We start from the raw sequence: 72,089 nt of genomic DNA on the forward strand, positions 1-72,089 counted from the left end.
TGCATGATGTCCCTAACATCACTGACGAGTCTCAAAAGGACGAAACAGTTGTGTGATGTCCCTATCACTGAAGAGTCCTAAAATGACGGAACAGCTGTAACATATTCTTAACATCACTGACGAGTCCAAGAAGGATGGAACATCTGTAAGATATTCCTTACATCACTGAAGTGTCCAAGATGGACGGAACAACTTCATGATATCACTAAAATCACCGAAGATACCTAGAAGGACGAAACAACTGAATGATGTCCCTAACATTACGGACGAGTCCCAGAAGGACGAAACAGCTGGTTACAACGGAACAACTTCATGATGTTCCTAGCATTAGTTACTAGTCCTAGAAGGACGAAACAGCTGTATACAAGGTAGAGTCCCTTCATCACTGACGTGTCCTAGAAGGACGAAACAGATGTCAGATGTCAATAATAACACTGACAAGTCCTAGAAGGACGAAACAGCTGGTTACAACGGAACAACTTCATGATGTTCCTAGCATTAGTTACTAGTCCTAGAAGGACGAAACAGATGTAAGATGTCCATAATATCACTGACAAGTCCTAGAAGGACGAAACAGCTGGATACAACGGAACAACTTCATGGTGTCCCTAACAGCACTGACGAGTCCTAGAAGAACAAAAATAGCTTTAAGATATCCCTAACATCACTGACGTGTCCTAGAAGGACGAAACAGCTGACATGTATGTCCCTCGCATCATTGACGAGTCCTAGAAGTCCAGAATTGCTGTATGGTGCCCCTAACGCCACTGGCGAGACCTAGAAGGACGAAACAGCTGATAGATTGCCCTTACATAATGAAACCATAATTCAAGCTAAAAACCGACGAAACGAGGGCAAAATCACCGTCGGATGCTCAAGGTCGATTGTACCACGGTTCACTTATCACACACATTTTGACTTATTCAATCTGTGACCACTAAACCAAATATCAAATATATGGCCTCATTACAACGCGCTGCAAATAGTATGCCCGCATTTGGCCTTTAGCTGAAAATCATACTTACCTAGTGCAAACTTCATGTGGATGAGGCAAAATGTGTTTCCCATGCTTCATCAAGGTATCTCTCAATGTTCCGAAAGTTATGTCCCTCACAAGGTTGTAATGGGGCAAAGACAGTGACAACTAGTAACAAGAGGCCCATGAGCCTTAACGGTCACCGTTTTACATAAGCTCTAAGCTTGTTACAGAATCATCTTGTACACTTGTTTTATTGTATTGTACAATTTATTCTCAAATAAATATTGTTTAACCTAAACTAACGGTCACCCGAGTCTTAAACATTAACTATCTTCTATGTATGTCTTAACAGTTCCTGTATAGATAGTAGTATAGTTCAACCCTCATAATTCTAACCAATTCTTAATCATTTCCATTGAAGTATGACTACTTCGCATAAACTGTAGTAAAGTTTAGCATTTCTGCAAGGAGAAACATGAAACCTATGGGCCATGACATTTACAGTTTTGATAAATCACCTGAAGACTTTTCCATCCATGAAGATTATTTGATTCTACCAAATCTGAATCTTATGAATATTTTTGAAGTCAATTTGACCCAAACAGGGGATTTACTTCAAGGAAATGATCTCCGATATGTTATCGATCTGAAGGTCACCATCATATGCTATAGACCTGTTTTTTCTTCACTTTCGTTCTTTGACCGGTCATTTGATTACTGTGACCTTGTTGTTCAAGGTCATCTACATGTACATGTGTGTTATTTACATAACTATTGCAACCAGCAACTCATGCTGTAGATGTGAAAATTATCAAGTGTATGTGTCATAGTACATTTTTTGTAATGAAATTGATTTTGAATTTTGGCGGAAAATTTTCCGCTAACATGTCTTTGAGAAAAGTTATTCCTGACCAAATTGTTAACCAATTTCCAATGAAAATGAAACAAATTATGCTAAAGTATGTTTCATTCGTAAAATTTAGCCCTTTCCGAAGGGGCAATGTGGCACTGGGGGCCATGAAATTTATTATTTTGATAAGGCACCTTAAGAACTTTCCATCCATAAAGATTATATCATTCTGCTACATCTGGGTCTTGAGAAGATGATTTTTGAAATAAGAGTCAATTTGGTGTACCCCTTTCGGGCCTGCCCCTCAATCCCCTGAGGGGTGCGGGATCATAAAATTTCAATTTTTGTAGACTTCGGCCAATGAAGGTTTGCAAAATTTCATCAAAAATAGTTCAGTAGTTTTTGAGAAGTCGAAATGTGAAAATGTTAGCTAACGACGAGTAACGCCGGATTGGTAATGGTTACAGAGCTTTGCTCAGTTGACCTGATAAAACAATGTCTCCCTCATGCAAAGAGGAGACAATTACCCAGTCACAAAGTGTTCATAGTAATAATTTGCTTCCAAGACATTGAGATGAGACACTGCATGCCTTTCAAACCATTCACCCTGTACTATGAGGGGTGTGTAAAATACCCAGCTACAGTATAATCTCCAAATAACAAAACAATTGTTCACCAAGTTCTAAATGACCTGTTCCAAAACAAGAGGCTCATGTGGCCTGTATCGCTCACCTGGTTGGATAAGACCAAATGTCAAAATAATCTTCATGTTTATTCGTTTTATTTGTCAATCTCAAACAATGCTATATATAGTTATTGTGTAGGGATCCCAACTGACGAAGTCCAGACTCTTTAAGGGTCTAAAAGACCTCAAGAATTGATTTTAGAACATCCATTCCATAACTTTATGACTAGAAGCGATTTAAAGGAATAAACACTATTTCCCCTATGGGGCCCTGCCCCTTTGGCCCCTCGGGGGCGGAGTCACCATTTATGCAACATCTGTTCCCATTCCCCCAATGATGTTTCTGACCAAATTGGGTTCAAATCCATTCATAACTTTATGACAAGTAGCGATTTAAATGAATTAACTCTATTTCCCCATGGAGCCCTGCCCCTTTGAACCCTCGGGGGTCAGAGTCACCATTTATGCCTGTTCCCCTTCCCCCAATGATGTTTCTGACCAAATTGGGTTCAAATCCATTAATAACATTATGACAAGTAGCGATTTAAAGGAATTACCTCTATTTCCCCTATGGAGCCCCGCCCCTTTGGCCCCTCCGGGGTCAAAGTCACAATTTATGCAAAATCTGTTCCCCTTCCCCCAAGAATGTTTCTGCCTTTATTGGGTTCAAATCCATTAATAACTTTATGACAAGTAGCGATTTAAAGGAATTACCTCTATTTCCCCTATGGAGCCCCGCCCCTTTGGCCCCTCCGGGGTCAGAGTCACTATTTAGGCAAAATCTGTTCCCCTTCCCCCAATGACGTTTCTGACCAAATTGGGTTCAAATCCATTCATGACTTTATAACTAGTAGCGATTTAAAGGAATTACCTCTATTTCCCATATTGGGCCCCGCCCCTCGGGCCCCTTGGGGGTCAGAGTCACCATTTAAGCAAAATCTTATCCCCTTCCCCTAATGATAATTTTGACCAAATTGAGTTCAAATCCATTCATAACTTTATGACATGTAGCGATTTAAAGGAATTACCGCTATTTCCCCTATATGGGGCCCTGTCCCATTGGCCCCTCGGGGGTCAGAGTGACCATTATGTAAAATTTGTTAATCTTCCCCAAAGGATGGTTATGACCAAATTGGGTTCAAATCCATTAATAACATTATATTTACCATTGTATGGCACTGCCACTATATAACCCTACCAATTCAGTTGCGTGTTCACCAGCCTATGAACTGCCAACAGGAAGTGATCTCTGCTACTGGTAAGCGCGGGAAATTTGAATTTGAAAATTTCAAAACAAAAATCGCATGAAAAATAAAAAATCGCAGATGGTAAATATGAGAATTGAACGGCTTTCAGTTGGCAATCAGTCGATATGAATGCCAACTGAAAGCCGTTCAATGCTTAAATGACAAGTAGCGATTTAAAGGAATTACCTCCATTTCCCCTATGGAGCCCCGCCCCTTTGGCCCCTCCAGTGTCAGAGTCACCATTTATGCAAAATCTGTTCTCCTTCCCCCAATGTTTCTGACTTTATTGGGTTCAAATCCATTAATAACTTTATGACAAGTAGCGATTTAAAGGAATTACCTCTATTTCCCCTATATGGGGCCCTGCCCCTTTGGCCCCTCAGGGGTCAGAGTCACCATTTATGTAAAATTTGTTAATCTTCCCCAAAGGATGTTTATGACCAAATTGGGTTCAAATCCATTAATAACATTATGACAAGTAGCGATTTAAAGGAATTACCTCTATTTCCCCTATTGAGCCCCGCCCCTCAGGCCCCTTGGGGGTCAGACCCATCATTTATACAAAATTGGTTCCCCTTCACCCAAGGATGTTTCAGAACAAATATGGATCAAATCCCTTTATTCCTGCAGAAGGAGGATTTTAAAGAATTAGCAATATTTCCCCTATTGGGCCCCGCCCCTCAGGCCCCTGGGGGGCCAGACCCACCGTTTATATAAAATTGGTTCCCCTTCACCCAAGGATGCTTCAGACCAAATATGAATCAAATCCCTTCATTTCTACAGAAGGAGGATTTTAAAGAATTTGCTATATTTCCCCTATTGGGCCCCGCCCCTAAGGCCCCTGGGGGCCAGACCCACCGTTTATACAAAATTGGTTCCCCTTCACCCAAGGATGCTTCAGACCAAATTGGTTCCCCTTCACCCAAGGATGCTTCAGACCAAATTTGGTCAAATTCCACCGAGTAGTTTAGGACTAGTAGCGATTTAAAGGAAAAGTTGACAGACGGACGACGGACGTCGCGCCATGCCATAAGCTCATCGGCCCTTCGAGATAAGAAAAGAAAGTTTTGACAAGATTAGATGTTTTTCTTCCTGGGAGTAGATAAACAAAAGAGACCCTGTATATGATTTCAATAAATTTTAATTAAGATATTTTGCTTATGTGTTGTGTGTATTTAGCTTCACACATAAGTTGCAATCTTATTCTCTCAATCAGACATTTTCGAACAAAATTTACACAAGTCAGATGTTCTAATATTATTATAATTTGTGGGAGAAACACAATCCTCTATGTCTGCTGGTCAGAAAAAGTGAATGCTGTTAGGGTGCTACAGGACCAGTTAAAATACGTAAACAGGGTAAGGGACATCACTCTGGATGACACCTTTGCAAGACAATAAATTAAAAGATTGACATGGTAAGTTCACGTAAATAAACTTGATCCATTAGGGGAAAATGTGCCATTTTACATTGTGTGTATATGCTACTGGTTCAATGTTGTTTTTATTCCACCCAAAAAGTTATATTCAGGAAATAATCACTGGACAATCAGAATTAATTCAATGTTTCTAACTTTAAAAAAAATAAAAACTTCCAACACATGTGAAGTTAAGCCTGAGAAGAAATCCCCTTAAAGCTATTCCACAATATAGAAATTGAGAATTTAATCTTCTTGAAAATAATGAATTGATTTCAGTGTTTTGAATGAACGTACTTGAGGTTGTTGGATAATATATATGTCCAAATTTACAGATGAAATGAGATGGTTACGTCTGTGATATTGTAAACCGTACAGCAAATTACATGTACAAGGAGCAAATTACATGTACGAAGAGCAAATTACATGCAAATTAAATTATATGTACAAAGAGTAAAGACAAGACCAGAACTATGGGACCAATCAAATAATCACCCGTCTAATTATTATCAGAAGCAGTTTTACACAAACACAAGTTGGTTCAAGCCTTTCATGAAATTATGATTCAAAAGAAAGCATTGTGAATATGTTAGGTGACATTTAGGCATAAAAAAACCACAAAGAAACGCAAAAAGTTTTACCTGCATAAAGTAAACTGTTTTTATGTTTCCCATAACATAACAATGTTGAATCTGTGAACATGTTATTGCAATGATTGAATATTTGTTTAATGCTACTGCACATACGATTTCCCTTCATTATAGTACCATCGGAAAACATTGCATGCATAAAGAGCTCTTAAACCATTGAATGTAAAATTTCAAATCTACTGTACCCAAAGTAGTTTGTACCATTCCTACATAGCTATCCATTTGTATCAAATTTGTAAGTTACGAAATGAATGAAAACAGAAAAAAAATCTGTATGCAGAGTTAACAGAAACAAACGGAGGTGATCCAATATATGTAAATGTACCACATCAACTACTAACTATTAACATTGTTGAATATGGCACAGTTAACTTTTAATCAGCACTTCAAATATTTCATTATGCTTTTCCTAGTCAACATGAATAAGGTTATGAAGTCAAGGAAGTTAAATTCAAACAGCAATTTTTTCATACCAGATAGTCAGCTTCTAAAACTTGTACAGAAGACAGAATAACATTATACAGTGCTATTTTCCGTTTCTACAATGTAGTCACTTTTCTAGAGTTTGCTCAGTGACATGAAAGCCAAATAATGTATCAACATGTATGGAACTTTCTTCACCAATCCATAAGTCATCTACTACCGACACAATTGTCGCATCCCCTCCAAACAGATTTATATCACAGAATTTGAAATTAATCCTTATCATTTCTAAGATTAACTTGTAAACATTTCTAGCATCACTTCGAAAAATTATTTAGGGTTTAACCAAATGCGACCATGTATCTGAACCAAGGCAATGTTTACTGATACAATGGATTCCACTTCATACTTTGAATGTGGCCACCACATCAATCAGAAGCCCTTTGTTTATTCTGATTCTAAAAGCCAATATGTTAAATATAAAATATTGTTTACTAGTAAATACACATCCAGTAAAGGTCACAGGGAGGTCGAATACTATATGAAAAGAAATCAAGGATTTCACAAATATTCACAATCAACAGGACAAAAAAAACTCATTTCAAGTACAGATGTGAAAGAATACAAACAATAAAACATACAAGCTGATGAACAACCTATTTCATGAAAGTACGTACTTGCTATGAATCTTCACTTGCACATAAAGGCATAAGCAGGTGATTTTTTGCTTTTTATTTCAACTGCACTGCATCACAGTTGAAGCACCTAGGAAAATTCTATACTGAATATTTATACTCTCTTCATTCGTACATATAAGATCACATTAAAGAATATCAAAACTGACCCAAAAAACTAACCTGTAAGCAAAACAAGTGATGTCAGAAAATCTCGGTGGAGAGATTTTAAGAAATAAATCCTTGGAACCTAACCAAACCTCCCATATGCTGCATGCTATATCTGATGAATTCCAATGTACACTGTCTAGTGTTTGTAAACTAGGGACTACACAGTTTACAAACAGTAGCTCATGTCCCAGGGATCGGTTCTTAAGTGTTTTTACACACTGCCATTCCGTACGAATGCATCTTGATGGCAAACGACCAATAAGTTTATAAAAATAAGGCTTTTTAAACTGGTTGCCAAGCAAGAATATGAGCACATTATGAATATATATTGGGTGTTATATAAAGTCTTCATCATAGATGTCATCATAATGCCCTGATGAGGCGGCAGCTAGATCTCCAAAATCTCCTTCTCTCTCCGACTTTATCGTAACTTTGATTTTCTTCTTTTCTTTCTTTTTTAATTCCTACAATATACAAATTAAAATAATCAGAAATTATGAAACATACCAATTTTTGGTGAGTAAGTTCTGCTTATGAAAATGTGTCAAGTTATGTTCATGGATGAAACACATATATTGATGTACCATATTGATGAATGTTTGTATTTAGGTTAAGAAATTATAATGTTAATGCATTTTAGAGCAATAAAGTATGATAAATAATGTTGAAGTGATTCACTCTGGCATTGGTACACTAGGGGGCCAATTCATACCTGGCCGCAGTGTTAGCTAAAGGCCGGGAATGAATATTCATACTTCCCCATAGCCCTTTTGAAACATAGAAAACTGAAAGGACCTCATATTTGTTTCGTTGCTGTTAGGATTATACAGAAGGGTCTAATTTTATCTGAAAACTACCCCCCATGTATAAAATACCTAGCACACACCTGCATATGCATCACTTTTCCTTTTATTGTGCGTGCTGTACATGTGGTGAGGGTCGGGTGGGTGTAATTTATAATTTAATCCTTGTCAGTAGAAATTCAACCAAAACTGAGCATCAAATTAAACAAGCATGCTGGGTAAATGTCCCCTACTGGCCCCTGCTAATCATAGCAACTGACCTTGACCCAAAAACCCTGATACTTGAACTTGGTCAGTAGCTACTCATACTGAAGTTTCATAACAATTTTCACCAATATACATTGAAGCATGGCTGAGGAAAGTGTGGAAAACTTGAGTGGACAGACTGACAGACAGACGGATGGGGAGGACAACCTATAGTCCCCCGATTTCACCGGTAGGGGACTAATAAGATTCTGTGACAATGACAGCAATACCTACTCTTTGTTGTTTCTGTTTCTCTTGGTAAATAGTTGTTATACAGCTTCCCACCTTTCTTACATCTTCTGTATCAACTGAAAAATAATCAGGATAAATATCAACAGGATCTATTATAATTAGCACGGCAAGAAAATAAAATACTGCATATGTATATAGCTTACCGATATCTTTACAAAATATTCTCCTTCAAAACATGGTAAAAAAAAAAGTAGGTATACATGGAAGAATTCAATATGCGACAGATTTGTTGTTGAAAGTCAGATAATTTCACAAAAATAAAAAGATGTCATTTAACTTCAAAGAATTTGAATTTTCTTTGTTATCAATATTATCTAAATTATATAACTTTGATATCCACACAATGCTTTTAATCAGAAGAAATCCCTTTTTCATCAATGCATCTTTGATGTGATGGATGAGAAGTTTATTTGTAATGTAGCCAGTGGGCCTGAGGATTGGACATCCTGTACATAGATCTTTACATAAATTATAATAACCATCTTAATAATTTAATATGGGAACTAGAGTGACTACTTAATTAGTGTGTACTTACGAGTGAGAACTATATCTGTAAATAACTTTTCTATAAAGGAAACATAATGTTTGGATTTCTGGAAAAGACAAAAGAAATGAATATCAAATTAAGTCTGTGATGTAAATATTTCATATGTTATAAAGAAGCAGCTGCATGTCAACATGGAAGGAAAATGAAACATTCTTTACCAAGTGAGATTGGCACTCAAACAGACTGACAGACAGTTGTAAAATGATATCCAGGGGGAATAATGAAATTCCTAGGTTCAAGTTTTTGTTTACTTTCATACTTTACAGGGTTTTCTTAATATTTTACCATTAACAGCTCAAAATCAAACATAAACTTACATCGAAGTACGTAATTTTATTTTTCAATGCCTCTTCAAATTCTTTGTATTCCTCTTCTGTTTCTGGGTACATTGCATCTATACCAGTCACATCACTTGTACCTGTAAAAGGAAATCTTACATGTAAAACTGTTCATTTTTTGCAGTTTAAAATTCCAATGAATTCTATACCTTAATTGAGTAAACTGTTGCAAGTAAAATGTTCATCTTCCAACAATCAAAAAAAATTCTTTAATATTTACAAAATGTGGGATGCAGATTGACAAATGGATTTCTACTGAAATCAACAAAATAGAACAGAACACAAGGGAAAGCAAAGGCGTCATATCAGAAAAGGTAAGTAATTTATACATGCTGTATCCATGAACATATTGGTGTTTTTTTTAATGTTTTTTTCCAAAATTTATATCTGGAATTCTAAATTCTACTTTGTATTCTGCTTTTATAATATTAATAAGTTCGTTCTCAGGCTATTTTTTGAAAACAAAATAGATGGGAAGGGTGTTTCTTTTATTGGTCACAAAACAGATGCAAGGGATTTTTTCATTTCACACACATCAAAATGAAATATTTCAATAAATCCTTTGAAGCAACCTCTCATTAATTGCAACAAAATTTTCACAAAAACGAACATGGCATTCTTTCAAGTTTATTTGGTAATGTCCCAATCGCCATGGGACCCACCCTTTATGATCAAAGTGTATAAGTTCTGCCATTGTACAAGCTTCCGAAAATCCCCTAAGTATATTCCATGGCAGTGTTATTGTTGATCCTTTCATGGCATGTGCATGGATATCAAAGCCATCATCTGCGTGCAAATAGACATTTGCACCAACTAGCTAGGTCTTTTTAGTGCCGGTAACTGCTTTTCATTCAAACTCTTGAAATATTGTGAACCGGATTGCACAACAATTTTTCCAAGATTCCCCCCTTAGTTTACAGGCGCATTAGAGCAATTTTATTTCATTGTTTTTGCAATAAAATCGGTAATGCGGCTACATTATTTTGGATACAGGCAGCCTGAGAACCAATAATTTTGGTTTGTTTTTGCCTAAATACCTACCGAAGGCTTCCTTTGCCAGTTTGAGGTCAGACTCCTCTTGCAGTTTTCTCCGTCGTAATTTTTCTGACAGCTCCTCTTCCGGCGTGAGAACTCTTCGCTCCTCTTCCTGCAGAAACAATTCCAGGTGTGTTTTATTTGACAAATATTATAATATTATACTTTTTGGCTTGGGCAAATAATTCATATCAAAGTATTTGGTATGTATATACTAAGTTTTGTGGTGACCATAATTCAAGGCAAAACAACCACTGAACTATTACCATCACAACATATATCATGTAGTTTGCTGTGAAACTATTATACAGACTAGTCATCAATTTTACTCTGGACTAGAAGAAAAAAGGCAAGACAGATTTAGAGTTGGTTAAAAACTGATTAAGGGGAGATGTAAAGAGTCCAGTCCAGTCCTTTTTGCAAAACAAAACTTAAAAGTCAAATAATTATTTTAATGTCATTCAGGGAAACAGCTAAATACCAGGATTATAAAACATAGTATGTAGGTCTCTGGATGTCGAGTGGACAGACACTTATCAATGCTCTCCCATCAAATTTTGATGGGTGTATAATGAAGTTCTGTTCATATATTTTAACTCCAGCTTACAACAAGTGCAATCAATGATTGCAAAAGCTCACCGGCGGCAGCAATAACACTATGCATTCATTTTGTATGTATGTATAAGCATGTCATTTTGAAATTGTATGTCACATAATATCGCTCCTAGACCTCTAATGGATGTATAAACCAAATAAGAAGGGTGTGGATTTACAAGCTTTCCAAAACTAACCCCCAAAATCTTTAAAGTGGGTTTTTGTGTCAAAAATCACTCCTGGATCTCTAATGAATCTATAAACCAAATAAGAAGGGTGATAGGTGTATACTTTTGGACTTACCCCCAAAACTTTAAAGTGAGTTTTGGTGCCAAAAAAGTTAAGTCCACAAAATGATAAAATGCGAAAAAGTCACAATTTTTTTCTGCATGATTTCGCTATAACATCACTCCTAGACCTCTAATGAATATATAACCTAAATAAGAAGGGTGTGAGGTGTATACTTTTGGACTTACAAGGTTTCCAAAAACTTAACCCAAAAACTTAAAAGTTTTGGGGTGGGACGCCGGGGTGACAGCATTAGCTCTCGGTTACTCGTAACCGGTGAGCTAAAAACTGGTTGCTTTGGGTTGCATACATTCTTCATAGTTTATTTCAATATTACCTGTGCTTTTAATTTAGCAGCTTGTTTCTCTGCAATTCTATCAGCTAGTTTCTTTTTCTTTCGTTGAAAAGCTTTGGCTTCTGATGGTGTAGATGCAGAGTCTAGGATAAAGAAAATATGGCAACAATTATCATTAAGTGAAAATTAATGCACAACTCCATTTTTTTCAAAAACCAAAAAAAATAATTTACAAGAGAAAGAAATCAAGACTCACTTTAAACTGATAAAACCATTATTTGTGACCATGTTATTTATCCGTTTTTTGTTGTTTTTTTTTTTTTGACAATTGTCTATCTGGAAAGAAAGATAACTTAAAGAACTGATTTTTAATATAATTGGTATGAACCATAAATAAACTGATTTTCACAGCTTTATTTTCATTGATACCATGCATACTGAGGGAACAAATAAGTGAAAACTTGTGTTGTAATTAACTGCTTATTCAAATTCAGAATCAAACTTTACCATCTGCTTTCTTCTCCTCTTCCTCATCTTCCCAATTATCCTGCAATAGAAAATGTTCCATTACACAACTAATGACCTAATTATAATTAAAAGTTAATACCCCTCAGGGAAAAAATCAGATTCAATTTGGTTATGGTAGAAAACAAAGAGTTTAAAGTACTATTTATTAGAACTGAGTATCGCAAGGTGGGTAGCGATACGATTCGTATCACGATACTTGGGTTATGATACGATACGTATCATGATATATGAGAAGTTGATGAACAATCAGATATCTGGTATTCCATCATACAGTAGTCATGTTTGTTTTTGTGGTATTTCCGGAATATTTGAGTCTTTGTTTACATTTGTTACAAAATACATACTTTTTGCACATTTCACACAAAACATTCTTGAATTTAGATAATTTGGATTCGAAAGAACTCCAACAGAACTCCAACAGAATTCCAACAGGCAGCTTTATAAGCCGTTGGAACAGCTTTGTTAGCCATGTTGTTCACTACAAAATGTAAGCTAACATTGGTAAAGGGAGAAAACTAAAAATTTTCAAGCATTACGATACAAATCAAGGATAGATGATGCATCGATGCACTACTCTGCAATCCAATACATCGATGAATCCTTACACCACTAATTATCATAATTACTCTGTATGGCATGCAACTGGCCTCACTTGTGTTGAGTCAGTGTTGTAGTCACCAACTACAGTACTACAAGGAGACCCCGCCTCAAATTGACCCTGGCTGTACATGGGGCGATAAACCCGGGGTACAGTCGTTTCGGTACCTAAAAAAAGGTTGTTTCGGTACTTTTCGGAAGTCGTTTCGGCATTTAAAAAAAGTTGTTTCGGTACTTTAAGAGTTGTTTCGTATTTCATTGTGATATTAAATAATGATAATTAACTGGTTGTTGGTTGTTTATTTAACGTTTACCTTACTGTCTGATTTGTTTATACAATCACGCACATCACACTTCAAACGTGATCACGGTTGTTTTCTTAATTGAGTAGATCAGAGGAAATCAGAGTAGCTCGAAATAATTACCAACTTGTCATAAAAATGAGAGTATCACTCTCAAAATTATCAATTATTATGTCATCATGGCATCGCTTGACATGTGCACCGAATGCGACACCATTGTTCGGCCTAGGCAAGAGGCCATACAGTGCGATTCTTAATTGCAGCAGAAGGCAGCACCGGATCTGTGGAAGTGGTGAGTACAATTCGATAAATTTGTCCCAATATACTTAGTAATTTGTTTTATTGGTTTTACATGTTATATATACGTCCCGATATACTTAGTAACTTGTTTTATTGGTTTTATATGTTATATATACGTCCCGATATACTTAGTAATTTATACGTCCCGATATACTTAGTAATTTGTTTTATTGGTTTTACATGTTATATAATATACGTCCCGATATACTTAGTAATTTGTTTTATTGGTTTAACATGTAATATATTCGTCCTGATATACTTAGTAATTTGTTTTATTGGTTTTACATGTTATATATACGTCCCGATATACTTAGTAATTTGTTTTATTGGTTTTACATGTTATATAATATACGTCCCGATATACTTAGTAATTTGTTTTATTGGTTTTACATGTTATATATACGTCCCGATATACTTAGTAATTTATACGTCCCGATATACTAAGTAATTTGTTTTATTGGTTTTACATGTTATATATTCGTCCTGATATACTTAGTAATTTGTTTTATTGGTTTAACATGTTATATATACCCATGATATATTTAGTCATTTGTTATTAGGGCTTTTCACCAAAAGTGGTGAAAAGACCTATTGTTTCTGTTCTGTTTATTATTATTATTATTATTATTATTATTATTATTATTCTTCTTCTGCATTTTATTTTGTCACACAAATTGTGGGAAAATGGTAAAAGGTATGCCAAGTCAGTTATGCCTATTGTATATGGCATGAGTTGAAGGGGTGACAGCAACATCTTCAAGTAGGTCAAGAAACCAAGATGGCCGCCATGACGTCATATCTCATTTTGCTTAAGTGGCCATAGCTCCAAAACGGTAACAGTTAAAATAATTTCAAAGATATATTATTGTAGGACTAATCTGGGGCCAACTTTTAATAATGCATTGTTTTGAGGTCAGAGGTCAAATGAAAAAGCTCGCCTCAGGGTCAAGTTAGTCTATTTTTAGAAAATCTTCAATTTTTCTTCTTTTTCAAAAATTCTTTCGAAATATGATGCAGAATGTCATTCTAATGAATTTGACGTTTTCAGTTTTTCTGTGACACATACGGTTTCTGTTGTACGCCATTTTGAATTTCCCCCTATATATTTCAATAGAAAAGTGTGTACATTTCAAACTTCTTCTCAAGTTCCACCTGTGGCATTCAGCTCAATCTTAGCTGAAATAATCCTTGGACTGTCCTGGCCAAGTTATGTTATTTTTTAAGTTGGTTTGAAATTCAAGATGGCCGCCATGACGTCATGTATTGAAAAGTTTAAAATGGCCATAACTCTAAAAGTATTCATTTTACAAAGGTCATGTAATAATGTTATTTGTAGAAAATGACTAGCACTAGCTTTTACTCATCAAAAGTTTTAAGGTCAGAGGTCAAATAAAAGAGTTCGCTATGGGGTTAAATTAGTCTATTTTTAGAAAATCTTCATTTTTCAATCTTTTTCCAAAAAAAGTTCTTAGCATGATGTAGAATGTCATTCTAATAAATTTGACGTTTTCAGTTTTTCTGTGACACATACGGTTTCCGGTATACGTCATTTTGAATTTTCACTATATATTCTATATTAAAAATAGTTTTACATTTTAAACTTCTTCTCAAGTTCCTCCTGTGGTATTCAGCTCAATCTTAGCTGAAATAATCCTTGGATTGTCCTGGCCAAGTTATGTTATTTTTTAAGTTGATTTGAAATCTAAGATGGCCGCCATGACGTCATCTATTAAAAAGCTTAAAATGCCCATAATTAAAAAAGTATTCATTTTACAGGGGTCGGGTAATTATGTTATTTGTAGTTAAAGGCTGGCTCTAGCTTTTACTCACTAAAAGTTTTAGGGTCAGAGGTCAAATAAAAGCGTTTGCTATGGGGTCAAATAAGTCTATTTTTAGAAAATCTTCATTTTTTAATCTTTTTCCAAAAAAAGAAATTTAAGTATGATTCAAAATGTTATTCTGATGATTTTCATGTTTTTTGGTGTTTCGGTAACGTTTACCATTAACGCGGAACGCCATTTTGAATTAATTTGGCATCAGATATATAACGGCATCTGAGATATAACGTTAGTTGGACGAGGGGAGATAACTCGTACAAGGCTGTACGAGTTACCTCCCCTCGTCCAACATTTGTTGAAACGTTTTATTTCAGATGCCAGATTAATTCAAAACTAGAATGCGGATGACCTATCAAGTGTTTTTAAATAGTTTTTCTTACCTTTTGAAATACCAAGCCTTTAGGTCATTTATGCTAAGAAGGTGAAAAGCCCGTCAAATTGTTAACCAACAATTTCTAGTATTGGTTTTACATGTTATATATACGTCCTGATATACTTAGTAATTTGTTTTATTAGTTTAACATGTTATATATACGTCCCCATATACTTAGTAATTTGTTTTATTGGTTTAACATGTTATATATACGTCCCGATATACTTAGTAATTGAAGGAAAGCTGGAGCGATTCCAGCGGAAGAGGGCACAGAAATCACAAAGACGTCTATTCAAACTTTGGAAAGAATATGAAAGACAGAACCTCTCAACATCGAAGTTTTTGAGGAAGGCCGCTTCCCTTCTTGGCTAGAAGTGCAAATGTGTCAATAGAAGCTACTTCATCTAAACGAAATTAAAGACAATAGTAGCTAGTAGCTAGTGCGTAAATTAGTTTGTACAACGCTTCTTTCCATACACGTATATATATTCTTATAAGCTATACAATATATATATATGTGTTTAATTGTGTTTTTGTCACGGACTAATTTGTTAGCATGCAAGGGAGAGTTTTTCACACCTTCACGGTTTTCTGCGATTTTTTAAGTTTTTAAGTGATGAATGAGTGTAACGTATAGAAGATGAATAAATGTAACGTATAGAAGATGAATAAGTATAACGTATAGAAGATGAATGAGTGTAACGTATAGAAAATGAATGAGTGCATGATTGTAAGGTATAGAAGATGAATGAGTGTTTACTGTTAACTGTTCTGTATTTATTGTTACCTGTTTTTTATTAGGGATATGAAAATAAAAACATAAAATTGAATATTCTTTTTTTTTGTCATTTATAAGACCATCATACTCAAAATGAACTGTTGACTATCCATTCTCGCCAGCACTTGCAAGTAACACTGTTCTAAATTTATATTATTTGCAAACAATAATTTGCTCTCATAATTTTCATCAAAACTTGTTCAAACAACCGAAATTGGTGGGAATAGATATACGCGGTTCAATTTTCAGGAAGATATCAAATTTAAATAGCCATGGCGCATGTCTTCAAACCTCTGACATTTATAGGGACTCTAATCGTAGATTGTGTCGGTTTTAAGATGATGATAATAGGAACCATGAACAATGAAGCAATTCTGTTTAGCCCGAACGGAATAAATAGAGTCATTCATGTAATATTACATAAGTAGTCTATCTCAGGGACGTTTATTCTGTTTGACTGTTAAGAGTTTTCTCCCTTTGTTCATTCAGGATACTTGGTAAAAATAGCACAACAATCGTCAAAACATGGTCTTAAGACGTTCATTATTGGTCAAAAATAAGACTTATATTCAAGTACCGAAACTACTTTTGTAAGTACCGAAATGACTTTCGCAAAGTACCGAAACGACTTTCGCAAGTACCGAAACAACTTCCGGAGGTACCAAAACGACCGATTACCGATACGACTTGAATTCAATAAACCCAACAAACAAACGAGGCATTAAAGAATATGGACTCAAAAACAAAAAACTTTGGTTGCAGCATCAACCACTTGTGGGTCTCAGCAAGATCACTTTTAGGCTAAAAGTAGGATCCTACCAGGCTACCGCCATCCCTAAATAAACTGCTTTCTTTGCAGTACAGTATAAACTTTCTAGACTGTCGGTGTCTTTAATAGTTTTATTAATGTGATACGAAATTCTGATAATTAAAAACTATATAGACTAAGTAACACTTTTCAACATTACAAACAAAAAAACATAATAATACACCATTCTCCCGATTCATAGGTCATTAAGAACATAATCCAATCCTTCTTCAATATTTTGATGAAAAAATTACGAATCTTCTAGAGTCTTGGACTTTTCCAAGATGCGAATTCGAATCGAATGGAAAATAGATTCTTCACACCAATGAGATAAAGCATTAAAATTCTTATGGCACATATCTTTATAAACAAATAGACCTTATTATATCCCGATTATTAGGAAAAGTCAGTAAAAGAATTCCTGACAGTGACAAATTCGGGATTACACGTCATTTTCCCGCGAGTAGCCGGCTGTCACACAAACCTTCACTTCCTCTTCGTCTTCTCCCGCCCAGGCATCGGCGGTATTCGTCCCCGACGAAAAACCTGCATTAACGTCAAAATCCTCTGCGTCTGCAATAGGAAAGAAATTAATGAAATATCAAGAACATCTAAGACACGAAAACTGAGAAAATATGTGAATACACATGTGATTACCCCATGCGTCCGACATCTTGGTTTTTACGATGATGAAGACGAAATATCGTAAGTACGAGACAATGAATGTTTTTCTTCTTTTTTGTATTTGATTACAAATAACCACCTTAAAGATTTTTAAATTTAATTTTATGAATTTCTTACATAAAATTATTAGCAAATTCATACAGTTAAAAAAATGAATTGGTATATGGGTACACTGTAATCGTCTGATCATTTTAACCGGAACCGTATGTTAAAACATATACTTTCTTATAGTTTGGTTAGATTTACGTTTATAGGATTCGCACTTTCTTTACTTTACATCAACTGCACAGATAAACAGCAAGATATTGTCAAAGAAACAACACACAAACTTTTAGTAGTGACGTACATATTCAAGTCCGTGTAATTGGCCCACAATCATTTGGATTCCGGTTAATAGTGTGCCTCTAAGATACCAGGATTGTTTACAAATGGAGGATTGCAGTTGCACATGACACATGTGTTATTGTTGATATTGATTGATAACATAACAAAATGAGTAAAAAACTGCCTCAAAAAGCAGGCAGCGGGGCAAAACCTAAACAGGTAACTTTCTGTATTAGTTTACTAGTTTTTTTCGTTTAATCAAACGGATCTGAAAACAGGGACGTACCTATCATGTTAGGGGTCGGCCAGGGTTCTTCTTCTTCTTCTTTAATGATGAAACCTCCGTCAAAAATGACGATTACGGTCACTGGATCCGGATGGTTGGATGCTTTTAAAAGAAATAAAAAAGGGCGGGGATTTGGGTACAGTGAGAGTTTTTTTTTTTTTTTTTTTAAATTTTTTTTAGTGGAAACTATCACAGGTACTTGGGGTAAGAAATTACATTTGTATATATACAAATGTAATTTCTTACCCCAAGTACCTGTGGAAACTATAAGATAAAAACATGAGGGTGTGTTTACGGTGTGTGTTTGAGATCATCAAGGGCTGCATTGTGTATCTGTGCCTTGAAGATCTCTAGTGTAGTGCATTGAACTGCTGCCACCGGTATTATTCTGATATTATATCGCCTTTCAAGCTGCATTCATGTGTCCTTCGTAGCAGAGATATGTCTGAATGAGTGTGTGTGCGAATGTCTAGTTCTTATTTCTACTGGGATGAGAATGAATGCATAATCGACGGCTACTAGATCTATTTGATGTATTATTTTGTAGAATAGTATTAGTTTGGATTGTAGCCGTCGTGTTTGTGAACAAGAATGTGATTTTTTGATATCAAGAATCTTTTTAATATACCAAGAATTACTTTTTGATATTTGGTTTCTAATATACCAAGAATTACTTTTTGATATTTGATTTCTGGACACAAAAATATGCTGTGTCTAATGAATTAAAAAAAAATACAAAATGTAACAGAATGCCTTATAAATTGTTTGTAGAATTCTGCTCAGGGCCGAGGAGGAGCAGGCAGTCAGGCAATGGTTGTGCGAGGGAGCAGGGGACAGGCTATGCAGCTCCCTAAGGGAATGCAGCCAATCCCTATGAGGGAGGAGAATGGCATGCTAATACCAGAGGGTAATATCAATAGGTAGATATAGATACAACAGTTAAAAAAAAAAAAAACATTATTTTGAAAAAAATGTCTGAAACAAAGATTATTTCTTATACACACTGTACCTGGTAGGTCTTCATTGCTTTTTTTTCAGTTTTGATATATAAACACTCTTGTTAATTTTTATTGACATAAAATTTAAAAAAAAAAAAAATATTCTGATGCTAAAATATTTCAATCAACAGTAAATGTTTTTAATTTCATGACATAAGAGTTTACAGTTACTACACATAAAAAAAATATATGAAAAACCAAGGTGTCTCAACATAGTACATTAACATTCCTTGTGGTCCTCGTTAACAAGTTAAAAGATAACTATGTGATTGAGAAGTATATTGCATATCTTGCTAGGGTGAATCTTGGTCTCAAAATTTACAAATGAAATGGATAATATTGGATTAAATAACAATTATGATTGAAATATAGTGTATTGTAACACCCATTTTGCTACCCAATGTTGTTCCTTAATTTTAATCTTTCTTTTTTCTTTCTGTTTTTTTTTCATATTTTTTCTCTTGGTGTTACCTGCCTTTCTAAAATATATGTATATTTGTACCTAGAAAAGCTATATGGATGAAACAACTCTGGCACTAGAATTGTTGTGAAGAATGGTAAAATATAATCAAACCGCCATGTATATCTTATGTATGACTGTATTTAAAAAAAAAAATCTGAAAATAAGCAAATATCAAAAACTCATCGAACAAACCTTTGCATCAGAGTTTAATTGTCTGTTACTAACAGCAGTTTTGTACATTGTTAGGTTACACCATGAGAAAGATAGAACCAGCCAAAAATTATGATGTTGTATCATTTGCCAAGGCTATGAACCAGGACTTTGCTCCTAGACTCAAGAAACTGTTTGACCCAGAGACAGAGGCTGCCCTTGAAGCACAAAAGACAGGTAGTTAGCTTTAGCAAATCTCCATAATCACGCTAGGCTGGTTACCTTGTTCCTGAAACACTGAAGACACAAATGTACAGCAGTTCTCTACATTGATGTATGAGATTTAATGTACCCATGCCATGTCCCTCAAACAGATGATAACCAATAGTTATCTGCTTTCACATATAGCATTGAATAAATAATTTGAAAATATGTTATGTTAATTCTGTTCCTAATATGTGACGGCCCACTAGTGAAAATCAGTTTAACAATTTGAGATTATTCTGTGGTCCGGTGTTTGTTTGTCATCTGTACTTTTGTATGTCATCTGTTATCTGCTTTTTCTTTAAAAAAATTCTTCTCGATAACCTGAAGGCAAGAATCAAGATATTTAGCCGGTAGGTTACTGTGATGACGCCAAGCAAAGTTAGCGAAAAGAAAGTACCCCAACCTATATTAAGGTCTGACGGGCATTTAAGTTGAAACGCTGTAAATGACTTTATTCTCAATAATCAAAAGTCCTAGAATAAAGATATTTGGCTGGTAGGTCCTGGGATGAAGACGGCAAAGTTTGTGACAAGAAATGACCTTGACCCATATCTAAGGTCGCAATGGTAAAATTTGTTGAAACATTCTGATTAAAACGCCTACAATTTCGATACATTTTGTATTTAGCTTGTAGGGTATGAAGTCTTCTTCAGATTTACCAAAAGGCTTTAAATAATGAGGCTTCACAATTCAATGAAACTATTTCCTGGGATGAAGTCCAGCATACAAGTAGTTTTTTAAAAAGAAATGAACTTGACCTATACTGAATGGTACAGGAGTTAACTTTGCTGAAGCACTCAGAAACTTCTTTTGATTAACTTGAGAGGCCTTTGAATCATTAAAGCAGGTGAGGGATACAGGCCTACTGGGCCACTTTCTTGGTAATCAATTATTGCCCAACTAGAAAAGATAGTAGACTCTAGAAATTACACAGCGGAATCATGTCTCTTATCTAAAAAAAGATATAAATATTCATTTGGGTATATTAAACTCTAAACACTAGCTGTGGTATACTCATGCATAGCTATTCTATCTGACTCAGGTATCTACATTGGCTGGCGCTGTCCAGAGTTTAAACATGACTGCCAGCGTGTTAACAAGATGTCCAAGTGTTTCTGCGGACACCTGTTGGGAGAGCATGCACAATACACAGGTAAAAAGGTGGTTGTCTACCTTGATACTCTAGATTCAGGTATTTCATAAGGCCAGTTGATGACTATGAAAGTAATCCAGTTACATGTAAAAATATCTGAGAGGATTTGTGTTTGTAAGGTGATATATATATACTATATATATATCGAGGCCCGGTCAGGGCACGAGTCAAAAAGTTGTCTTCCTTTGTCATTTGTGTTACTAATACTATGTTATATATCTATTTATTAGCACAATGTATCATATACACTATGTGTTGGTGATCCGAAGATATAGATTTGAATTTCCTGTCGTAGTTGTACCGAGAGAAATATATATAATATATGTACAATTCTTATCCATGTATGTAAATACATTGCGATCTAGGTATTCATATCATCTTATAGACGACTTTCACAATGATCATGTCGGGGTATCGGCCGACCATCACTTCGCCATTGAAACATTCTTTTTAAGAATGCCGATGTGGTGCAACGGTATAAGCTGCGGGTATTTCTGGCTAGGCGATTGGGTGCCGTAGATCGTGAGTTAGAGGCCCGGTTAGGGCACGAGTCAAAAAGTTGTCTTCCTTCGTCATTTGTGTTACTATGTTACATATATACGGTGTATATCAATAAGGACTATTTTGTTATTTTCGACAAATGTATATATCAGTGGTTCTTAACTCTTAATTCTTTTTTATTTAATGTGAAAAAATATAATACAGGACATTGTGTTTATAAATTGGATTATGTTAGCCTTATATTCAAAGTATAAGGTATTTGATGACAATTATAAATGTACCTTTAAGTAAAAGAAACTAGTGTTTTACAAATGTTAATCTATTGTCTTTATGTCAATTGCTGAATTTAAAATTTTTCAGCAAAGAGTTTGAGAGTCAGGTGTGCACAGGGAGGCTGTAAATGTCAGGCTTTTGTGTGGATACCTTCCCGACCAGAGGATGTGGGCGAATTCTGGCACCAAAGACGCCGAGATTTTGACCCGAGTACATGGCGTGCAAAGTGCCGATGTAAACACACACATGAGGAACACGACGCTGCTGGCTCAAGACGTTGTAAATTTAGAGGTTTGTCCTCCTTTAAGTAATGTTTTTATTTACTTTATTTTATATGAATTTTGTATATAGCTATATTAAAATGTTAAAACTTGTATAAAGCATTATATTACATTATATTGTTTATTGAGTCGATGGTTCAGTTTGTTAATTAAAACTTTAAACAACTTTTTTTTAACCATATTAACCTTTAGGGGGTTAAGAGAGGCTACGGTGGCTGAGTGGTTAAGGTGTAACGATACTTTATCACTAGCCCTCTACCTCTGGGGTCATGAGTTCGAAACCCACGTGACGTGGGCCAGTTGCCTGGTACTGACCGTAGGCCGGTGATTTTTCTGCGGGTACTCCAACTTTCCTCCACCTCCAAAATCAGGCACATCCTTAAATGACCCTGGCTGTTAATAGGACATTAACCAAATTAAACCAAACATAGGAGGTTAAGCCTGGTTGATCTTATACTACTATGAATATCAATTAAATCCTAAAGGCTCTGATCTGTGACTCGATGGGAAGATGTCAAACTGTTATATAAGTTCCGCTGTCTTAATATAAAGTATATTCCAAGTCATTAATCAACCTTGTAAAACTGCAGTCACCAGCATAAATGGAGCAATGTCCCCTATACACGGTATCATCTAGTTAGCATTTAGCCCGAGTTTTCTCTGGCCCTGTCACCATGTCTGGTATTTTTCTCTGGCCCTGTCAACATGTCTGGTGTACACCAGACATGGTGACAGGGCCAGAGAAAACTTGGGCTAGTTAGCATTATTTTAAAGCATTGTTAGGTTTTCTTTATCTTATCAGGTTGTTCCTGTGGGCATTTCAACTCTAACTTCCTGTGTGCTGCCTGTGATAAACACTGGGAAATTCATGAGACATTCTTCGAGAGCGAGCAGGATCGCGTTGAAAAAGGACTGCCTTACGGTTAGTAAATATACCTGTTACTTTTCCACCTTGCTTATTACATTGTTGTTCAAAAGCCAAACAAAAAAAACACTAAACAGATACCAGAAGTTTTCATAGCTTCAAATCCAGACATATTTTCGAAAAACCTTTGTTTATTTATACCCCTGACAATTCTTATGCTGGGATACAGTTCTACACGAAGGTATATATATTTTCATCCTATCTCGATAGATTCAATATTGTCATCGCTCATTTAAACATTTTGAGACATAATATCAGAAGATTTTTTATAAGTTTGTGTATTATGATTTATGCAATTAATATTTGTTATAATGAAAATTAATTCAAAATACATGCAACAGTTATACATTACAACATACAGATATGGATGTTACAAATATTCATTGAAGTAAAATCTTAAGATAATATTTACTTAGCATTGACATGTCCTTTTCTATTCATTCATGCATATAAAATAAACAGGCTATATAAAGCAGTATTTTGAAGATCATCTAAATTTTTGAAAGAATATCATTCTGAATTGTTCTAACATATCAGTGATGAAACGCCGCAATTGTTTTGTTGTTACAGGAGAGATGTACTTACCGTTCGCTGAGATGCCAGACTTACGTAACATTGCTTTAACTGGACGGGAGGATGATGACTCCACATACAGGGCCTTGACTCAGGGGGAGGGGTCTATCCCAAGGAACTCTCGACCTGTCGGCAACAATGCTCCTGTGAATTTCGGAGGAAGTTCCAAAAGTGGCTTCAAACCCGTCTATGACTAAAACATTTGCTGTTCCTGGGTTCAGTTTTACAAGCCTAGCTGTACCAGGGCGTACAGTTCCGTAAATCAATGTATAAGCTGGGTTTCATAGGATTAGATAGTGTAAAAGAGTATTATACATTGTATATACATTTGTATCTGAATCTGTACATTTGTTTACAGTTTATATTCTTCATCCTCTGTATCAATAATGAAATATACAATGATTCAAACCTAGTTACTGGTGGACTCCTAGATTGTTATTAATTTGATGTATTGAAATGGTGCTCAATATTTACATACATGAATATTTATTTTAAAAGATACAGAATCTGTACAGACACCAGACACTTATAATACAGTTTTAAAGATAGACAAAAACTGCCACTTACAAAATGTATGGTATAGGCTTTGTATTTCTAGTATGATCTGCATCTTATAAGCAACAATTTTTTTTTTTTAAATCATGTCTGTTCATGTTATCAGACTTGAAAATCTGAGTACCCATGAAATGGAAACCCACAGAATCTGAAACTGATGAAACCATGATGTCTGCATGCTCAGAATTTAGAAAAAAAAATATGCTGAGGCATAAGGAAAAATATTCTGCTGATAATTAAATATTTTGAAAATGTACCAGATTAACATGAAAATAAAGTTCTAATATGTATTTTGCTCCTGAATACCCGAGGTAGCTTTTGCTGGTATTGTTGTATGTATGATTGTATTATTTTTTCTCTGTTTAGGGGAGTGTAATATAGGGTATAGCTGTTTCATGACTGTTACATCAATATCTTCTTTTGTTTATAATCAAGTTCATAAATAGTTAATTTTTATGAAAAAATTCTATGTATAATTATTTTACTGAAGTTCCGTCCCTTAAGTGCCTGTGATATTTTGTCTGTTTTTAAAGTTAATTTGTTAAAATAACTTGACACAAGTACATTCCATGTTTTATACAATTATTGATCATATTGTCATTTCCTGTAGTTTCAAATGAATTAAATTTTACAAGTTTCAATTCCTGTAGTTTCAAGTAAGCTAAATTTTAAAAGTAAAAAAATTGTACAACATGAATATATAAAACATGCCTTAATGCACAGATATATAAAAGTCTGTATGTTGTTTTAGGGTGTTTTTTTTTTTGTAAATTATAAACCCACTGTGACTAGGAATATATGTAACTTCTTTACAAGATTGTGATATTTTTACACTATAGAACACATTTGTTATAATGTTGTTTTTATTTATTAACATGTTGTTTTTATTTACATTTTGTTTACCTTGTTGATACAATGTTCTTGTATACTGGATGATTATCAGATTATCCTTGGATCATGAGGATCTCTTATCATTTCAGTCTTAACAACACTATTCATCTCTAATCTTTCTTAATGGTGAAGAAATTTTGCAGAATCCCCCATTCACTTATTCTCTAAAAGGATGATATTTGAAATTCTTTCACAGGTGTTCAGTCAAATCAAAACCTCAGGAGCAGATCAATAATTAAGGGCTGGAACACTATATATATAGGTGAAGTTTATTTTTAATACACACGCATCATTTTCACAAATGAAGCTAATTCATCACCGATTGGTTGTACATGTGGTAATGACTGAAATGAGATGCTATGAGATACTTAGAGAGATATTTTAATTCCTGTTCCATTTCAGTGTTAATTTCTGGTCCATTTCAGTGCTTTTTTACTCCATTTTGGAATATCCAGTTCCATTTTGGCACATTTTGGGTCATAACCATATCTGCCCACTGAGTTAAAACTTGTTTCCTGAATTTAAACTGTATGCTATATAAAAATGGCAAAGGATTTTGTTTTTTCATGTATAACTATATACACTGCACATGCCGCTTAATCAATATCATATGCCATTGCAAGACCTTGAGTATTCATGTAGAGATGTCCTTACTATGTATGTAACAGGGATGTATATATTCTAATTTTAATATCATAATATGAAATATTATAATACGAAATAATATAATACGAAATAATAGTATATACGTCCCTGGTATGTAAAGAGGTAATGGTTTCATAAACCATTGGAAATGGACTTCCTTTATGAAAACTGTAAAATGAAATGCCTTATACACACATTAGCATTAATTTTACTACCTGCACCTTTGTACCACAATCTGTACACAGTATACCTGTTTGCTTAATAAACACTGTACTGCTTAAAGCTTGTGTTGAATGTGTTTAATTCCTTACATATATATTAGGCAGCTAGCTGTTTCTTCATAATGACATTTTACATATTAAATGAGTTTCCATTAGTCATGGCATGAATCTGTCTATTTCAGGTTATTAAAATCCATGTTATCCAAATTTATAAAGCCAAGGTACAATGTATTTTTTTTTTACGAATTAAGTATGCGATTGTAATACAATAATGTCCTCGTCTATAATGTAACATTTAAATTAAAAACATCATAATCATGACCGCAAGTACCTGTGGGTAGGTACATACATTTCATTTTAACCAATGTCCATTATTTAGTGTATGTTGACTTTATAAAGATGGTGCATTAATAAACAGTCAATAACTTTCTCTTCAGGAGTAAGTTACAAACTTTCAATATTATTCTCGCACATAAAAATCACGTCAGATATTATAACTTTGAATGCGTGGATGAATTTGTGCAACTTACTCTCTAATCCCCAATGATTGTAAATTTGCTATATTCATTTTCACTAAATTACTGGACCCCCCTCTTTCCGAAATCCTGGATCCGCGCATGACTTGTATATGGACACCATTTCAATTGTTGAGGGTAGATCATTCTGCAGGATGTATAGTTGTGAGTTATTACTGCTGCATATAACTGAAAATATATATCGGTATTAAAAAAATCAATAATCAAATGTTTGACATTCTAAAAAAGTACTTTACGGCCGGTTTTAAAATTTGCTCAAACTATGTCTGTAGAAAGTATATGTAGAAAGCAAAAAAAATATAGATTGTGACTAGTCGACAAGTATACTAATTCAAGTTTACAATATTGAATACATTTCAATTTTTAGCCCACCATCATCAGATGGTGGGCTATTCAAATCGCCTTGCGTCCGTGGTCCTTGGTCCGTCCGTCCGTCCCTCCGTCCGTCCGTAAACAATTCTTGTTATCGCTATTTCTCAGAAAGTACTGAAGGGATCTTTCTCAAATTTCATATATAGGTTCCCCTTGGTGCCTAGTTATGCATATTGCATTTTGAGACCAATTGGAAAACAACATGGCCGACAGGCAGCCATCTTGGATTTTGACAATTGAAGTTTGTTATCGCTATTTCTCAGAAACTAATGAAGGGATCTTTCTGAAATTTCATATGTAGGTTCCCCTCGGTGCCTTGTTATGCATATTGCATTTTGAGACCAATCGGAAAACAACATGGCCGACAGGCAGCCATCTTGGATTTTGACAATTGAAGTTTGTTATCGCTATTTCTGAGAAAGGACTGAAGGGATCTTTCTCAAAATTCATATGTAGATTCCCCTTGGTGCCTAGTTATGCATATTGCATTTTGAGACCAATCAGAAAACAACATGGCCGTCAGGCAGCCATCTTGGATTTTGACCATTGAAGTTTGTTATCGCTATTTCTCAGAAACTAATGAAGGGATCTTTCTCAGATTTCATAAGTAGGCTCCCCTTGGTGCCTAGTTATGCATATTGCATTTTGAGACCAATCGAAAAACAACATGGCCGACAGGCAGCCATCTTGGATTTTGACAATTGAAGTTTGTTATCGCTATTTCTGAGAAAGTACTGAAGGGATCTTTCTCAAATTTCATATGTAGGTTCCCCTTGGTGCCTAGTTATGCATATTGCATTTTGAGACCTATCAGAAAACAACATGGCCGACAGGCAGCCATCTTGGATTTTGACAATTGAAGTTTGTTATCGCTATTTCTCTGAAAGTACTGAAGGGATCTTTCTCAAATTTCATATATAGGTTCCCCTTGGTGCCTGGTTATGCATATTACATTTCGAGACCTATCGGAAAACAACATGGCCGACAGGCAGCCATCTTAGATTTTGACAATTGAAGTTTGTTATCGCTATTTTTCAGAAAGTACTGAAGGGATCTTTCTCAAACATTTTTGTAAGTTCCCCTTGGTATGTAGTTCTGCATATTGCATCTTGGGACCAATAGGAAAACAACATGGCCGACAGGCAGCCATCTTGTATTTTGACAATTGAAGTTTGTTATCGCTATTTTACAGAAGGTACTGAAGGGATCTTTCTGAAATTTCATATGTAGGTTCCCTTTGGTCCCTGGTGTTGCATTTTGGGACCAATCCGAAAACAACAGACAGCCATTATCGCTAAATCTTAAATTTTATATATAGGTTACCCTTGTTTGAAAAGTACTAGAGGGCTGTTTCTGAATTTACACAGATTAGTAAGACTTAGAGGAAGGGAAAAGTAGAGAAAAGATCAATCTGACATGGTACCTATAAAGATCATTCAATGGTGGGCGCCAAGATCCCTCTGGGATCTCTTGTTTTTTTTAATTTTGTATTTTTTCTTATTAAGTTTATTACTATGCTAACCTGATATTTATACACTGTCAACTGTTATAATTGATTTTTAAGACTACAAAATGTATATTAGCCTGTGAAATTATCAACCAATTTGCTATTCCACTCAACTTTAAGCTTGGTGTTATGCAAGGAGGTCTGCTATGACTATCGGTTTATATAATAATTAATCATTTATGCGATTATGATTTATTTTCATGTATTAACAGTATCTAAATATTGTGAAAAAATAAAATAAATTGGAGTCGGGCCGGTGCTAATGTTAAATCTCCATAGGCGTTGACCCTTCCTTTGAAATGTATAATTGGAACTTAATTGATAGCTGCATGATTGTCATCATATTAGCAAGTAAATACCTGTATTCCAGTTATATGTGTACAATTACAATTTAGAATGTAAATCTAAAATTCTACACTCTTCTGAAATGTATATAAATTTAGCCAATAACCAATATTCAGTGGCATGATTATGACTTTTTCAATCTGGAATAATTTCACCATAATAGTCAACAAAATACATATAACCAGTATTATTGATGGAATTTAAACTAAACAATGAGTTGTCATGAAATTATCACATTTGTGCTTGTATCTATACATACAACGTTGTCCAGAAATGGAGAAAAAGTTAACAGTCAAGTTAACAACTCTAAGATCTGAAAGTATGACTTGGACCTCATCTTGTCAACATCCTATCTGTAAAAAAAAAGCTTTAGGATTGTCAAGAGATTACGGAAGTGTGTAATTGGTTTTTCTTGCATGTGAAAATATTTCATCTGGTGGTAAAAAAAAGTTGCAGTCGCCAGACAAAAATATTTTCGCATTTATATTAAGCAAAATATATTCCAATATGTGAGTCTAATGCTATGCCTTCAGAGATTGAGAACTATTTGTATGATAATGTTACAGCACCATAAAAATACAACTACAAATCTGATCATTGATACATAATTACACTCTTTAATCAGTAAAAAATGTTTGCCACAATGTTGCGGTAACTATTCGGAAAAAAAAGCTGATTTACATATTAATTCTGAATATTTACTTATTTGAATTTTGCCGGACATAACTGTATCATATTATTTTTCAACATTATTCCCTTCAGTATCTACATGTATACAATTTTGCCAGTGGTGTTTAAGGGCCTCAATGCCACTTTTATAGAACTCCATTTCTTGACTGATTATAATGTAACCCACTGCATGTTAGGGTTAGGGTGCCTGAAATAGCTGTTTTCAGTTTTGGAAACAGATAAAAATCTGATGGAGCGAGGTCAGGTGAATAAGGCGGATGCTCAATCAATTTAAAGCCACAATCGTGAATGGCAGCCATGGCAATGACAGACTCTTTCACCCTAACCCTAACCGATTTTTTCCATTTTGCAAAAGCTGCTTGTCTTGTTTACTTTAGAGTGCTACATCGTCGACATAAACAAACCAAATGAGACCAGTCCTTGGGTACACGGCCCTATATAGTCAAAGAATAGTAGGACTTAAAAAGAACATCCTTGAGCACCTCCTTTAATACGAGGCTCGCAACATATCAATCAACCCGCGTACGTACATTATATATTAGATTCACTGAAAATGAATGATAAAAAACGTTTAACAAATTACTTTCAGTAAATTACCGTAGCTGTTGATAAGACGTTAAACAATAATTCAAACCAAAACCAACCTAAATTATTTTGCGAAAATAAAATAAATAGTGTACAGACGGAAGACGTTCATTCATTTTTTTTAAGGAATGTATCCTCATCGTTTTTGCTTTATCGCCACTAAATTTTATTTAGTCGTTTCAAATAATTCATGATTTGGCTTAAACGCCACTTTACTTTCTTTAGATTGCCATTCTTGGTTTGCACATTTGCGATATCCACGACGGTTCTGGTTTGCAGCGGTTTCAGAGAGCAGAACCAGATATAACCCTATATTAAGACGTCATTTTTGCTTTTCCGTGCCAGGAAAAAAAGTGGAAAAGTGTCGTTTTTTACCGGTTATTACCAAAACAAAATGACGTACTATAATGTATAAAAAAAACACACGTTATTTGACAAAATGCTGTTTTACAGACCACGTATACCATGATGCCATAGTAACAGACCCTGTTATAAGTTTCAGACATCGGTCTAATATCCGGATAAAAAATAAAGTGGACAACGTCCGAACACAATCAAATCCATTGGGAAAAAGATACAGTAAGCAATGTGGGCAGCTATTAAAATTCCTTTTTGAAGAAACCTGAAAATGCAATTAACGAACTTGGCCTGTCTAATCCACAGGGACTTGACATGTAACTATAATAACCCAGAATGAAAAAAATAACCCCATGGTCCGATCCTTATATACACTTTCTGGTCATGGGAACTTGTCAAGACCCTGTGGTACGAACCACAAATTGAGGATTTAAAAATAGCAAGTTAATTCACACGTGATGCTGCGCGTGCAATTTTGCTCGCCCGTGATCCAGGTGTATATTATATGAAGTATTGAGCGTTGATTTTAATTTGTCAGATTGTTTTTGGACGGAAATATAAATAAATCTTTTTATATATATAATAATACCAGAGACATACGCATATATAGCGATATATACATGCAGGTAAATCCAATCCATTGCAAAAGATCTTACAATAATAATATGCATGTATCTAAATATACTTATATCATTATTCTCCAATGCATAAACAGGTCTTTATTTTTACCGGTTTGCCCTTTTTTAATTAAAAAAGACAACTTTATTACTATAGATATCTACAAAATGTAGTATAACTTATATGTAATTCAAGCGCGGTGTTGCACTTGCCAACTCATCAAGATTGTGTCCGCAAGTACAGTTCGTACGTCACCGCATGCCGCTTTGTCTCCCTTGCGCACGCTCGTGAACTTTGCCTTATATATGTGACCTCACAGCTCGTCAGACTGAACGTAACGTTTTGGCCAACTAAAGCACAATGGCTCTTCTCCAGAGGTTTGTCACTCGCAGGGGAGTTTGGAATTTGCTGAAGACACAGAGAGCATGCATGTCAGCGCTTCCTCAGCCCTTGGTGAAACCAGATATTAAATATGAAAAGGTAACTTATTTACGTTGCAGTTTCGTTCGTTACTCTCCGCAGGAACCCTGTTCATTAGATACGTTTGAAAATGTTTTTTTTTTAACATGGCAGACTGACAGTTGCAGTAATATGACGCTTGGTGAATTATGACTCTTTACACAACGACAGTATTGCTCTATTCACACACGTGTGTATGTGCACACCTGTACATTTTGTAATTGTATGGTGCACTGGGAGGGTACGTACATGTACCAACATTTTTTGTCTGCACGCGGCGGACAGCAGAATCACCAGTTGTAAACATATCACTCAAGCAGTAACAACCCGACGTACCAATTCTGAGATATCTAGCTAAATGTTGTTCCAATCACTCAAATTTCCTCTAAATATATGCCAATATTTGATATTCCTGATTTAATAATCGTATATTGTTTTTACTGGACAGTTTATCAGTTAATTAAAAGTTCTAATATCATAAAGTATACAATTTAAATTTTACAACTTTAATTAATACATATTAATAATTTTTATGTAATTGTACGGAAAAAGAGTTTCAAGCACGACCTCATTTCATCGCTAATTTCATTTACATTGATTCATTAAATTGATATATCAATTTGATAACACGGCCCCTCCACTAAATTGATATATCAATTTGATAACACAGCCCCTCCAATAAATTGATATATCAATTTGATAACACAGCCCCTCCACTTGCTATCATAGTTTGTATGCAACTCAAGGTTATTTGTTAGCTATAAAAAAAAATTATCCTATTGCATTAAGACAATTAAAATATTCCAAAAATATTCATTAATTAGATCATTTAGTTTATATTAATTACCATGATTATGCAGTATTCAACAAAGGATTTGTGGCAGAACTGGTCTGGATTGGACTTGTCTCTGAATGATTGCTGGTGGCCAGATATATAGCTCAAATAGTTAAGAGTTCACACTAGAATTCCGTGGTTCCAGGTTCAAGTCTGGTGGTTGGATTTTTTCATTTCTGTTACTCTTTGACGCCCAATTAAATACCTGTGGAATTGAAGGTGGTATATATCCCGGGTCTCGTGTGTGTCTTCAGGGTCGAAGACTTTAATTATTTAAAGCGAGAGGAAGTAATCGTAAAGACCTGATTGGGACTTGAACCTGTAGCTCACTGGGACCTTCAATATATCTTAGACAAGCACTCTAACCATTTATCTGGCCACCGGTGCTTAGCCCAGTCAAGTTCTGCTACAAATTGTTCAAAAATACACAAAAGTGAAAACAATGTTGTACCTTAATTTAATTTTGAATTAAACATAGATACAGTTTTACATAACCAATAGTTTCAGTTCCAATTTCGCAACTTTTGTTGGTCAATAATGACTATAAAACTGCATATCATACAGCTGTTCTGCCCTTCTAGGACTTGTTAGTGATGTTAGGGACGTCCTCATACAGCTGTTCTGCCCTTCTAGGACTTGTCAGTGATGTTAGGGACGTCCTCATACAGCTGTTCTGCCCTTCTAGGACTTGTCAGTGATGTTAGGGACGTCCTCATACAGCTGTTCTGCCCTTCTAGGACTTGTCAGTGATGTTAGGGACGTCCTCATACAGCTGTTCTGCCCTTCTAGGACTTGTCAGTGATGTTAGGGACGTCCTCATACATCTGTTCTTCCCTTCTAGGACTTGTCAGTGATGTTAGGGACGTCCTCATACAGCTGTTCTGTCCTTCTAGGACTTGTCAGTGATGTTAGGGACGTCCTCATACAGCTGTTCTGCCTTTCTAGGACTTGTCAGTGATGTTAGGGTCATCATACAGCTGTTCTGCCTTTCTAGGACTTGTCAGTGATGTTAGGGTCATCATACAGCTGTTCTGCCTTTCTAGGACTTGTCAGTGATGTTAGGGACGTCCTCATACAGCTGTTCTGCCCTTCTAGGACTTGTCAGTGATGTTAGGGACGTCCTCATACAGCTGTTCTGCCCTTGTAGGACTTGTTAGTGATGTTAGGGTCATCATACATCTGTTTTTCCCTTCTAGGACTTGTCAGTGATGATGTTGACCAAAAAATATAAATTGTTGAAAACAAGAAGTTTCTGAGAAATCTTGAAAATCAAAAAAGATACTTAACACAGATGTTAACGATAATGTGAAAAAGAGTTCAGTGAAAATGGAAATATTAAAAAGATGATAAAATTTGAAGACCTCATCAAGGCCTTTCTGCCTTCACAGGCTTCTTCAGGGAGATATTTTGTGTGAATACAGTTGTTTTTATGTAAGATTGTTAAAATGTGTATATTTTACTGTAGACTAAAGCGGATGTAGTTCCTTAAAAGAGATAAATGACTGGCAGGAAAATAGTACTTGTCTAATTTTTAAGTACGTTAGTACGATAGTACATTAACATCAATCATAGCCGAAGCATATTGTGGCCAGACACTGCGATCATCATATGATATCATTCAAACTTAAGATTAACGGTTCTCCAAGGTTCAGATATAAACAAGACAAATCATACTGAACAAATGTTTATCCAAAACGCTGTGAACTTTGGACTATAGGAGGCCGAACAAGCAATATTCGTGTTGCATGCTTAAAAAAAAGGGGGTACATGTACTGTAGTTAATAAGCTTTATAAGGTATAGACATGTACAAGATTTTAAGGGTCAAAACTATATTTAAAAGGATTATATTGGATGTTTATTGGGTGTTTATGACTTTAATTTATAATAATATAATATTAGCCTCCTTCAAAAATTGAAATAACAATATTAGAGTTGGCTGTGTAATAGGACACAATAATTTTATTGTCTGGCAGTTATTCAATGCATGAAGGTGTAATTTTCTGAATATCTTTACAATCTTCCAGACAGTCTTGTTCTTGTGAAATGAACTAAATTTTCTTGAAAAAATATCTGCTGTTGGTCTGTATGCTATCTGATATACACCAGTAGAAATTGTAAGAACACTGCTCAAGTACGTATTAGTATAATTACATTGTAAACAACTCACCTACTTTGCTTTTAAAATGAATGATCAATGGATTGTAAATATTTATTAACTGAAATGGGATTATATTTTTGTTTCATCCTACCTACTTTTGATATTGAATTATATGTTATTTTTGTAAATATTCAAGCTAAATCTCTGATTTGATCTTCTATCAGATAAATTACCTTTTAGGTGTACAGAAATTTTCTTACCAAGGTAAACGATCTTTTTCTGCATACTTAGCCTTGTTTTCCCAAGAAGAAATAGAAAAAAAAAAAACCTTTAGATTGTTTCCATAGATTAAAAAGCCCTTACCCAAAAACACAGAAAAAAAATAATGGCAAATATTCCACAAAATACCCCGATAGATAAAAAAAAAAAATGAAAGTCATCGGTCAAAATTGGTGTGTGCCGACAGAAATCTAGAATTTACACTGCATTTTAACACTTGTTATCATGACACTCATGAAGCAATTATTACATGCTAATTTTCAACATAATTTTTGATTTACATAAAAACATTTCCCTAGGCCTATTTGGTCAATTGGATTTTCTGGGACATAACCCAGGAAAAACATTGTGAATAATAGTAAAAATTCCTATGATAGCTTTTTAAAAACATGCATGCATATATAATCAATAATTGTACATGTATGGCTGTTTTGAATGTATACATGTTGTAATGAAACACTTTAATAAATAATTATATGAAACTATGCAGACAGGCAGGCAGGCATCAGAAACTGTTGAGCTTCATTCTCCCTTGAAAAAAAAAATGAGGTTAATGTTTTCAGGCATCATTCTGGTTGTTGACCTTCACAACAAATCTAGAAATCTCGTCTTAAATAGTAACAGCTGTTTGCATTTCACTGTGTAAACAGACCTGTGTAACACATCACATATTCTGACCTCGTGTTGTGTCTTGGGCTGTGATCAGAATGTCTAATAAACTACTGATAGTACAAACTGTTGGTTACAGGTATAGACTTGGATAGTCATATATAGCAAGATTTTCAGGTCAATTTGAGATAGTATAAGTTTTATCTCCCGTCCAGTCCAAAGAAGACTATATCAACAAGTACAATGTATACTTCGACTACCCGGTCAAGGATAATGTAATATATTACTCTGGAGTTTGTTTGTTTTAGGAGATTGGGTGATAAATTTAGTGCAACCCAATTTAAGTCTGCATATCAATTACTCATGTATTTGTGTTACTCCTGTGTTTGGTTAGGAGGATCAGAAATGTTTTTATTGGTCTACTATCAGTGAAACTGGGGGTACTTTAAATTTCCTCCTCGTCTGTAGTCATACATATATAATGCTAAAGTTTGGTAGTGTTCTAGTGGCTACATTCCTTTAGGGATTTTTTATCATTTTTAATCAAACTACCTCACACAATGATAAAGGCTATCAGACAAGTTTGAAATTCAGGAGGGATTTTGGGTCAAGTTGAAGGTCACTTATTTTTCAATTTTGGCTGGGGCCAGGAGGGGACATGAGTATGCAGGTCTTATCAGTTTATTAGATCATAAACCAAAGTACAATGTATTTTTAAAATGTTACGCCCTGAGTTTGCTGTATACAGTGGATTTTAAGTAAATTTATTGCTTTGAAATATCTTTATCAATTATTTTTCAACTGTTCTAACAATGTTCAAATAATGCAGTTTAAAAAAAAAATTGCATGTTTCTTTTTTGGTAAACTTTGATGTGATTCTGTGCATTTTGGGGTATCAATTGTATATCACAGGGTATTTGCCCTTACATGTGAATTTTGCTACATCATGACGCCATGATAATGAGAGCTAATTAATAAGTAAATTTATATTTAGCTCTCTACCATTTTTGTAACAAATAGTTAAGATCAGCTCCTGTCCTGGCTTCATGATGTAGCGTGCATATTCGATTTCTAGACGGGTCCATTACAAATAGTTAAGATCAGCTCCTGTCCTGGCTTCATGATGTAGCGCGCATATTCGATTTCTAGACGGGTCCATTTTGTCCATGTCAGTCTGGTGGTGTCTGTTATGCACCATTACCAGACTATGGGCTTAGTTATTGGTATGCTGGCATTCCCTAGTGAACTGTACCATATCGTCTGTAAGTGGTGTGAGTTTTCAGGATATTGCCAAAGTGCCTCACATTTGTTTACTTAGGTACATGAAATACTAGATACATGTTTAAGTAAGTCATCTTTGTTATCGTTTCAGCTTTTCATCAACAATGAATGGGTAAACTCTGCATCTGGAAAGACATTTCCAACCATCAATCCAGCTACAGGGGAACAGATCTGTGAGGTTGCTGAAGGTGACAAGGTAGGTATTGGCCATATGTACACCAATTGGTATAGAGGTCATTTATGTCTGTGACAATGTACACCAAATTGTTGTGTAGGTCATTACGTCCTCAACGTATTTACACCAAACGTCATAAAGGCCATTTGGCCCTCAACAATATTACACCAATCCTCAAAAAGGGCATTTAAGTCCTCAATAAGTTATCACCAATCTTCATGAAGGCCTTTGGTCCCCAACAAATACACCAATCTTCATGAAGGCCATTTGGTCCTCAATAAGTTTACACCAATCTTCATAAAGGCCATTAGGTCCCCAACAGATTTACACCAATCATCTACACCAATTGTCATAAAGGCCATTAGGTCCCCAACAGATTTTCACCAATCGTCTACACCAATTGTCACAAAGGCCATTAGGTACGTCCCTTACAAGTTTACACCAATCGTCATAAAAGCCATTAGGTCCTTTACAAAGGTACATTAATTGCACTGACCATTGAACCATACAATGCAGAGACAGTATTAATGTGACATTCATCATTAATGGTCACCTACAGAGACGGTTCAATAGATGTATACCACAGGAAAAATGATTTCCTAACATAAATTGATCAGTCAGGATGAATTTGTCTCAAAATCAATAGATTTTTGTCAAAATATAAGCAACAACATGAACATTAGTACTAATTGTCTAAGTGACATTTTCTGCTTTAAGTAAATAGAATAACTTCAATTAAAAATCATTTTAATCCATTAAAATGTAAAAGCATATTTTATCAGGATGTGAAGATGGGTGTTTAGTGATCTGCTGATGCGGACACATATTATCGTATATTTAGACATGTACAATGATCTAAAAGATGAAGTATTTAATCTCTGAACACATTTTCTAGAGAAAGTAAAAAGATCACGTTCAGTGAGCTTAAGTGCTGGTCTTTGACTACTATTGATAATTTATAAAGACCCCACAGCCCACTACAGCAGTATAATGCGGCTATTTGTTGAGCATTCTGTAGCAGGTGATGTGTGGAAAACTGATTTAAGTCTGCTAGGTAAAGGGGGTGTTCGTCAAAGGAGGAGGAGTGGCGGGGTTTGGTTAATTTTATTTGACAGACTCACCTGTTATTTCTACCTGTTAATACCTCATTTCTTATAGATTACATTTAAATATTTTATCGATTCAGAAATAGATGTATAGTATTGCGTACATCAGGATTTAATGTAATAGACATAATGTTGAAATATTTTTATGTAATGTATCTAAATGAAAAAAAAAAAAATGAAAAAAAAAAATGAAAAAGATAATGAAAAAAAAATAAAATGGGATTCCCCTGTCAATACCATCTGCTCAAAAGCAAATTCCACCCTTGGCTTTCTGAGGTCGAAATCTCAAAATTGGCTCAACATCAGTCAAACTACAGGTATACAAATCACTAGTACGACCATCATTAGAGTATGCCTGCACAGTATGGGACCCACACACCCAATCCAACATAGGCCAAATAGAAATGGTCCAATGCAGGGCTGCGCGCTATATCCTGAACAAACATCGGTACAATCACCGCACATCCAGTGTGTCTGAAATGCTGGTCCACCTGAAACTGCGCCCTAGCAGACAGACGAAGAGATGCTCATCAGACCATGTTGTATAATATCGTCAACAACAAAGTCGCCATAATGAAATCCGATAGGCTAGTTCCCCTTACTAGGTATTCCAGACATAGTCATCAGCTCTACTTTTAAATACACCATTCAAAAACCCTGACTAGAAAAAACCTCATTTTTTCCAAAAACTACACAAGAGTGGAACAAAATACCACCAGACATTGTCTCCTGTCCCAACACAGACTCATTTAAATTGGCCATCAACCGTCACTATACCAACACAGATGTAATGTAAGTACTTAATGTTGTCAACATTTTAATGTAGTCTAGGTTGTCAGCATTTAAATCTAATTTACATAATATCATAAACATTTTAATGTAATTTACATAATATCATTAACATTTTATGGAAATTAACAATTGAAATACTATATTATTCTACATATTTAACGTATAAGTACAAATCAACATGATAATGTCAATATAAACTCCATCATATATATAGAGGTTACACAACGAGTGGTTGTTGGATATGGAATTTATTTCACATGAGTAAGTTATTTTTTAAAAGTTACAAAAGACACAAGCTTTAGCGAGTGTTTTTTGCAACTTTTAAAAAATAACTTACTCGTGTGAAATAAATTCCATATCCAACAATTTCGAGTCGTGTGACCTGTTTCTACCACAATAATATCGGCTTGAAAACGTGGCCAAGTATAATTTCGCGTATGCAAATAAAGTGTACCGGTGACGTCCGGGACACGGTGATGTGACGTCATTAGATTATTGATGACGTCAATAACAATTGCAGCTTGGGTCAAAGTTCACCGTGTTAGCCAATCAAAATGCGTACAGAGTTTATACCACGTGTGGTATAAACAGATTGTTAATCAACAGCTGTAATGATTAACTGATGGTCTGAGAGTTGAATAACACACCGTATTGTGGTAGAAATGTTTATAAGATATTGATCATATATCATATTTTACTGTAATAGATATGATTTTATATCGAGAACATCAGAATCTAATTAAACTATATGACAGACAAATTATTTTATACAGTGGACCCGCGATAATCCGGACGCCGATAGTCCGGAAAACTCGCAGTCCGGACGGAATAGCACGGGAACGGATTTCCGTAACGTTATTTGTACTCACCAGTCCGGAAATTCGGTTTCCGATTCCGGAAGCCCATTTTGGGAACGGAAAGTACGTTTCATTAGTAAATTTCCCCCGATAATCCGGACGATTTTTTCACCACGAGGAGAGAAAAATGTCGGGCAAGTCACCCGTGTCGACAGCTGTACAGACTATCGCTTGACACTGCGTAGTCATAGCGACCGCTGCCAGGTCATAGCCCCGGGTGTTTACCTGTGTTACATTGTAGCTCTGTTTTTATAACGGTACATTGCTTTTCTTTACGATCGACCTAAATGCTACAGTATTAAAGGGTTTTACAGTGTAGACTGGTCTTGCTTTGATCAACTTGACGTACAATATCTATTATAGTTATTTTACATAGTGCTTTTTCGTAGTTAGCAATAATTAATTCACTAACATACAGTATGTGATACGATACTTAATCAATCACAAATGCATGTAATAAATTTATTATCGGTAATTAACATCACTAACAATTGTATTGGGTAAACAAGGATATCGGCTTGTAACACCGTTACGTGTAATGACGACTCATTGAAAGATGCATGTTATTAATTACACACATGGTACATTTACGTATTAAGCAGTGATCACAAGAACCGGGTTAATTACACACTAATAAGTCGTCAGATACCGCTGATTTACATCAGTAAGTGTCACATTGTTAAGTGTCTTTCATTTCAGGTATTTAACGTTTGTAATTTCTGCTCGTTTGTGAACCTCTGGGACGTAACCCATGTGTGTTGTTTGTAGGTCACATATTCCCGCTATCAATAAAACAACTTTCACTTCACATGTTCTTTTAAAAACATTGTTTATTTTTTAGTTTCTACAAAATAAAAGAAAACAAGAATCATATCAAGAACATAAATATATTTATTTTTTTAAAAGACTGACAATTAGACGTGTTTATGAAACGTCATTAAAATGTCCCGTATTGTATAGAGTCAAGGGAGATAACTCTTACACAACAATTTTTTTTGACCTGGTAGACGAAATTCGGTAGTCCGGAAAACTCGTAATCCGGACGGTTTGGGCTGGGAACGAAGGTGTTCGGATTATCGAGGGTCCACTGTATATATATATGTAGTAAATTATTCTTAGACATTCAGAACTGTTTCAACTAGTGTTACCCTTCAAAGTTTGTTTAATATATATGGGTTTCCTTACCTTCTTAATCCTACATATGTAATCGTATGACAACATTCCATCAGTAGGGAAAACAAATTTTTTACTATGTCATTCAGTTTCTATTCATGACTTATGTGTATTTGGGAATCCTTTCATTAAATCGGTCAGTGTCTATAAATTTGATTTGTAATTATTTGATATTTGAACCTCCAGTGATGTATTCAGAAATTTCAGGGCTAGCCCTGCTAAACGATATTTGAATGTGTGTCAAACAAATGGAAATCTATATCATGGAAAATGTATCATTATACAATGGTATTTACACTAGGACTCGCTCATGCATGATAATGTAGGTCACTTTGTCGTTTATAATAGAATTTGTAGTCGCTTGACATTGGCCTATAGCGTGTCACCATTACACGGTAGTTATACTGTAATTGATATCGTTATTGTACTTTTACATTTTAAAGAACTACAGTTATTCTATTGTATATACACTGATACAAGATTTTTATGCCAGGTGTATACGATTTCATAATGTATTTAAATATTGCTCATCTGAGATGAAAATCAAGATTTATAATCATCTTTAATGGATTGTGTCCTAAAATATCTATTACCAATTTCATTACGGCTCTATTTTTCAGTTGATCCTCTATAGGACCAAAAGATAAAATTAAAGTACATGAAGATATAGTAAATGAAGGTTATAATTCTTTTTAGAATACATTTTTTTTATTTTAAATTTTTGTACAATTGTACTAAAAACTTACCAAGGACATTCAAAGTTAATCATTTCATAATTCTTTTTAGAATACATTTTTTTTATTTTAAATTTTTGTACAATTGTACTAAAAACTTACCAAAGGACATTCAAAGTTAATCGTTTCATGATTTTTTTTATTCAATTTTTTTTTTAATGATGTAAAATCAGTTAAGATTTGTCGAGTGTTTGCTTGTTCAAACTGTACAGTACTACAAACAACCAACAAAGATATCAAGTCCTTGACAGATTATAGTAGCTCCAAGTGGCATAATGTAACATATGGACTGGATTATAAGCAGGACTGATATACAATGTATATACAATGTACTGTATGTGTTTATAATTTAAAAAAAAAAAAAATATGACATTGGTTTGCTAAAATAAGTTCCATATATATTCTTGCTACCTTCGCAGCGACATGACATATCTATTAAAACTTCAGTAAAACATTCAATTTTTGTATACATGTAAATTAAAAAATGAATTGAAAAATTGAGAAAATATTTTTTTCTTTTGTATATGAATTATTTTTCTACATCAGACTTTTTTAAACTATTGTAATCTATTGTTGTGATATTGAGTGAAAAGGCCAATATTTATGTCCTTCACCAGTCTCGCTTATTTGAGGCCGATATTCCTGTATTATGTAGTCACAAATTTCTACTCATATTTAGGTCTCCAAAAATTATGACTTGGATACATTTTTCATGTTGTTCAGATAATGTTGTTTGCCGACATCTTCGAAGTTTACTTCCAAGCTTGCATTAAAGTGATTTTAATTATAAAACAGTTTCTATAAGAAAAAAAAAACCCTGTTCACAAGGTTCTGGTTCTGCCATTGTTATTAGTAATAAAAAAAGCAGTCCTTATATTTTTTTGTAAATTTCAATTTTATATCTTACAGGCTGACGTAGATATTGCTGTAAAAGCTGCCAAAGAAGCGTTCCGGTTAGGTTCACCATGGAGAACAATGGATGCTGCCCAGAGAGGCCACCTCCTGAACAGGCTGGCAGACTTGATAGACAGGGACCGTCACTACATCGCTGTGAGTAGAGCGAGCATATTTAGATCCTGTTTTTCTTTTCAAATGTGTAAATAGTGTATTTGACTGTCCTTATTTAGTTGAGCAAATGTGTCTTTTAGTACCTGGTCATAATCTACAATCATCTTGTTCCGTTAAGTTCTACTGTCTGAGAAGTCGCATAAATGTTAGAAAGTATAGTGTTTTAAACAGGATTCAATGTAATTTTAACTCTTATGAGCTTGTTCCAGACTGTGATATGTTTTATTTGTCTCTTGCTATGTTCAAAATATGACTTAAGAATACTGTTTTCCACTAGCTTAATATCTTGTATATATAAGTCTGTGTTACATGCGTAACTGACTGTGGTATTATATACTTAAGTTGTATTTGTTATTCATTCTGTAAGTGGAACCACGGGTCTGTAGAATTGGAAATAAATAGATAAATGAATAAGTAAATATTAAGTAGTCTAGGGTCAGGGTCTCTAGGTTTGTGTCAGAGCACATAACTCCAGGTATTACATTATGTGTACATCATCCAGAGCATGAATATTTCGTATACACAAATGCTATCAATATGAAATGAGTCTGTCATCCCTCCTTACTTGTAAACAATGGTGTGATCCAAATTCTTTAAAGACAGAGTGTGATAAAATACACACAAGATATTACTTTCTCAAAAATTGAATAAATTTAATGCCACGATAGCTGCATGTTAAACATTAATATATTATCTAATACATTAATTTAATTACTGGACGCAGGAAATAGAGAAAATGTTTTTGAATTTTTCACATATTTGAAAAGCTTGCTTTACTTACGGGTTAACTGTAATATTTTTTTTACGTTATTGAGCAATAACACAAAAAACTGGGGTGTACTCTTTTCATAAACCGCTTTCGCTTCGCGGTTTATGAAAAGAGTACACCCCAGTTTTTTGTGTTATTGCTCAATAACGTAAAAAAAATATTACAGTTAACCCTTATAATTTAATTAACAACGATAAGAAACATATTCATTAAGTTTAACATGTTTATTTTGCTCCAGATATTTAAAAACGCATCGATAAATACAAAATCCCGTGAACAACGATTACTCCGCTGACGTCACAGTTTATTTTTTTTATGTTATGAGATGATAACATAATTTTTTGAGCCAATGAAAATGCTTGTTACAAGCAAAATTAAATTATAGAGGTATAACCACTGAGGATGTTTTATGTATAAATGTGTTGTTGATGGTGGCAGGGATATACAGTATATGGTGTATATACAAATCTTTATTTGACTGTACTAGAAATTATTGTAGAAATATAACATTGTTGTAGTCTCTAGAAACCTTAGACAATGGCAAACCCTACAACATTTCCTATGCAGTGGACTTGGAACTGGTCATCAAGTGCTACAGGTAACTTTTCAGCTAGGTGTTAACTGGAAATATCAAAGCTGATTTAGTGCTGAATGACAAGGAAATATTACCGTAACTGGGTATTTAAGTTGGTGCAGCTACTAAATGTTGGTTTGATATTTAAGTTCACTAGGTGAAGCTGCTAATTGTAGGTTTGGTATTTTAATAAGTTCACTAGATGCAGTTACTAAATGTTGGTTTGGTGTTTTGATAAGATCACTAGATGCATGCAGCTACTAAATGTTGGTTTGGTGTTTTAATAAGTTCACTAGATGCAGTTACTAAATGTTGGTTTGGTGTTTTAATAAGTTCACTAGATGCAGCTACTACATGTATATATTGGTTTGGTATTTTAATAAGTTCACTAGATGCAGCTACTAAAAATTGGTTTGGTGTTTTAATAAGTTCACTAGATGCATGCAGCTACTAAATACTGGTTTGGTGTTTTGATAAGTTCACTAGATGCAGTTACTAAATGTTGGTTTGGTGTTTCAATAAGTTCACTAGATGCAGTTACTAAATATTGGTTTGGTATTTTAATAAGTTCACTAGATGCAGCTACTATATGTATATATTAGTTTGGTATTTTAATAAGTTCACTAGATGCAGCTACTAAATGTTGGTTTGGTGTTTTGATAAGTTCACTAGATGCAGCTACTAATTGTTGGTTTGGTGTTTTGATAAGTTCATTATAATTAGATGCAGCTACTAAATGTTGGTTTGGTGTTTTGATAAGTTCACTAGATGCAGCTACTAAATATTGGTTTGGTGTTTTAATAAGTTCACTAGATGCAGCTACTAAATGTTGGTTTGGTGTTTTGATAAGTTCACTAGATGCAGCTACTAATTGTTGGTTTGGTGTTTTGATAAGTTCATTAGATGCAGCTACTAAATATTGGTTTGGTGTTTTAATAAGTTCACTAGATGCAGCTACTAAATACTGGTTTGGTGTTTTGATAAGTTCACTAGATGCATGCAGCTACTAAATACTGGTTTGGTGTTTCAATAAGTTCACTAGATGCAGCTACTAAATGTTGGTTTGGTGTTTTGATAAGTTCACTAGATGCAGCTGCTTAATGTTGGTTTGTTATATATTGAAGTTCTGACACTAAGTGCAATGCTAAATATTGGCTAGGCATTGAAGTTCTTTAGCACAGCTGCTAGATTTTAGCCCTCTAGTGTTAAAGTTCACAATATAATCAACTGCTATATGTTGGTGGGTATTAAAGTTTGGCTGGGTACCAAAGTTTGGCTGGGTATCAAAATTTGGCTGGGTATTTCATAAGTTTAACTGGGTAGCTATTTAGATTTATTAGGTTCACTGATCAAAGGAATTATTATGATACTGAGTAATTAAAATGAAATATTGATAAAATCTTAAATTTTGCACATTATAAATGCAGCTAGATAAATTAGCTCAAACAGACTTCTTTGGTCATTACAGGTACTATGCTGGATGGGCAGATAAAAATCATGGAAAGGTTATCCCAATTTGTAAGTATATGACATGTACTAAAAAGATTTTTCGAACACATTGTACAACGTGTTCTGTTATACCATTAGGGGAGTGTCTTCTGAACTGCAGTCAATTTCCTTTATCATACATAGTTTTATAATATCCAAATAATATATGTGTTGTAATTTGTATATTTATATATAAGAAAAAATAAAACTATAGATTTGATTGACAGGTGGTGACTATTTTTCGTACACGAGACATGAGCCTGTGGGAGTTTGTGGACAGATCATCCCAGTAAGTAACATATTCTCTCTTTTGTCCTTGAGGATGAGAGATGTCCTGAAGGGTGAGAGATAGTGTGTGTGTTTTGTCCTGAAGGGTGAGAGATAGTGTGTGTGTTTTGTCCTTGAGGGTTAGTGATTGTGTATGTGTTTTGTCCTGGTGAGTGAGAGATTCTGTGTGTGTTTTGTCCCGGTGAGTGAGAGATTCTGTGTGTTTTGTCCCGGTGAGTGAGAGATTCTGTGTGTGTTTTGTCCCGGTGAGTGAAAGATTCTGTGTGTGTTTTTTCCTGGTGAGTGAGATATTCTGTGTGTTTTGTCTTGGTGAATGAGAGATTCTGTGTGTGCTTTGTCCCGGTGAGTGATAGATTCTGTGTGTGCTTTGTCCTGGTGAGTGGGAGATTGTGTGTGTGTTTTGTCCTGGTGGGTGGGAGATTCTGTGTGTGTATTTTGTCCTGGTGGGTTAGAGATTCTGTGTGTATTTTGTCCTGGTGAGTGAGAGATTCTGTGTGTATTTTGTCCTGGTGAGTGAGAGATTCTGCGTGTTTTTGTCCTGGTGAGTGAGAGATTCTCTGTGTGTTTTGTCTTGGTGAGTGAGAGATTGTGTGTGTTTTGTCTTGGTGGGTGAGAGATTCTGTGTGTGTTTTGTCTTGGTGGGTGAGAGATTCTGTGCGTGTTTTGTCCTGGTGGGTTAGAGATTCTGTGTGCTTTGTCCTGGTGAGTGGGAGATTCTGTGTGTGTGCTTTGTCCTGGTGAGTGGGAGATTCTGTATGTGTTTTGTCTTGGTGAGTGAGAGATTGTGTGTGTTTTGTCCCGGTAAGTGAGAGATTCTGTGTGTGTTTTTATCTTGGTGAGTGAGAGATTGTGTATGTTTTGTCCCGGTGAGTGAGATATTCTGTGTGTGTTTTGTCCTAGTGAGTGAGAGATTGTGTGTGTGTTTTATCTTGGTGAGTGAGAGATTGTGTGTGTGTTTTGTCTTGGTGGGTTAGAGATTGTGTGTGTATTTTGTCCTGGTGAGTGAGAGATTGTGTGTGTGTTTTGTCATGGTGAGTGAGAGATTCTGTGTGTGTTTTGTCCTGGTGGGTGGGAGATTCTGTGTGTTTTGTCCTGAAGGGTGAGAGATAGTGTGTGTGTCTTGTCCTGGTGAGTGAGATATTCTGTGTGTGTTTTCTCCTGGTGGGTGGGAGATTCTGTGTGTGTTTTGTCCTGGCCGGTGAGAGATTCTGTGTGTGTTTTGTCTTGGTGAGTGAGAGATTCTGTGTGTGTTTTTTCCTGGTGAGTGAGATATTCTGTGTGTTTTGACATGGAAGGTAATAAGAGACTGTGTTTGCTTTGTGTGTGTTTAATTGTCCTGAAGATGGGTGAGATATTCACGACTACAAACTTAAACTGATGAATTGCTGAGTAATTTGTTGAGGTAACATTATTAAGTCCTACAGCAGCTGTTTACCACTAATTGTACAGCAATAGACTTTCATATACATTAAAATTGTGTATTTAACACACATGAATGATTTGTTATTATGTAATTTTTGTATGTACCCATTTGCCTAAAAATATAGTGTTAAAGCATGTTACATGTATTATGTGTTCAGTCATGCAGATATTGTAGACGAAGTTGATAAACAGGTGTAAAATGACATATCATTAAAACCTGGGAAACCAGGAAGATATGTCTAGACATGTTTACATGCACAACAAAATGAGGTTGGGGCGCCATTCAGGGTAATACGTAATGTCTATCGATCTGTGTGGGTATACATAGTGATGTCTGTCCATCTGTGTGGGTATACATAGTGATGTCTGTCCATCTGTGTGGGTATATAGTGATGTCTGTCCATCTGTGTGGGTATATAGTGATGTCTGTCCATCTGTGTGGGTTACAGTGATGTCTGTCCATCTGTGTGGGTATATAGTGATGTCTGTCCATCTGTGTGGGTATACATAGTGATGTCTGTCCATCTGTGTGGGTATATAGTGATGTCTGTCCATCTGTGTGGGTATATAGTGATGTCTGTCCATCTGTGTGGGTTACAGTGATGTCTGTCCATCTGTGTGGGTATATAGTGATGACTGTCTATCTGTGTGGGTATATAGTGATGTCTGTCCATCTGTGTGGGTATATATAGTGATGTCTGTCCATCTGTGTGGGTATATAGTGATGTCTGTCCATCTGGGTGGGTATATAGTGATGTCTGTCCATCTGTGTGGGTATATAGTGATGTCTGTCCATCTGTGTGGGTATATAGTGATGTCTGTCCATCTGTGTGGGTTACAGTGATGTCTGTCCATCTGTGTGGGTATATAGTGATGTCTGTCCATCTGTGTGGGTATATAGTGATGTCTATCCATCTGTGTGGGTATACATAGTGATGTCTGTCCATCTGTGTGGGTATATAGTGATGTCTGTCCATCTGTGTGGGTATATAGTGATGTCTGTCCATCTGTGTGGGTATATAGTGATGTCTGTCCATCTGTGTGGGTATATAGTGATGTCTGTCCATCTGTGTGGGTTATAGTGATGTCTGTCCATCTGTGTGGGTATATAGTGATGTCTGTCCATCTGTGTGGGTATATAGTGATGTCTGTCCATCTGTGTGGGTTATAGTGATGTCTGTCCATCTGTGTGGGTATACATAGTGATGTCTGTCCATCTGTGTGGGTATATAGTGATGTCTGTCCATCTGTGTGGGTATACATAGTGATGTCTGTCCATCTGTGTGGGTATATAGTGATGTCTGTCCATCTGTGTGGGTATATAGTGATGTCTGTCCATCTGTGTGGGTATATAGTGATGTCTGTCCATCTGTGTGGGTATATAGTGATGTCTGTCCATCTGTGTGGGTATATAGTGATGTCTGTCCATCTGTGTGGGTATATAGTGATGTCTGTCCATCTGTGTGGGTTATAGTGATGTCTGTCCATCTGTGTGGGTATACATAGTGATGTCTGTCCATCTGTGTGGGTATATAGTGATGTCTGTCCATCTGTGTGGGTATACATAGTGATGTCTGTCCATCTGTGTGGGTATATAGTGATGTCTGTCCATCTGTGTGGGTATATAGTGATGTCTGTCCATCTGTGTGGGTATATAGTGATGTCTGTCCATCTGTGTGGGTATATAGTGATGTCTGTCCATCTGTGTGGGTATATAGTGATGTCTGTCCATCTGTGTGGGTATATAGTGATGTCTGTCCATCTGTGTGGGTTATAGTGATGTCTGTCCATCTGTGTGGGTATACATAGTGATGTCTGTCCATCTGTGTGGGTATATAGTGATGTCTGTCCATCTGTGTGGGTATATAGTGATGTCTGTCCATCTGTGTGGGTATATAGTTATGTCTGTCCATCTTTGTGGGTATATAGTGATGTCTGTCCATCTGTGTGGGTATATAGTGATGTCTGTCCATCTGTGTGTGTATAGTGATGTCTGTCCATCTGTGTGTATAGTGATGTCTGTCCATCTGTGTGGGTATAGTGATGTTTGTCTATCTGTGTGTTTATAGTGATGTCAAGATCCTTAGATTGAGTGACCTATATTTATGGTGTCACTGAATATAATTTAATCTGATGATAAACAAAAATGAACTTCAACATAAATTTACAATTTATTGTGGCTCTTGCATTGTTGGTGTCAAAAAGTAATCATAGTTTCCACAGTAATATTCCTGGGCACATCAGAACTGCTCTACTTACAAGGTACCAGTGAAACAGTGGTACCAGAATTATAGGACATTATAGGATAGGGGTGATAACAAAACTTGTCAGTGTTCTAGGTTGTATTACACAGATGTATAATTTTATGTTGCAGTGGAACTTCCCCCTCCTGATGCAGGCATGGAAGTTAGGTCCCGCCCTGTCCATGGGAAACACTGTGGTGATGAAAGTTGCTGAACAAACACCACTCACTGCCCTCTACATAGCACAGCTTGCCAAGGAGGTAACACTTCAAATTTCCTTCTTCGTGTGTAATTATAACTTATATCAAAGGAGTTAAGTTACTGTAAATGTACATTTTGCTGGGGTTTAAATTTCGAGGTAAACTTTACACATGTGGGGTTTATTTTCGCAAACTTTTCCTTTGCATGTGTTCCTTAACCATATATGTAGAGGGAAGATTTGAGATCATTTTGACAGAAATTAGTTGATTCTGTGAGTCTCGAATCTGGCGTTGTCACACCTAATCAATTCTGTGAGTCTCGAATCTGGCGTTGTCACACCTAATCAATTCTGTTAGTCTAGAATCTGGCGATGTCACACCTAATCAATTCTGTTAGTCTCGAATCTGGCGTTGTCACACCTAATCAATTCTGTTAGTCTAGAATCTGGCGTTGTCAGACCTAATCAATTCTGTTAGTCTAGAATCTGGCATTGTCACACCTAATCAATTCTGTTAGTCTCGAATCTGGCGTTGTCACACCTAATCAACAACTCTTGTAGGCTGGATTTCCTCCTGGTGTCATCAACATCGTCCCTGGATATGGACCCACAGCTGGTGCTGCCATTGCTGAGCACATGGATGTGGACAAAGTGGCCTTTACCGGCTCAACAGAGGTAAGTTTGAGGTCTTTCACCACTTAGTTTCAGTCCACAAATTCTATTAACTGGGTCGACTAGAGGTACGAGGTCTATTGACTTTCACCACTAAGGTTCAGTCCACAAATTCTATTAACTGGGTCGACTAGAAGTTCAAGGTCTAATGACTTTCACCACTTAAAGTTTCAGTCCACAGATTAACTTAGCATATTATTTCTTCTTGATCTAGAACAACATCTTCAGCTAAATGTAAATCAAGGTCATATTGAACACTGTATATGAGATGACCAGAGTACCTCTGATCAGTGCATTTGATATTATTTGCTTTTACTGGTTTTATCATATACATGTACATGTATTAGCTGCAGTTTATCTGTCAGTATTTTAATGCCAGGTCATATTTTTGAGAAAGACACAATTTTGTGTCGGGTATTTAACTTTTGTTAAATATGTTTTTAACCTAATATTTCCATGGTATACCTTTGTAATATGTTTTCAACTTTGTAATTCCTCATGATCTTGGAACTGTGAATCAATTATCTTCTGTGAATGCTTTATTTTGGGCATTTACCTTTTCAGACATTCACTAACGCTGATCTAAGAAATGACTTAAAATAATGAACTATTATATATAGAGTCATTGATTCTGAAAGACTCCTTTATCGGTAACCGATAGTTTGATATAGGTGTTATTTTCGTACAAATAATTATGTAGATCTTGAATTCATGATCGACTCTCCTCACATATCAACCTGAAAATAAATTCCATGTGAAATATAAGTGATTTACAGTGATATGGTTTGAACCTTATATTTCCTTCGTGACCTTTGAACCTGACATTTCCTTCATGACCTTTGAACCTGACATTTCCTTCGTGACCTTTAAACCTGACATTTCCTTCGTGACCTTTGAACCTGACAATTCCTTCACGACCTTTATATAATGGTTTTAGGTAGGACAACTAATACCTGTCATGGCAGCCCGTAGTAACCTGAAGAGAGTCACTTTGGAACTGGGAGGCAAAAGCCCTAACATCGTCCTAGCTGATGCTGACAGTAAGTAGAACTCTTACAAATATATCAACAGGCTAAACCTAATACATGTATGTGAATCTTGTCGAGGTAAAAATGTAATAAGACAAATTGATGATAGCATTATAAGATGCCTTGTACATGGATGGTAGACATGCCATAATATTGATTGGATTGATTATAACCTCCAGTATTAATAAAGTATCTGAAGAAATAATATTCCAGTGTCAACTTTTCCATTCATAAGCTCCTTCTCAATAATCAAAATGCTTAGAGACCCCATATTGGGCCTGTAGTATGCTGGGATGAAGGACTACCAAGTTTGTCTACAAAATGTGACCTTGACCTACTTTCAAGGTCACAGCAACAACAACTTTTCAATAACCATCAGACCTGGAGACCTTATATTGGGCCTGTAGTACATATATGTTGTAATGGCAGGCTACAAAATTTAAATGACTGAACCTATTTTGATAAAGTTGTAATCAGCTTAGCATCTGCATGTACAGTATGACCTAGATCAACATTGGAAGCAGATGAGCGATACAGGCCCATTGCACCTCTTGTTAACAGTTGTTGGGATTGTTTCCAGGCTTAAATCCAGCATGATAAGAGTTTCTAGCACAAATCTCATCTTTATATAGAATAAACTTATAAACTTATTTTACAATAGTTTTTAAGGTGATGGTTTAGTGTATTATCACTGCACCATTCCACCTACCACCCAGTGAATTGACACAGTCAATGTTTTAAACAAGGTAGTTCAGATTTACTTGTGTCCTTTTCAGTGGTCCAGGCAGTAGAGAATTCCCACTTCGCCCTGTTTTTCAACCAGGGTCAGTGCTGCTGTGCCGGGTCCAGGACGTTTGTACAGGAAAGTGTGTATGATGAATTTGTGGAGCGAAGCGTTGAGAGGGCAAATAAGCGCACTGTGGGAAACCCCTTTGATTCTGCCAACGAGCAAGGTCCCCAGGTAACTGATAATGTATTGTGTGAGAGTGATTACAGGTAGTGTGAGAGTGATTACAGGTAGTGTGAGAGTGATTACAGGTAGTGTGAGAGTGATTACAGGTAGTGTGAGAGTGATTACAGGTAGTGTGAGAATGATTACAGGTAGTGTGAGAGTGATTACAGGTAGTATGAGGTGATTACAGGTAGTGTGAGAGTGATTATAGGTAGTGTGAGAGTGATTACAGGTAGTGTGAGAGTGATTACAGGTAGTGTGAGAGTGATTACAGGTAGTGTGAGAGTGATTACAGGTAGTGTGAGAGTGATTACAGGTAGTGTGAGAGTGATTACAGGTAGTGTGAGAGTGATTATAGGTAGTGTGAGAGTGATTACAGGTAGTGTGAGAGTGATTACAGGTAGTGTGAGAGTGATTACAGGTACAAATGTAGTCTGATAATGTCAGGAAAAATTCAATTATTTTCTAAAAACTTTTTTCGCCAAAGTATTTATGTTTTAAAAAAGCATAGTATTGTATCCAAGCTGTTTATTTTCCCATTGATTATCTCTATTAAATCCTTTAAAAAGACTAGTCCCTTTTATGATATCTCTACTCCATCATCAGTCCTTGTTATATTCAATTTTGTACTCTACAACATAATCATTTATACCTGGTTTCAAGTACATCATGATTCCAAAAGGACAGATTTTTATCCCAATATTATTTGCACTAATTAATGTCATGCAAGAAATAATTGAATATTTGTGGTTTTACTGACATATCTTGACAGTGGTGGGCCGACGATCAAAGACAATAAAAAAATCAGTTGAAAAAAAGGAAATCAATTGTAAATTTTGCATATTTTAAATTTGTAATGTTGCCAAGATGTAGTTGATATTATATTTTACAGATACATTTATATAATTAGGTCATCTGACCCGAAGGGTCAGGATGACCTATAGTCATCATGTTTCGTCCATCGTCGTGCGCCGTGCGCCGTCCGCCGTCCGCCGTGCGTAAACTTTTCACATTTCAAACTTCTTCTCAAGTTTCACCAGTGGGATTGAGCTGAAACTTGCCTGAAATGATGCTGGGTTGGTCCTGACCAAGTGTTGTTATTTTTTGGATCACTCTGAAATCCAAGATGGCCGCCATGGCCGCCATTTTGAAAACACATTTGAAACTTCTTCTCAAGTTCCACTGGTGAGATTGAGCTGAAACCTGCCTGAAATGTTCCTGGGATGGTCCTGAGGAAGTGTTGTTATTTTTCAGGTCGGTCAGAAATCCAAGATGGCCACCATGGCAACCATCTTGAAAAACACATTTTAAACTTCTTCTCCAGTTCAATTGGTGCGATTGAGCTGGAAATTGGTGAGGATGTTAAGGAGGGAGAGCCAATAAAGTGTTGTTATTTTTCGGCTTCGTAAAAACTTTGACATGGCAGCCACGGCAGCCATTTTGTAACATGATTGCGCAATCATGGTTCTTCAGAACAACACCTATTTCAAACTTCTTCTCAAATTCCATCAGTGGGATTCAGCTCTAACTTACCAGAAATGATCCTGGGATGGTCCTGAGGAAGTGTTGTTATTTTTCAGGTCGATCAGAATTCCAAGATGGCCACCATGACAACCATCTTGAAAAACACTTTTTTAACTTCTTCTCCAGTTCAACTGGTGCGATTGAGCTGGAAATTGGTGAGGATGTTAAGGAAGGAGAGCCAATAAAGTGTTGTTATTTTTCGGCTTCGTAAAAACTTTGACATGGCAGCCACGGCAGCCATTTTGTAACATGATTGCGCAATCATGGTTCTTCTGAACAACACCTATTTCAAACTTCTCCTCAAATTCCATCAGTGGGATTCAGCTCTAACTTACCAGAAATGATCCTGAGATGTTCCTGGCCAAGTTTTGTTATTTATCAGGTCAGTCAGAAATCCAAGATGGCCGTCATGGCAGCCATCTTGAAAAACACATTTTAAACTTCTTCTCCAGTTCCACTGGTGCGATTGAGCTGGAAATTGGTGAGGAGGTTAAGGAAGGGGAGCCAACAAAGTGTTGTTATTTTTCGGCTTCGTTAAAACTTTGAAATGGCAGCCACGGCGACCATTTTGTAACATGATTGCGCAATCATGTTTTTCCTGAACAACACGTATTTCAAACTTCTTCTCAAATTCCACCTGTGGGATTCAGCTCTAACTTACCAGAAATGATCTTGAGATGGTTCTGGCCAAGTGTTGTTATTTATTGGGTGAGTCAGAAATCCAAGATGGCTGCCATGGCCAACAGTGCCACTAAACCTGCTACAGAGAATGCATACTACAATATTATAAGGGTCTTTAATTTAGAGTCAGATGACCGTTAAGGCCCCTGGGCCTCTTGTTTGGTTGTTTACAGGCGATTTAAATATATCAACAACCTTCAGTTCGAGTTTCCGTTTATCGATTCTGAAAGTAAAACTGAGGCATCACTAGTACCTGAATCTAATGGGGATAATCGGGGAAAGCCATCTTTAAGTGGTCTTACCTGTTGATAGGATATTAAACAATACAGAGCCAATTTTCACCATCCATGTGACCTTTGTGACATGTGTACTAAGAGATTACAATGAATGTTGTCTGTGATAGGTTGACAAGGAACAGATGGAGAAAATCCTGGCTCTCATCGACAGTGGAAAACAAGAGGGAGCTAAGCTTGCAGCTGGAGGGAACCGTGTTGGTGACAAGGGTTACTTCATAGAGCCAACTGTCTTCACCGACGTCCAGGACAACATGAGGATTGCCAAAGAAGAGGTTTGATACATCTGCAGTTGTCTTCTCTTTACCGTATTTGACCTAAATAATGGCACCTGCCCAAATTTTCGCACCCCCACCTTTTTTCAAGAAAGAGAATGGGTGCAGCTAATTGAAGCACAAAAAGTTCCTTACCGCACTGATCTGCCAATAATATCTTCAGACTTTTAATCAAAGTCTCTAACATTTTTTCACTACATAATGGTATGTATAGGAAACAATATTTATTTCCACCAAACTTTTTCTCTGTATGTGGTTTCATAAAGCACCCCTTTTGTAATTTTTAAGCACACATGCAGTGCCCTTATTAGGTCAAATATGGTAAAAGTTTCTAAAATTGCCATTTCATAATTTCTGTGAAAAATATGTATTTTATTCTGTACTTTCAGTTCAGATTTATCATTTCCTTCAACGAAAAACAAGGTCATGTCTATTTTGAATTAGTTCATAGATTCAATACTCCTGCAAACAGCAGGAATGTGAAATACATAGAAAACAGGTATTGAAGGCTTGCAGTATTCAGAATCAGATAAAGATTTCTTCTGACCTCACCATTGAGATAAAATGACTCGCAGTCACTTAATCAGATGTTTCTACTTTATTATTTTGTCAGATTTTCGGACCTGTGATGCAGATCATGAAGTTTAAGACAATGGAGGAGCTGATTGAAAGGTCACATGACACAATTTATGGTCTGGCCGCTGCTGTCCACACCCGGGATCTTGATAATGCCTTGTATCTGGCCAACAGTCTTCGGGCTGGCTCTGTCTGGTAATACTGTTGTTATAAACCTCTCTCCCACCAACCTCCCAAATACTAATCCTAGATCTGCTCTCACCAACCTCTCAAATATCAATCCTAGACCTGCTCTCACCAACCTCTCAAATATTAATCCTAGATCTCCGTCACCAACCACCCAAATATCAATCCTAGATCTGCTCTCACCAACCTTTCAAATACCTATTCCAGATCTCCTTTCACTAACCTCCCAAATATTAATCCTCGATCTCTGTCACCAACCACCCAAATATTAATCCTAGATCTCTGTCACCAACCTCCCAAATATTAATCCTAGATCTGCTCTCACCAACCTCTGAAATATCAATCCTAGATCTCTGTCACCAACCTCTCAAATATTAATCCTAGATCTCTGTCACCAACCTTTCAAATACCTATTCCAGATCTCCTTTCACCAACCTCCCAAATATCAATCCTAGATCTTCTCTTGCCAACCTCCCAAATATTAATCCTAAATCTCTCTCATGAACATCTCAAACATCAATGCTAGACCTGCTCTCACCAACTTCCCAAATATCAATCCTAAATCTCTTGCCAACCTCCCTAATATCAATCCTAGATCTCCTCATCTCTCAAATCTTCCAAATATCAATCCTAAATCTCTCTCACCAACCTATCAAATATTAGTTGCTAACTTCCCAAATTCCAACAATGAGTTTGTCCTAGGAATTTTAAAGTCGCAAATGTCATTGTAATTGAGATGTTGTAATATCATGAGATAGCATCAAGCGTTTAGACTGTCAAATATTATGCTTACATATTGCTTTGAATTTCAGGGTGAATTGTTTTGATATCTTTGATGCGGCCCAACCTTTTGGTGGCTACAAGATGTCTGGTAATGGCCGTGAGCTTGGAGAGTATGGACTAGAGGCTTACACAGAGACTAAAGCTGTAAGTCGCACCACTCACCAAAAACAAAACAAAATAAAATGCACATCACAGATTTTGAAATTGCAGATGGTTAATTTTGATGATGGTTTTATCACAATAAATTCAGTACTGCTTGCAGTTCAGTAATAAAGAATGCTAATACATACGACTGTTAATACCGTAAAGAAAGCTAATACATATGGCTGGTAATTATAATCTTCAGCTCAAAGCTGGGAAACACAAAATATGATTACTTTATCCCATGTCTTCAGTATATCTATGTCTTTTGGACATGTGATTATATTAAATATTAATTAATGATTATCTAAAAATTTAGTTCACCAGCCAAAAGTGAGCTCATGCCCTGGTGTGGCTTCTGTAGTCTTTCTTTCCTGCGTCAACCTTTCCATATAAATGATTTCTCAATAACAAAATCAGTGGGCAAATAGCATGCTATGATTGGGAGCTACCAAACATGACCTTGACCTGCATTTAAAATCACATGATGATGATGATGATGATGATGATGATGATTCCCATTTGTCCTCTTGTTCCACAGTGAATTCTTGCATTAAGACTAGAAATTACACTTTATTTATGTTGTATAGACAAAGTTTAACCATTACTTATAAGGACTTTTTTTTCAGTTCTGAAAACACTACAGAATATAGGTAGTCCTCTTGAAGCTTATTGAAAAGTCTTTTTAATGTATTTTCAGGTATGTATCAAAGTCCCAAAGAAGAATTCGTAAATCGTGAAGCTGAAACAAGCGGCGATGAATTACTCTGATAGTGCTTTTAATGTTCCTATAATGTTTTCATTGTGCTGGTATATCAGACAAACGCCATCCCGAGAGACTGATGGTTTTACAAAGGCTGTTTGGTGCAACCCAAATGTGTACATGTGAATGACATTTAGATTTTTACCATATATTTGATATTATTTAAGTATAGATTCAAGTTGTTGGAGAAATCGCTACACATGTACAAATCATTGTTAATCCGTATAATCAGTGTCGAAGAAACTCGAATTAGTAGTAGACCTATCTATGCTATGGATTTGTCTTAAAAGACAAAGCTCTTGTTATACTACACATTGCATTTTTGAAAAAACTCTATCATTTGAAATAACATTTCAGAAAATTCATTTACATGGAGATAAAATTAACAAAGACATTGTATATGAAATTCTGATGTATATTTTCAAATTACTGGGCATTTGATGTATATAATGAATCTTTTAACTAGAATTAGTTAATTACTCTTTAAATGAAGTTATTGTACCAATTAGAAAGTATATGAATCATTGTACAGATATAGTATTAGTTAATAGAGTGGTCTTGTTGAATTGAATTTTCATTAAGTGTTATGTTAGAAATGTCTTCTGCCATAGCTTGTTAATTCCACCCTTAAGTAATTTATCAATCATGTAAATGATGGTTGCATTAATTACCAAAGGGTTGTAAAACCTGGATATCTACCCAGGTTTATGAGGGATTGGATCACCCGATAATCTGTTTTGCTGTACCTACAATTTGTAGTGTCTACACAAAAGTCCTAATCAATTTCTCTCTGAAATTTTATTGGAAATAAACACAATCTGAATATAGTTACTGTAGTTCTGTTCTTTTTCATAATTTAAGTCCATTAGCAACTGAATTTGGACTTTTGTTATTGGTGCTGAGACTATTTAAACTGGCTATGAATTCAGGAGCAATTTATGTATGTATAATGTTCATTAGAATACAGACAATTAATGTTATGTGAAATACATTCAATAAGCAACCATTTGTTTTTAATCCAGAGTTGTGTACTAGATAATTAGTTTTTCTAAGAACACCAGAGTTATCTCCCTTCGTGGATATTGGCAGGGACTTATTATATGTCCCTGATATTGGTTTCGCACTCTGCTGATTTACTAAATGCTTGCATTTGCACTGTTGTCTAACGCTTCAGGTCATGTTCATCTTTGTCCATAATATGTATATATTAATATATCTCATTTAATATCTTTCTGTTTTAATCTTCTGAAACTTTTGAACCTTCTTTCATTCCTTTCTCTATTAAGAAAAACATTTAAAAATGCACATCAACCTTTAATTATAAAGATGTATGTACATATAAAAGGGAGATAACTCCAAACTAATCCATCACAACCAAGCGCTCTTCTGTGAATTATTCATATACATGTACTCCTCTCACCAAGAACCTACTTCTTTTTGGAGATTATAAAAATATGTCTGATCACGAAAATGAAATCTCCTCTCGGGCATTGTGTTGTCAAAATATGATGAAAAAAATTAAATGTAAAAATATGAAATGAAAATACAATGTATATTAATCTGTGACCAATATATACGAATATGATTACTAAAGTACACTATAATAGTAAATTAGAACACAGTACTGTGTAGGACCTCCGACCAGAGGGTGTAAACCTACCAATGTAGGACCTCCGACCAGAGGGTGTAATCCTACCAATGTAGGACCTCCGACCAGAGGGTGCAATCCTGCCAATGTAAGACCTCCGACCAGAGGGTGTAAACCTACCAATGTAGGACCTCTGACCAGAGGGTCCAATCCTACCAATGTAGGACCTCCGACCAGAGGGTGTAAACCTACCAATGTAGGACCTCCGACCAGAGGGTGCAATCCTGCCAATGTAAGACCTCCGACCAGAGGGTGTAAACCTACCAATGTAGGACCTCCGACCAGAGGGTGTAAACCTACCAATGTAGGACCTCCGACCAGAGGGTGTAAACCTACCAATGTAGGACCTCCGACCAGAGGGTGTAAACCTACCAATGTAGGACCTCCGACCAGAGGGTGTAAACCTACCAATGTAGGACCTCCGACCAGAGGGTGTAAACCTACCAATGTAGGACCTCCGACCAGAGGGTGTAAACCTACCAATGTAGGACCTCCGACCAGAGGGTGTAAACCTACCAATGTAGGACCTCCGACCAGAGGGTGTAAACCTAACAATGTAGGACCTCCGACAAGAGGGTACAATCCTACCAATGTAGGACCTCCGACCAGAGGGTGCAATCCTGCCAATGTAGGACCTCCGACCAGAGGGTGCAATCCTAACAATGTTGGACCTCCGACCAGAAGGTGCAATCCTACCAATGTAGGAACTTCAACCAGAGGGTGCAATCCTACCAATGTAGGACCTCCGACCAGAGGGTGTAATCCTACCAATGTAGGACCTCCGACCAGAGGGTGTAATCCTACCAATGTAGGATCTCCGACCAGAGGGTCCAATCCTACCAATGTAGGACCTCCGACCAGAGGGTGTAATCCTACCAATGTAGGACCTCCGACCAGAGGGTGTAAACCTACCAATGTAGGACCTCCGACCAGAGGGTGTAAACCTACCAATGTAGGACCTCCGACCAGATGGTGTAATCTTACCAATGTAGGACCTCCGACAAGAGGGTGCAATCCTACCAATTTAGGACCTCCGACCAGAGAATGTAAACCTAACAATGTAGGACCTCCGACCAGAAGGTGTAAACCTACCAATGTAGGACCTCCGACCAGAGGGTGTAAACCTAACAATGTAGGACCTCCGACCCGAGGGTGCAATCCTACCAATGTAGGAAGTCCGACAAGAGGGTGCAATCCTAACAATGTAGGACCTCCGACTAGAGGGTATAAACCTGTCAATGTAGGACCTCCGACCAGAGGGTGTAAACCTAACAATGTAGGACCTCCGACCAGAGGGTGCAATCCTACCAATGTAGGACCTCCGACCAGAGGGTGCAATCCTACCAATGTAGGACCTTCGACCAGAGGGTGCAATCCTACCAATTTAGGACCTCCGACCAGAGAATGTAAACCTAACAATGTAGGACCTCCGACCAGAAGGTACAATCCTACCAATGTAGGATGTAGGACCTCCGACCAGAAGGTGCAATCCTACCAATGTAGGACCTCCGACCAGAGGGTGTAATCCTACCAATGTAGGACCTTCGACCAGAGGGTGCAGTCCTGCCAATGTAAGAACTCTGACCAGAGGGTGTAATCCTAACAATGTAGGACCTCCGACTAGAGGGTATAAACCTGCCAATGTAGGACCTTCGACCAGAGGGTGTAAACATAACAATGTAGGACCTCCGACCAGAGGGTGTAAACCTACCAATGTAGGACCTCCGACCAGAGGGTGCAATCCTGCCAATGTAGGACCTCCAACCCAGAGGGTGCAATCCTACCAATTTAGGACCTCCGACCAGAGGGTGTAATCCTACCAATGTAGGACCTCCGACCAGAAGGTGTAAACCTGCCAATGTAGGACCTCCGACCAGAGGGTGTAAACCTACCAATGTAGGACCTCCGACCAGAGGGTGTAAACCTACCAATGTAGGACCTCCGACCAGAGGGTGTAAACCTACCAATGTAGGACCTCCGACCAGAGGGTGTAAACCTACCAATGTAGGACCTCCGACCAGAGGGTGTAAACCTACCAATGTAGGACCTCCGACCAGAGGGTGTAAACCTACCAATGTAGGACCTCTGACCAGAGGGTGTAAACCTACCAATGTAGGACCTCCGACCAGAGGGTGTAAACCTAACAATGTAGGACCTCCGACCAGAAGGTGTAATCCTACCAATGTAGGACCTCTGATCAGAGGGTGCAATCCTGCAATGTAGGACCTCCGACCAGAGGGTGCAATCCTAACAATGTTGGACCTCCGACCAGAAGGTGCAATCCTACCAATGTAGGAACTCCGACCAGAGGGTGCAATCCTGCCAATGAAGGACCTCCGAACAGAGGGTGTAATCCTACCAATGTAGGACCTCCGACCAGAGGGTGTAATCCTACCAATGTAGGACCTCCGACCAGAGGGTCCAATCCTACCAATGTAGGACCTCCGACCAGAGGGTGTAATCCTACCAATGTAGGACCTCCGACCAGAAGGTGTAAACCTACCAATGTAGGACCTCCGACCAGAGGGTGTAAACCTACCAATGTAGGACCTCCGACCAGAGGGTGTAATCTTACCAATGTAGGACCTCCGACAAGAGGGTGCAATCCTACCAATTTAGGACCTCCGACCAGAGAATGTAAACCTAACAATGTAGGACCTCCGACCAGAAGGTGTAAACCTACCAATGTAGGACCTCCGACCAGAGGGTGTAAACCTAACAATGTAGGACCTCCGACCCGAGGGTGCAATCCTACCAATGTAGGAAGTCCGACAAGAGGGTGCAATCCTACCAATGTAGGACCTCCGACTAGAGGGTATAAACCTGCCAATGTAGGACCTCCGACCAGAGGGTGTAAACCTAACAATGTAGGACCTCCGACCAGAGGGTGCAATCCTACCAATGTAGGACCTCCGACCAGAGGGTGCAATCCTACCAATGTAGGACCTTCGACCAGAGGGTGCAATCCTACCAATGTAGGACCTCCGACCAGAGAATGTAAACCTAACAATGTAGGACCTCCGACCAGAAGGTACAATCCTACCAATGTAGGATGTAGGACCTCCGACCAGAGGGTGCAATCCTACCAATGTAGGACCTCCGACCAGAGGGTGTAATCCTACCAATGTAGGACTTCCGACCAGAGGGTCCAATCCTACCAATGTAAGAACTCTGACCAGAGGGTGCAATCCTACCAATGTAGGACCTCCGACTAGAGGGTATAAACCTGCCAATGTAGGACCTTCGACCAGAGGGTGTAAACATAACAATGTAGGACCTCCGACTAGAGGGTGCAATCCTGCCAATGTAGGAACTTCAACCAGAGGGTGCAATCCTGCCAATGTAGGACCTCCAACCCAGAGGGTGTAATCCTACCAATGTAGGAACTCCGACCAGAGGTCGCAATCCTACCATTGTAGGAACTCCAACCAGAAGTCGCAATCCTACCAATGTAGGACCTCCCATCAGAGGGTGCAATCCTACCAATTTAGGACCTCCGACCAGAGGGTGTAATCCTACCAATGTAAGAACCTCCTATGATGGAATACAATTCTACAGCAGCAGTTCTCATTCAAAGAGCAGTGTAAATATAGATTAAAGTGTAGTATTATTACACTGTAGTGTACTCCTACAGCCCAGGTAATCGGTGACGAAATACCTTCAGCATCCAATTTATCATCCATATTCTTTTTACATTTCATTTCATATCAACGGGAATTTTTTCGTGACAAGACAGGACAACATCTTTAAAATAACCGACACTATTAAAACTAACACATGTACAGTATTACAGGGGCTTGACACGATTTTCCAAACGATAGTCCATATATATCCCTATATACATGTATATATGGACTATCGTTTGGAAAATCGTGCCAAGCCCCTGTGTACAGTATATATCTCCAACATACCCGAAACCATAAACTATATTACGTTTATATTATTTATACCTCGTACAGCCCCTGGAGGTTATAGTTCAGGATTATCCTCATGGTGGGCTAAAAATGCTTAAAGATTCTAATCTGGTTGATTGATTGATTGATTGATTGATTGATTGATTGATTGATTGATTTGATTGATTGATGGGGCTTAACTTCCTTGTTCCGGTTATAACCGATCCTAGGACATGAAAAATGATTCTTATCTTGTTAACGCGTATCAAAAGGGCATTTGTTGGTTTGGTTTGAAAAGGGCATTTGTGTTATAGGTGACTTCATTAAGGACCATAACACTAACAACTTTTTTTTGTTTTTACATATGATGAATTTATACATAAATACAACATTCACACAGACCTTTTGCAATATAATGGAATAGAAGCACATCTTTTAGAAAACAATGTACAGGTAATTGTAGAAAAGAAAGTAACTCGTCCTATTCTACCGGCCAGTATTGCTATAGTTCTCAAAAGGACTAAAGGTTCAAAAGTATTTTATGACTTAAATAATACAAAACAAACCTCTACTGGCCAAAGGCAAAGAAAAATGGGAGAAATCTTTAATTTTAATCAGGAGACCTGGTTGTTTGTATACACACTGCCTTATCAAACTACTAAAAACTCAAATTTTCAGTGGTTACAGTTTAGAGTATTCCACTATATTCTAACCAGCAATTCCTTTCTTTTTAAAATAAGATTTGTAGACAGTCCTCTTTGTAATCTTTGTAACTCTGAAAGAGAAACCATTGAACATTTATTTTGGGAATATGATCAAGTTCAAAATCTTTTACAGAGCTTAGATTTGTTATTGGAAGCTCTTTTTATTCCTTTTACTTTAAACAAACAAACAATACTTTTTGGCAAGATTAATACTTATAACCCTGCATTATACAAAATGTCATTCATTGGAATGTAAACACAGCTGACTGCTACAAGTAGACAACATTTCACAGAGACAGTCTTAACCTCGGAGTAAATAGCCTGGGTGGGCTACATCCTGAAGGGACAGCCATTGGTGATAAAGAAGTGAGATTTGGCTGATCTTTTTTTTATCCAACGTGTTTACAAATGACCAATCGAACAAGTTGAAGTCTGGTTAGCTGTCTCCTATAGTTTGTAGGACTTATTCACAGGCTTAAAAGTCAGGAGATCTTTTCACGAAAGTTCGTAAGTTTTACACTTACGATTATTCTTACGATTATCGTAAGTGAAATCTTAAGTGGTTTTCACGAAAGCACTCGTAAGATTATTTTTACTCTTACGATGATTCTAAAGTTTTACACTTACGAAAACTGCTACGATTACACTTACGAGTAAAATTCTCCTTAGCAACCTACTTTCGTTTTTGAAGCCCATGCGTAGACCGCTCGTTACGATCATGTACTTGTGGGAGATGATTATGAGAAATGTCTCACTTGTTGGCATGAATATGAGGTTTTTAATCAAAATGTTACATTATAGACGAGTAATTTATTGTATTACAATCGCATGTTTAATTTGTAAAAAAGAATATCGTACCATGCCGCCTTATGTCATAACAGAGACTTGTATATCAGGTACAGTATATACGTCTCTGGTCATAATGCCACGGTACGATATATTTTTTTACACATCAAGCATGCGATTGTAATACAATAATTTACTCGTCTATTATAAAATATTTTTGTGTTGTTTTTGTTTTAATGTACTAGTCTATATATGCTTTCGTTCTTTTGTAATTGCTCTCTCTCTCTCTCTCTCTCTCTCTCTCTCTCTCTCTCTCTCTCTCTCCAGTAAATATTTTATTTGAAAGGCATTACTGAATTATTTTGAATAACATGACCAATATAATGCTCACTTCAAAATTTCAAATGAGACATACAGTCGATAATGAAGTACATGAAATGAGCTCACATATACATGGATGGCAAAACAGATAATTATGATCAATATTAACAAAATAACAAGTCAAGAAGCTATAATATCAACATTTTAATTGTAGAGAATATATAATTAAGATAATCTCTTAGTTTACATTTTAAGTCATTAAGCAGAATCATCCAAAGCCAATGTTCTCATTATTTAAGCCAGACTTTATTGTAAAATTAAGGCTGATTGTTCAAATGTCTTTTTTTGCTTGTTTTACATCAAATTCCTGTTTTCCATGGTCCTGTTTGAAAAAAAAAGTTAAACTCGCCCATCCCTCCACTCCACCTAGACTGAATTTAAAACACTAATAATAATGTTCTGAAAAACAAAAACAAACACCAATCCTTCCACATGGCATGAGTTTCATTAGACATTTTGATGGTCAGATCATTATATGTCTCAAAAAATACATCTGTCTATCAAAGTGTCTATTGTTTGGTGTTGAGGCCAGAGGAAACTCGGGTTACTTTCGTCAATGAAATACATGTAAGTATACCCTTGCTTCAGTGTCCCCTCCCCACCAATGACAATTTTAAAAACTTGCAATGACTTTTTTTTTAATATTTTTTTTTTATTTTTGAAGGCATTTAATATACATTTATACATAAAAGACACTTTCATTCCAACTGACTCATCTCATTCATATTCGGTGACAGTATTATCCTCATCATTATCCTCAGCTTCATATACATGTATCATCATCAGTCACCTCACATTCATACATCATCTATTCTAGCATAAATATAATCATATCATCAAAATAAATCATCATCCTCATATATGTCATCATTGTTTTACAACAATCTATTGCACATCCACACACCCTTTCACATACATACATACGTATGTACGTACATACATGCATACGTACACACATACATACATACATACATACATACATACATACATACATACATACATCTACATACATACATACATACCTACATACATACATCTGTATAATATGGACAAGCAGACACAAAAAGACACAAATATCCCCACCCCACACACACAAACACCCTCACACACACACACACACACACACACACACACACACACACACAGAGAGAGAGAGAGAGAGAGAGAGAGAGAGAGAGAGAGAGAGAGAGAGAGAGAGAGTATTTGAAAAATTGACAAAAATTAAACATGACGACCTTGTCAGGGACTGGTGATCTGAAAATTATAATGTCAGTGATAAACAAGAACAATCTTATTATTATACAATCTTATTTTTACCAAGGGCATATAAATAATGGATGATCCATTATCTCTGATTTTACATACATTATATCATTCTAAAATTTGCATTAATTTTTCCCACTTCTTCCACTCATTTGCAAACATGTCTCTTGCCCTCTCCCCTTTACTACAAGAAATATATTTCTGAACTTTGTAATGATCAAATAAAGAGTAAATCAGAGCATTGATAGTCAGGGCCTTGTGAAGGCATCTCATTCTGAAGATATATTGTTTAATAAGCAAAATTATTTGATTGTCAGCTTTGTATAGTACAGAATTGTTATCACTGAACTTACCAAAAAGCAATGTCTGTTTATTTAATGTAAAAGGTATGAATAGGGCTTCCAACAATAGATCAAGACTCTGAATACGATTTTGGACTTGATCCACCACGGCATAAGCTCACTTACCCTTCGGGCAGGCGAGCTAAAAATACATGTATTCGTCATTAAATTTAACTTAACCTCCTCCTCTTTCTTCATTAGAGAACAAATTTCCCGCGACTCGTCGGCCAGGCAAGTCTCAAGTCTCTCGTGTGGCGTAACCATTGACTACCAAGACATCATATCCAACCCCTATCAGCATGGAGCAGGTCTAGAGTAGGGTGCTGTAATCAAAACAGTTTCCTTTCTGGCGCGTCAGGATGGTGGTGGGTGACAGTTGTCTTCGAGGCTACAATTAATGTTAGCAGAAGAATTAATACCAAAGTTATAATCTTACTAAGTCCAAAACAATTAAGTGGGTGTCAAATTAGCGCTAGATATGTATTAACAGTTTGTGATCTATATAAAGATCTATCAGAAAAGCAATGTCTTGTTATCAAGGGGAAATTAATACTAGAATTTTGCCTCAACATGCAGTTTGCATTTTCACCGGGTTCAATCGTACTGACCGGGCGCCGGTGCTTAATGCACACATCGAACTGGGTTTTTTTGTATTTTTTTTTTTAAACATGAATAAGAACATTCCATATGTTCACATGATAAAGGACTTGTGTAAGACTTTTGCTGAATTCAGAAAAACCGTAGGTAGGTCTGTGTTTACTTCCATTTCATCAACCCTTTAAAGAGGCCTGTCCGTGAATAAACTGTAACGTATTAAACGGGCAGCATAAATGCAAAATAATACATAAACAAAAATCATCAAACGGACAACTCTGGTAATTTTTTACATCACTACCATGTATAGCAAAATTGCGGCGCCCGGGTGTAAAGCTCCACGGCGTCTTCGTTGCCACAGGTGTAAAATACGGAAATGTTTAATTTTCCTATTTAACTTTTACCAATCAATCCAACAAGACTTGATAATGTCAAAATATATAATTCCGATAAACTGTGAGATTTACAGTCATTTCGATCGCAGATTTTGCTGTATATGTTGCATAATTCGTGAATTGGGGCATAATTTGCTTATACCCGCCTACACTGTGGGCGAATTAGCAAAAAAATGTGTTTTTCCTGTCCGTTATCCTTGCAAGTTATAGCCAATTTATCATATTGTTCCGTGGTCGGGTTATTTTCCTTGAAGGACAGAGTTATCACATCAAAAAGAAAGAAAAATATCTCAACCGTTTTTCCGATCCTGTCTTCGGCGTTCATTTTCTATAGAAATTATCGTTGCCCAGGTGTAAAATTCATCGACGCCCAGGTGTAAGCACCTGCAACCCGGTTAGTAAGATTGAACCCGGTGAGTTTGTGATTGCGGGTTTTTTTCTCCCTGCCCTGCTGCCCCTGGTTTTGGATGGGGCGTTTTGTATCAATTCGGGAAGATAATTGGTGATTTGGGAAAGATTTTTTTCAGGAATAAACTGCAAATTTTGGAAATTTGGCTTGAATATAAAATCATTTCAATTGGAAATGAGGCCGAGGCCCATTAATGACCCCTAAAAGCCCCCAGAAAAAAAAGCACTGCATGAGGTGATACAAAGAACAGAGTGTCAATTCAAAAAGATACAATATCTACCATATTTTGTTACAGGAAAAACTCATCATGTTGTCTGATGTGGTCTTTTTGCAATCTTAATACTCTAACTACTTATTGTCGGTGAATAGGAGGAAGACGGTTTCTTAATTAGATACCAAAACAGAATCAGGATTGTTCCCACCAGTTCCGTTGGAGGTTCCAATGTCTCAAAGTTGAGATAATCTGCAACAAATTCAGCAGCTCCTTCCCAATTATACAGCTCTTTGAATTCAAGTTGTGTGGGCCGTATAGTGGTACATAAAAAATTCTGTAGAGAAATGAGAATCTATTAAGGCTTAAAGAACATAACAGTATATTCATATTCATCACAATAAGCCTTTAACACAATATAAAATTTCTCAACTTGGAATTGAATTGTAAAATAAGCCGCTTTGTTTTTGCTTGTACTTTTTTTTTAATTGGAACTTAAAGAGGCTTACCCGCAGACGGACCGGTAAACGGCACATCTCCGATCACTAAATAAACTTCAGTACACGTTTCTATGTGACAAAATTAGAGGCTTTCCGACTTTATTTCTTGAAAACAATTACAGAATATGTATTTTAAAGACGTTTTAAAACTCAACCTGAGAGGGAAATGTATGGAATATAACTGCAAATCTTCTTTGTAAATCGCCGCTGCCTTTGAAGTTATCACTGTGCGGCACTGTGCACGTGCTTGTTTCTTTGATGTGTCAATCAAATTAGACTCCACCTTATAACGACTTATTGCGGGTTGCGATTAAATAAATAATATTTAAAAAAATGAGGTTTTAATATCACTTTTCAGCGTTTTATAAGGAAAATAAAATGAAAAACTCAACAATTCCAACAATCTGTCATGTGTAAAAAATCTTTTTCTATTGGCCAATTTTTCTGATCTCTCTGCGGGCAAGCCTCTTTAATTCTGTCTGTTTGACTTGTACAGACTTTAGTATTTTATTGATATAGTTTCTGTCACTCAGCTGTGTTATGTAGTTGGTGGTCGGGTGGCACAGTCGTAACACACTTGCATTTCACCTAGGCGGCCGGGGTTCCATTCAACGATCGGACGTGAAAAGGTACGGGGTCACCTGCCCGACCACGTGGGTTTTCCCCGGGTACTCCGGTTTCCTCCCACAGTAAGACCCCTCGCGCTTCCATCCGGGCCAATAAGCGTGATTAATGCAAGTTGATATAACTTGTTTCGAAATTGTTGTAAAATAAATAAAGTTTGCTTTTACATTCTAAATAAAGGCTAAAAAACTGTCATCAAAATATACTAGATCGAATATTGAAACCCATATTGATGTACGACAGTGAAATCTGGGGATTCACCGACGGATATATAATATAAAACGCTTTTATTCAAAAAATTGTAAGTTATTGCTCGGATTTTAAAAAGTACTTAAGTACTGTAACTGCAAAGTAGGGACGTACATATACTATGTATGTCCATGAGCAAACTACATGGTTTCTGGGGAACAAGGTACCAGTCCACTTTTAATTGACATTTCCCGGATTTTGCCCGACGCGAACCACTGACACAGACACTGATACTACATGTAACTCCGAACATGGAGAGATGCCGAACCCACAGTTACATTTAATGTATAATTATGTATTACATACATTTGTATCACACGTGCACACATAAACACCGGCATATATGGATTGTGATTTTTGTCAAGTCCCTGTGCTAAAATGCTTGAACACAGTGTTTGCGAACATCAAAACCTGTACATGTATATGAATATAATTTGATTATAATCAAGATTTGTTGAGTTTATATCTTGAGCTATCCCCCAAACGTCGACGTCCGTGTCGGTGCTAGTGGTCCTTGTCAGGAATAAAATCTAGAATTATTAGTTACTGCTCAAGAATGTTGCGTGGTCGGTGGCACAGTGGTAGTACTCTTGCCTTTCACCTAGACGATCGATGTTCGATTCCCCGATCGGATGCAAAAAGGTATGGGGTCACCTGTCAGACCACGTGGGTTTTCCCCGGGTACTCCAGTTTCCTCCACACTAGCCATAGTTTTTACCATGACTCCTCTATCTACTTCCATTAAGTAACACCGACACAAATACTTTATTTGCCGACCAGCCTGCCGCGTAGAGTAGAGCTTGTCGCGTAATTATGCGTTGTTCAGCAAATTACAATTGCAATATGGCCTTACACACATATATACCCGTCTCTCACCTCCAATCTTATTTTTCCGTTCAAAGTTTATTGTAAAAAAAAAACAAAAAAAACCCAACAAAATCTAGTTCTTAGCTAAAAAGCAGATATAAAAACAATGATCATTTTCTTTGTGAAATAACCTGGGACTGATCCGGAATGGACAAAATACCGGAAATAAATGTATTACCTCCTCAAATTCCTTTATCAACTGTGCCAGTCTCACTAGAAATGAATGGACTACTGTGACAGAATGAAACGTGTCAGAAATTGGCGGGAAACAGTGACAGGTTTTTATCAATTTTATAATGGGTAAAATGTTTAAAATGGGTACTCGTGACGTATCGCATATATCACACTCGTGCTACGCACTCGTGTGATATATCCGATACATCACTCGTACCCATTATGTATCTATTACTAATCTCATCAATTTTCAAAGATGACAAATACCAAATCGCTGAACAAAATGACACAACTCGGAACATCTGTAAACAATATGACGTCATCAGAATGTACCAGTTACAGTAGTGTACAACAATGTATCTTACAGACCTACACAAATGACCAAAAGAAAGAAAAAAATAATTGTTGGTTCATTGCACAAATTGATTATTTTGATACGGTCTCTGTTTAAATCGGTTTTCAGAAATATCAGCGTCCTCTTTAATGTGTTGATGTTCTGTCAGCGCGTACTGTAATATTCTGTCATTTAACTGTTTGAAATAATGATAAAAAAACATCTGCAGACCAAAACAAACCCAACGCCGACATCGGGATTCACACGTAGTAGTCATACGTTGACTCTTCATTTTTTGGACAAATAACCATTATCAAATAGTTTATACATGCCCACTGACAATATCGCCGACGGGACTGAGGGATTGTCTTGGCACAGCCCCAAGACATTCTTGAACCACTGCCCGAACCTCTCTCCTCGAAGCCTCCATATTTTCCCACTTCCATGAAGAACTGTCACCCGAATGCTGATATGCAAGGGTGCAACTGATTGGTTAATCTGATAAAGTTTAACGCGTTAAAATGATTATGAACGTGATAAAACTGTCTTTAACGCGTTAAATAATAACTGCATTTAACGCGTTAAGTTTAAAACTTGACGGGCGGACGATTCTGGTAATCCATACCGTTATCTAGATTTTTTTTGTGTGGATTGCAGGGAGTTGTAAAATTAACAAGACATATCTTTAAAAAGATAAACGGCATATTTTAATGCTGGTGGTTATAATGTAAAACTGCTGATGAAATAAATTAACGAACTAAATTAAATGCGTTTCAGCACGGATAACAAAATTATATTATCATTTTTGGTGATAATAAGACTGCATTTGAATCAGGAATATAATTTTATCAATTCAGCTTACATTCAATCTTAACTTTGTTTCGTTTTTAGCTGCATAACTGCATTTTGCATTTACCGCTACATTGACCAATCACATACTCCATCTTGACCAGTAACGCCACCTGTCGCGTCACATCCGGGGCCAAAATAATATTATACGGCTATGCCGAAAAACAAAAACAAAAATCGAATGGCAAAGCTCATATCATTTGTCGTCTGCGACACTGGAACGTGAAAAACCAGATTTATCAACCCTAAAGCAAGATAAAGGGACTTGGTGACACAAACAACAGAATTTTTATTTCAATAACAATGTCAATAACATTCCTATACA

At 36.3% G+C, this 72,089-nt stretch overlaps 3 protein-coding genes across 3 annotated transcripts; 2 read left to right on the top strand and 1 right to left on the bottom strand.

Moving 5' to 3' along the window:
* Positions 1-4,884: 4,884 nt before the first annotated feature.
* On the bottom strand, positions 4,885-17,718 carry LOC117334341 (eukaryotic translation initiation factor 3 subunit J-like). The gene is made up of 9 exons (XM_033893896.1): positions 17,676-17,718; positions 17,503-17,591; positions 12,002-12,041; positions 11,537-11,637; positions 10,324-10,429; positions 9,262-9,362; positions 8,933-8,990; positions 8,380-8,453; positions 4,885-7,560 (listed from the first exon to the last, which is right to left on the bottom strand). The coding sequence occupies exons 1-9, from the start codon at positions 17,689-17,691 to the stop codon at positions 7,432-7,434; spliced, it is 714 nt and encodes a 237-aa protein (XP_033749787.1). The 5' UTR covers positions 17,692-17,718; the 3' UTR covers positions 4,885-7,431.
* A 395-nt stretch (positions 17,719-18,113) lies between these two features.
* On the top strand, positions 18,114-26,269 carry LOC117334927 (protein FAM221B-like). The gene is made up of 7 exons (XM_033894777.1): positions 18,114-18,245; positions 19,084-19,219; positions 20,020-20,160; positions 21,233-21,343; positions 22,205-22,408; positions 23,201-23,320; positions 23,894-26,269. Exons 1-7 carry the CDS (start codon positions 18,195-18,197, stop codon positions 24,091-24,093), a joined length of 963 nt encoding a protein of 320 aa, XP_033750668.1. The 5' UTR covers positions 18,114-18,194; the 3' UTR covers positions 24,094-26,269.
* Positions 26,270-31,480: 5,211 nt separating this feature from the next.
* On the top strand, positions 31,481-58,370 carry LOC117334317 (aldehyde dehydrogenase, mitochondrial-like). Its single transcript, XM_033893847.1, has 14 exons — positions 31,481-31,698; positions 36,872-36,976; positions 42,527-42,667; positions 43,973-44,052; positions 45,497-45,546; positions 45,744-45,805; positions 49,601-49,729; positions 50,230-50,343; positions 51,278-51,380; positions 52,145-52,329; positions 54,929-55,093; positions 55,707-55,864; positions 56,668-56,782; positions 57,480-58,370. The coding sequence occupies exons 1-14, from the start codon at positions 31,579-31,581 to the stop codon at positions 57,510-57,512; spliced, it is 1,560 nt and encodes a 519-aa protein (XP_033749738.1). The 5' UTR covers positions 31,481-31,578; the 3' UTR covers positions 57,513-58,370.
* Positions 58,371-72,089: the final 13,719 nt, after the last annotated feature.

This window comes from Pecten maximus, chromosome 9, assembly GCF_902652985.1.
Source record: "Pecten maximus chromosome 9, xPecMax1.1, whole genome shotgun sequence".
Lineage (NCBI taxonomy): Eukaryota > Metazoa > Mollusca > Bivalvia > Pectinida > Pectinidae > Pecten > Pecten maximus.

What these genes read in the sequence shown, in the direction of transcription:
- LOC117334341 (XM_033893896.1), bottom strand. An exon ending in AAGACGAAGAGGAAGTGAAG is followed by an intron (nt 12,042 to 17,502) that starts GTTTGTGTGACA and finishes TTTCTATTGCAG; the next exon opens with GATAATTGGGAAGATGAGGA. An exon ending in ACTGGCAAAGGAAGCCTTCG is followed by an intron (nt 9,363 to 10,323) that starts GTAGGTATTTAG and finishes TTCCTTTTACAG; the next exon opens with GTACAAGTGATGTGACTGGT.
- LOC117334927 (XM_033894777.1), top strand. Translation starts at nt 18,195, where the DNA reads ATGAGTAAAAAACTGCCTCAAAAAGCAGGCAGCGGGGCAAAACCTAAA. An exon ending in GCGGGGCAAAACCTAAACAG is followed by an intron (nt 18,246 to 19,083) that starts GTAACTTTCTGT and finishes AATTGTTTGTAG; the next exon opens with AATTCTGCTCAGGGCCGAGG. An exon ending in CCTTGAAGCACAAAAGACAG is followed by an intron (nt 20,161 to 21,232) that starts GTAGTTAGCTTT and finishes TATCTGACTCAG; the next exon opens with GTATCTACATTGGCTGGCGC.
- LOC117334317 (XM_033893847.1), top strand. Translation starts at nt 31,579, where the DNA reads ATGGCTCTTCTCCAGAGGTTTGTCACTCGCAGGGGAGTTTGGAATTTG. An exon ending in CCTTTACCGGCTCAACAGAG is followed by an intron (nt 50,344 to 51,277) that starts GTAAGTTTGAGG and finishes TAATGGTTTTAG; the next exon opens with GTAGGACAACTAATACCTGT. An exon ending in CTTCGGGCTGGCTCTGTCTG is followed by an intron (nt 55,865 to 56,667) that starts GTAATACTGTTG and finishes TTTGAATTTCAG; the next exon opens with GGTGAATTGTTTTGATATCT.